This window comes from Lepisma saccharinum, chromosome 7 (genome assembly GCF_977018435.1).
Source record: "Lepisma saccharinum chromosome 7, izLepSacc3.1, whole genome shotgun sequence".
Classification (NCBI taxonomy): Eukaryota; Metazoa; Arthropoda; class Insecta; order Zygentoma; family Lepismatidae; genus Lepisma; species Lepisma saccharinum.
This window is the reverse complement of record NC_139235.1, coordinates 62,162,292-62,234,380: the sequence shown is the minus strand read 5'-3', so window position 1 is coordinate 62,234,380 and position 72,089 is coordinate 62,162,292. Positions and strand designations below refer to the sequence as shown.

General features: G+C 37.2%; 1 protein-coding gene across 1 annotated transcript; it reads right to left on the bottom strand.

Annotated features, from left to right (window-relative positions):
• Positions 1-32,009: 32,009 nt before the first annotated feature.
• Positions 32,010-55,664, bottom strand: STUB1 (STIP1 homology and U-box containing protein 1). Its single transcript, XM_083125911.1, has 7 exons — positions 55,418-55,664; positions 51,023-51,221; positions 45,166-45,293; positions 42,876-42,986; positions 40,914-40,970; positions 38,649-38,765; positions 32,010-33,054 (listed from the first exon to the last, which is right to left on the bottom strand). Exons 1-7 carry the CDS (start codon positions 55,535-55,537, stop codon positions 32,929-32,931), a joined length of 858 nt encoding a protein of 285 aa, XP_082982037.1. The 5' UTR covers positions 55,538-55,664; the 3' UTR covers positions 32,010-32,928.
• Positions 55,665-72,089: the final 16,425 nt, after the last annotated feature.

Here is a 72,089-nt window from a genome sequence, read left to right as displayed (position 1 = left end):
AGTCTGCCTAACATGAAATGTAATATTGTATAACTTTGCTTTCACGCAAACTTGTCATAAAGTAATATTTCATTCTCACAAGCAGTGGCGTGCCCAAGCGGGAGTTGGTGAGGGTTATAACCCTTCCCGTTGGCCCAGTATTCCTAAAAAGAAAGAACGTCAAATGTAGGAAAAGATGGCAAAATGAGGGTTGACTACCAAAAATAGTGTACGTAACCCCTCCCTTTCGAAAATCCTGGGCACGCCACTGCAGTCTCAGGTTAAAATGCAAGGGCAGATTTTTTCCACCTTTCGATGTGTAGTCTTTAATTTCTGCAGTAGAAACCAAGTGTGGCTTCTTACCGATGTGTAAAATGATTAATATAACTTTCGTGTCGGTATTTTATAAGCACAAAATATACACGAAGTTTTGTTCAAAGCTAAGTTGCGTTACTGCGAAACCGTAATTAGATTTTGATCAGCTGTAGGAGTTTAGCTTAATGGTTTATTTTTGACTTGTAACTTGGCCATAAAGCAGAATTCAGTTGCAGAAGTATTGTATTTTTTAATATCGCTTATACGTTCTATGAAATAAATGTTAATGTGTCTGTAATGGTCTTAACTACATAGTAGTATACATTTTTAAGAATACTTCAGTGAATTGAACACGTTGCCACAAATATTTAAAATACTATTACTAATTTGTATAATACATTTTAAACTTCTGCTCTATAGAATCCTTCAAAATGCCACCAATATTTTTTTCATACAATCAAAAGAACATCACGTTATGAATCTTCTGCATGTGATTGCAGAGTAATCAAACAAACGCCAAATTATCTATTCTTCCATTGCACGTTAAGGAACAAACACAGACACGCCCTTTTTTAACAGACTACACAGAGCCAAGATACCATTTCCTGTATCATACATTCCCTGTTATCGTCTCCCCACCCCCTCGTACAATGTGGATACTATATAGTTTTGCCCGCCAGATTGGTATTTAATTTTAAAATTTGTGTGTATATGCAAGTTTGTGATCAGTGTTACAGGTCAGTGAAGTGAAGTATAGTATTGCGATATCTATATGACCACAGCTACTACTACGAATTCAATTCTATGATACTCCTCCACAATTCCCAGTGTTGTACACCTTCGTGACCAAGACTGCCACATACCCGGCGGTGAGGGTCACGAAGGAGAAGAATTACAAACGCTGTCTTGACTTTTTTATATTGTTTAATCAGCACTATATGCCTTAACTTTGTTGAGATGTCAAATGGGAGAGGTCTATGATGCGCTGCTTCAAATAATTGGCGACAATAAAACTGTCCAAATGGTCGCACATGATGCTCGGTGTATTGCAAATTAGTTGTGTGGCTTTACATTTCTTTGCTCACTAGTTATATGGTACGTATGACTTCTTATTCCACGTAATGTAATGAGCAAATGACTTCAAAATATTAATCTACGATGTGTTTGATGATTTCTTGCAAGCATATCGGCGTTTTGAAAAAAGCAGGAGTGATGAAAATTTCAAAGTTTCTTAGACGCCACTTGGCAGCCTGGTAGGACTTCCCTCCCTCCACTCGCGGAGGCGTCAAGGGGGGGGGGGCGACCTTTGAGTCCAGGTTGATAAGAAAGAATTGGCATCGAATTTAGATATAGATGATCCAAAGATAGGCAACGCTGTACAGGGCCGAAATCGAAAGGAGAAGCAGTTTCAGTATGATGAAACTGTTGAAGATCCACTAAAGCGGTACAAAGTTGATTTTTATTACCAGGCCGTAGACGATTATTTTAGCTCTAAGAGAAAGGTTTTAGCAGCTTAAACATCATAGTGAATTTTCCATTTCTTTTATGATATTAGTAAGCTTAAAGACATGCAATCTTATCTTTGTTTGAAAATTGTAGAAAACTCCCTGAATGTTAACACATGAAAGCTACTGAATTAAAAGATGAACGAAAAGCGTTGTTGGCTATAAGAAAACAATTACAGGAAAGGAGACCTTAAACTGATAAAGAGTCATGATTTTGCACCTAATGTGAGTGTACAACTTCGGATTTATTAACTTTGTCGGTAAACGTGGCAAGTGGCGAACAAAGTTCTTCTTGGAAATTAAGGCTAATAAAAATACTATCTTCGGTCAATCATGTCTGAAACACCCTTGTTTCTATTTTATGCAAGATAGCTTTATACGAAGAATAATATTAAATGCAAAGTTAAAGTTCCCTGTGCACATAGCACCATGTCATGAAGGCACGTTTAGGGGATGTGGGGGTAGGCCCACACACATTCTCGATCTCAGCCATTTTAGAGGTGATATGATCAGCACCACTCTCCGGCCGCCTTTACCTCCCAGGGTTGCCCCCATGGTACACCCATTCATTTGAGGCTGGGTGAACCCCAGAGCCGCTTTATGCGGGGGAAACGCAGGGAAGAATTCAGACCTTAGATCACCCACATTTTAAAAATCCAATCATGTATCACAGACCTACAACGTTAAACGTATGAAGTCAAGCCTTCATTTCTTTCCTAATACTTGTTACATTTAAGATACATTTAAGAGAAAGAGAGAGTTTTCATAAAATATAATAATAAGTCTAATATAAAATTAGTGTTTAACTGTGGTCGAGCGAAATATCCTTCTTTGGTTAATAGTATAATAAAATTATTTATTTTATAGTTTGATGTTTTACTTAGGAATATATTAATTTTCAATTTCCCGTTGCTACGTAATGACGGGGGGGGGGGCTTTCGATAGGGAGCGGCATCTGCCGCCACCTCCCAGGGCGGCAAAATTACTAGCGCCGGCCCTGGTGTACACTGTATGTAACACACCTTATTACTGACTTCCTTGACCCTGTACATCCAGGGTCAAGGAAAACAAAGAAATGAGCATAATTTTCTCTACGGAGAAGATTTTGAACCTAAACCAAAAAGAACACAAATAATAAACTCGACAATGTAAATTGATGAGATTTAGTAAATCATTTAATGAAGTGACTAATCGTAAAGGATATAATCAGCTCAGATCCTATTACTTCTTCATGGTAGGTGACGTAAAGTTCCCGCCCAACCGTTTGACGGCGTTAGTGGCTATCGCATCTCCTTTTCCACAGCCTGTAGTACAAATCCTCATCTAGACATTGTTCTTGTTCTGGTGTTTAATATCTGCATACTGCAACACTGTCGTTTTGTCATTTCACGTGACTTTACATTGAAGTGATGCATTCACTTGGCCGGTCACACGTCATCGCAAGCAAAAACTTCAACCGTTACCATGGTTTTGGGCCAGGGCTGCAATTAACCAATAACCATTTATATAGTGAAATATTTTCAGTTAGGTATTGTTGCTACTGTTTTCGTATCTGCAACTAAGCAACAATGCACCTTGTTGACAAACATCTTTTTAATTATAATATTCATTGTTTTGTGGATAACAATCATAATAAGCTAAAAATATTGTCAAAATGCAATAACTAACCAATCCTCTGTTTTGTAGCTCTGTATAAACCATCAAACTACTTGATAAGGACCATTGCACATTCGGAGTTCTCCAAAGTAAAAATAACTCTTTGAAATGACGTGACTCGATTAACCTAACATTTTAAAATCACAGGAAATGTTTAACTCGGTCAAGTAACATCATCACATATATTAAATTTTGGTTAATTTAATAAAGCATTATTTACACCATCGAGGTTACCTTTTTAGAAATGATGATGAAATGGCGAAAAAATTAGTGTCGAATCCTAACATCAAAATATTAGAAAGAGGACTAAAGATAGAAAGGGATGCAGTACTAAAAGTCATTTTAAAAGATAGAGAATCTGTACTTCAAATATTGAGAGTTTTGTTAAGACATTCTTCTTGATACTTTGAATTAGTTTTCTTTTGTCCCAGGTTGGACTTCTTAGATATATCTCTTCTATAGGAGATACATTATCTGATCTCATTCTACAATGTTCTGTGATATCCCAACATTTAGGATCCTTCAATAACTTACCCACAAAAGATACTAAATATTCAATTCTATAAATACAAATAATTATTTAATCAAAACTAAATAATCAATATTATATAAATATAACTTATTATCTAATAAAAGAAATCAGAATATGCTGAAAAATTTTGTTCAAATGCAATAATTACTCCAATCTTCTGTTGTGTAGCTTAAAGTACTTAAAAAGAGGACACGGCACATTCAGATTTCTCCAAAGCAAATATAACTCTGAAGTGATGTGACTGGATTAACCTAGCAGGTTAAAAATACAAGAAATGATTAACTCAGTCAAGTAATGTCGCCATATGTAGCACTGTATTTTATATATTTTGTTATTTTAAGTAAGTGATTAATGTTATGTTATTAGAAATGATGATGAAATAACGAAAATATTACTGTGAAATATAAAGGGCAGGAGACTACGAGATTAACATCAGAACATTAAGAGGAAGGGGACAAGAGATAGAGAAGAATGATGGCCATTACATATCAAAACATAGAGTTTAATAAAATATGTCACCTTAGAATTACAAAATCAGCTGTAAGAGACTGCATGTTAAAAGACCGCATGCTCAAAAATAAAGTATTTTCCTTATCTGTTGATTTGGTACAATGTTGCAAGCTCACAAACACACACAGTATTTGGTAAAAAAATTTTACTCAGTTGTTATTTTCAAACCACTATAAATAAAAGAACAAGAATGATAGAGACTTCATGTTTTCTTTATTTGAACGCTTGTTTGAAGTACTTCCAAAATATTATTAAGCAACATATTTATAATACCCTCTTCAACTCTACAATTAAAAATCAAAATACAAAAATCCAATTTTTTTTTTAAAATTCTAAATTTTTGTTTGAAAAAAGTGTATATCTACAGGATATGAATTTTGCTAGGATAATACTACATGAAAACAGGATTTATTATTAGAAATGTCATTTCTGCCTTAATTTCTAACATTGTGTAGATAATTCCTTGTATAAAATGAAAAAATGACAAAAAATAATAATAATTTCTCAATAACAGCCATGTAAAAATTTCTGATAATTTTCCAGAAAAGTCTTTGATTATTGAACCTACAGGAGGCACAATCAAATCAGGGAATATTTTTGTGTGTAACCTGGGAGACATTTTTTCAAAAATATCCTCCCATTAGTTTGCATTTGTCTCAGGCTGGACTGTGAAGATGTAGATATGTCTTTTCTGAAGAAGATACCTTAACTGTACTCAATTTGCAGTGTTCTATGATATCCCAACCTTTAGGCATATGTACTTCAGCAAGTTACACACAAAATATACTAAATGCTCAATTTCATGAATTTTAATATCTAATCAAAACCATCATGTCCAACTGCTAACCCTAATTGTACAACCTTTCACTATTCCCAGGTAAAGAGTTGTTATTGGAATATGGACTGATTTTGATGCACCACTGTTCCCGTATGCAAAAACTGCATTACCTTTGTAATTACTAATTTCTGAATGCCTCGTGTGGTAAAATTATGCGTTACATTAATTAAATAATAATTTATTTTAATAAGTAGACCTCTTGCGCTTTAAATGATATGGCACAGGTGCAGATATACCTGAAGGTAATTTTTTAAAACCCGGAGCAATGATACATGTAACCATATCTGAATCAGCCTAATATAACAGCTGACTACTGGGAAATTATAAGTTATTCATAAAGAAAACTTTATTGTATCAACAGTGGACATTCTCCCAAATTCCAATGATATACCACAAGTGCAGTTATGGCCACTGAATGCCATCAAAATTTCTAGCAAAAAAAGCCTCTCTGGCCGAGTAAGGGCCGGCTTTTCAATGTCAGCCAACCACCAGTTCGAGTTCACCTCGAGTCTTAAACCAACACCAGGTTTTTCAATGTAAAAATAACCAAAGGTTCGTTGACCTTTAGTTCGGCGCGTAACATATTGTGAGTTTGCAATGCTGAGCGAAAGACTCGATCCCTCTGCCACCTAGGTGTGTAAATTCAAATCAAACTTTGCCTGGTGTGAAAAGGTAGAACTACAATAAGGCACATGCGGATGTTGAAATTCATTGTTTACATTGAAAGTACAGAACCTAACGTGCTACGTATTTCGTTCCTACAAATAAATACACATGAGGAGAAAACTCTTACTGCACATTTGGCTTTTTTCTTGAAACAGACAAACTTCACAAAACACAAAATGGTAATATGGTATAAATTGTTATTCTTTTTCTTACGGAACGAGAGATCAAATACAATAACTAGCAATGTACTAAGAAAAAATAAGTTAACATTTGAACGTATATTACGACTAAAATTTTATTCCCAGTTTGTACACGAACCGTAACCGGGAGAACGTCGTATCACAGAGAAGTTAAATATTTTCATTGAGCATTCAAACTTTGCAGCCCAAATCAATGTCCAAATTGTGGTAAATGAATTTATATATATATAAAAAAAACTGTCTGCAGCAGGACTCGAACTCGCAACATAAAATGGAACTTCAACTACACCAACTTGCGACTTGGAAACTGGCTTCAAGATTGCATAGATGTCTTCGGTACGTGCAAAGTCAAAGTCTGGCGACAATGTCCTTCTACCTATTACTACGCACTTCATTTGAACTCTGCCAAGCACAACAAGTTTATTTTTGCACCAATGTAACTTTTTATTTAACTATTTCTCGTTGAATGTACCTGAGAAATCGTCTGGTGAAGATCGATCTTCCGATGAGGCAGCCATTTTTGTTCGAAACTACCAGTCATCTCGCTGACCTCCGGATGAAGCACGAATCAAGTTCACAGCCACTTAACCTCCAGTTGAGGAGTTGACCGCTGATGAAAAACCCAAAATTGCTGTAACCTCTAGCTATTTGCCCAATGCGAACTTTGATCGCACATTGAAAAACCGGCCCTCAATGTAGTCGGAGATGTCAGCCTTTAAAGATTGTACAAATGATATGCATAGTAGGCTAAGAACAGTGCGAAGTGGCACACGATTTCATTTATTACATATATATCCAGTAAATTATTGTGTTTTTCAAGGTTTACATGGTATCAAAAAATATTGCTGTTTTTAGCTGATTTCCTTAATTTTTTTTCATTCCCAGGAAAAAGGATCGTTGCTTTAAGATGGATGCTATTCCTGGGGTTATAGGGAGAGTTGACTGTAATTATCATTTTCCTTTACAAAGGATATCAAATCAGATGTGCTTGTCCTTGGTCTGTGTTGCGCGATTATTGTGGAGGATCTCACTTGATTTTTTATTAACTCCGGAATTGACAGTCACACTCCCATAACATATTAATGCTCTTGATGGCACACTATATTGCCAATAATTACTGGACGTCATGAGTCACTAGAATGATTCTTCTGCAAGCAGTCAAAGGAGCAGACGATGCAAGCTGAGAGAGGCTGAAAGGGGTATGATTATTATCGGCACCCACCAATTCAGTGGTAACACTGTTAAGCCTTGATTCCATGTTAATAAGACATTCAAATGCTGACCAACGACCAAGGCATTTCAAGAAGACCCTGTTACGGAAACGTTACGTTTTTATTATATATAATTTTTATACAATAAGTTTTGTCTTGATCAGTATTTGAATGTTTTATCACCAATTCAAGCATTCCATCTGTAAGATTTCCGGCAGAATTAAATTACCACCTGCAACAGTCAGTGATGTGGCGATGAAATGGAATTGTGAGGGTGTGATAGAACCAACAGCAACTCAGGAAGCCAAAAAAATCTGATCGATGGGGATCAGCGAGAGCTCCAACCATGTGGTAAAGAGGTCCCAGGTGGAGGTAAACTGTAGATTAGACTGAGTCCCAATTTTAACTGTAGATTTGGTTATGATTAGCCAATATGAACAAAAAACGAAGTTGAAACAAGCAAGATGGAAACCAGTATGTTCAGTGGCGTACCCTGAGGTTCAGTTCGGGGTCATGTATTTCGAAATGGCTGAAGTCCAAAATAAAAATAATAATAATAGTGGATCCAATTCTAGTTGTCAATGCATGTTAATCTGTGGCCTGGCGATAGCTTTGTGGCCAACGCTGGTGATTGGTAATGAAGATGTCCCGGGTTCGATTTCTGCTTTCGACAAAGTGCACAATGCTTCTGATGACAATTTAAACATAAGGTCTAGTGCCGATTAGCCTATCTGAGCATAAAATAAAGTTGAAACAAACAAGATGGCGGATATGTCCAGTGGTGTACATACCTCAGAGGGGAATTAATAGTCTAAATGGATTTTGACAGATCTAATCTAACGGAAATGTGTCCTATTCTATTTCTCGCGAAAAGATAGCTTTGGTTTCACGGAAAGCTAATTTTTAATGACGTTGCCTTGTATTAAAGAACTTCCGTATTCGATTTCCGACGAAGGAAAATTGCAGAATAGACTACCAAATTTAACTGTAGATTCAGTCATGATTGTCCAATATCAGCATAAAATGAAAATGAGACAATTAATATGGCAACCACCATGTTCAGTGGCGTACCCTAAGGAGAATTTAGAGGATATGTATTTCGAAATGGCTGAAGTTGAATAAATAAATAAATAAATAAAAGTGTATTCAATTCCATTGAAACTAAGAAATCGACTCGTATGTTCCTTAGGCAGCTATAAAGGAAAATTTGCTTTTATTGTGTGCATGTCCACAATATTTTATGTTGTTGGCGTTGGCTGCGATTTGGAAAGAAACAGGATAAAGAACAGAATTTAAAGTTTTTGTTGCAATGAATTAATTTATGTTGTTTCAAAATGAAAAGCTATGGAAGTCCAAACATTGTCAAAGTAGATTTCTATCTCAAGACAATTTTCAAAGTCGAAGTCATTTATTTCAGAGCTGCAACTTGTTCTATCATATATACCAAAAGAATTATATTCGTCATTTTTTTTTTTTCAAAAATACAGTTTGTGTGCTTGTTTCCATTATTAGCTAATGTGAAATTGAAAGTGTTGAAACAATACCATTAAAAGATACCAATAATACTAATAATGTTATTATTATTATTATTGGCACGTTTATCCTCCTGGTACTTGCCCCCCCCCAGACAAAAAATCATAGTTGCGCCTCTGTGCAAAGGTTAAATAAATTTGTAAATGATAAGCTCCTTGATACCATGTCCTGACACTGCTATAGCTACAAGTTGCACAACAAAGTAACGAATGATCTGACAAAATTAACAAATTAGAATATTGTTGCTTTGGGAAAGAGGACAAAGTAACTTGTTCAACACTACCCTGAGGGAAAAGAACACTATTTTTATACAATCCAATTATACTTCGCAATAATTCAGGAAGATAGTATCAGCATGTGGGCTATTGTGTTTGCTTCCCAACAGAATCAATATTATTGTGGGCGAACACGCACAAAGAGGGAGGGAGAGAACAAACAATGGGATTCAGAAAATCTATAATGGAGGAGAAAAAAGAACCTACAACACAATGCCCTACTGGAAAGAAATCTAATAAACCGCAGAGATATAAACTTCCCTCCATGTGATTTCTCTCCAGACTGTCTTGTCTCTGTGGAGTGTAGTCGTTGCTCTTTAAGTAAGAGGTACGTATGATAAAGTTCATTCGCTCTATCTTAACATTAACATTAATTAGACTGATATATAAACTAATTTTTTTAAGAAGACGGTGCTTGACACAAGGGTGCCCGCAGGATTTTTTCTAAGGGGGGAAGGGGTGAATTTAATATTTTAACCTTCATTATACCGCGTTTCTTTAGAACCTGTCCCGTTTCCCGCGCTAACGATGGCTCGACAGTTTCGGTGCCAATGAGAAACGAAGGAAAAGTCGTCTGCTGGGCAACGAAGAGCGAATGGAAGGCAGAAGAGAGGCGCTTACGTAGACGCTGTTGCCACGTTGGGGTCTATCTCACATGCTTTGTTTGTGTCTTGATGAAAAAGCTTGTTTTGTAAGCGTGCTGCTGATTAGTGTGCGTTTTAAAGTATCCAGGATGGAATTTATTCTGGCGATATTTCTTTGTGCCCTTTTTGTGTTTAGTGTCATCTTAGCTGGAACATTCAAGAAGGGGAATTGTGTATAATTGTGCATTTCCGCGTATTTTATTCAGAGCCTGGCTTTGGGTCTCCCCAGCACGGAATTCACGCGGTCTGCAGCAGCAACGCCGCATGGTTTCTGCTAGAAAAGTCAGCGATGAACAAGCGCGGGAAGCGGGACAGGTTGTAACAAACGCGGTATAGGCATAGAACTTTTATTATTATTATTATTTCATTAATTAATAATAATAATTTTACTAATCATAACATTGAAATTGACTGAAAATACCTTGGCGATATTGACAAACTGTTCCGACTTGAGTTTACTATTTAAATATAAACTGGATTTGTCTTGCTTCCTTTCCGTAAACATCTATTATTTTCGATTAATTTATTTAACTTTTGGCTATTCGCAAAGATGAGGATGAGTGATGATTGATTGATTTGCTTTAATTTACTTCGGTTTTTGTGCCACTTTTCGCTAATTTGCGAAGATTATATGATGAAATTGATTAATGGACACTCACAAACATCCATGCCCAGCCCGGGATTCGAATCCGGAACCCCTGGCGTTGTAGCGCGATGTGCTAACCACTCCGCCACGGGGGCCGGCTCTCACATTGGTGATGAACAATTCTTTATCTTTTTTGTACTTTTTCACGATGGATAGATATCAAACAGAGATAACTTAATCACCATCATGGCCCCTATGATCCATGTTTTCACGCGTTAAAGGCTACTGTTTTGAAAAAAAAGTGTTAAGAATAATAGAAACACTGCATTTATGATGTGTATTTGATTGGTGGCTGAGTGTGGAACTTATGACTATTGGTGAGTAGTATGTGTGTAAACCACGGAGTATTCTGTGTGAGAAGTCTCGACTGCATGGATGGTGTTTTTTCTTTCTTGTTCGTTTTTTTTTCTGTCTGTAATGTTGTACGTACGCTAACCACAATGTAGCCTATGCTACAAATAGATACTTTGACTATTTTCTTCAAATAACTTTAACAAGAAATAATTCAAAACGACGGCAAGTGAATTATCGAACTAGATGTCGACTTGGAAATGATGTCCAACTTTTCGGGATCCCACAGACGAGAAATTCCGAAGGATAGTGGTGGAAAGTGGTTTATTATTGGCACATTTGGCTTTAAAAGGGTCCAAATTTTCTTGAAATTAACGGTTTTCATTCCAGAAGTGAAAAAGACTATCACTTACAGGGGGAGGGAGGGAATGGTATGTAGAATTCGAGATTTTCACGGCATCCATAAATTTTCGAAAGTTTACCTTCCCGAAACTGGTACAGAAATGTCGAATTTTTTCAGTCCCAACGTCGAGATTACAAAACTTTTCCTTCCCAATCCGGTCCAGACCAAATATTTTCTTCCTGCACACCTTTAGTTACGACAGTCAAGATGATTCTAATGACTGTGGTAAATACATTATTTCCTTATTTTATTCGATATAGCAGTGATTACTATAACTTACAGTTTGCAAGTGACAGAAAACAGTATTATTTAGAACAAACACCACCATTCGAATAGCATAGTATTTTCTCCAATATCTCAGGGGGGAACGTGGCTTGAAAGTTGGCAGAGGGAACACCATTCTCCATAAAAAACACAGCATTGATAGCCTAGGCTGTATTTGATTGATTTGGTTTATTTTACTTAACTTTTTTTCACATTTGGCTAATCTCGAAGATGAGGATGATTGATGATAAGATGAAATGGATGGACGCTCAGAAATAACACCCACGTACAGGCCGGGATTCGAACCCGAGACCTCTGGCGTAGTAGCGTGCTGTGCTGTGATAACCACTCCACCACGGAGGTCGGCTAGGGATAGGCTGTAATGATGGAATTTATGAAAAGGGGGAGAAAGTATTCCTGATGCAAAAAAGGGATTATTTTGTCATTTCACAATTCTTAATTTATGAACATTTTTGTGCATAAATTAATTAGTGCATGTTTCATATACACATGGGCGTTCAAAACGGAGAACAAGGAGGCCACAGCTCCTCTTTGGAAAATGAATGTCAACCTAAAAGTAATTGTATGTATTTGTACTAACTAACTCTCTAGCAGAGGCGTGGCGTGCATGTAACCGGTGTTACCGCAGGTAACAGCATAATGTAAAGAAATTAAAAAGTTTTTTTCTCAATAAAATAACAACATTGTTAAATAAGTTAACCGACAGTTTTGCAGTTGAGTGTATATTGCAGAGGACATTTTTTCTGCAGCCGACAAAAGCGAAGAGACAGGCCGTTCCGCTACCCTCAAGAGGCAACAGGAGGAAAGGGTGCCCGCCAATGCAAGGGAACAGCGGGGAAAGACTTGGAGGCAAGTGTGCTGGGGATTATTCATATGCCTGTTTAGGGGTCCTGTTGCCGCTGTGGCATACCGGATCAGCAAGTGTTGTCACATTGGATTTCCAGAAAAGTGCTAAATCCCGCCTAAAACGGGGACACTATTTCTCTGAAGCAACAAGAGCTAGACTGCAAAGCCAAAGCTGGATTTAACTACAACTGAGACCGTTTAGTAATAGACGAAAAGATAAATACTTGATGCGATTCGTGATTTGGAGAAACATTGCTCCATAAAACTAAGTTGGCAACAGTAGTACGTACATCTGGACTTCCCTTCCACCGCTGGAGGAGGGGAATTCTGTCGTCTGCTCACCGCAGAAATGTCAAACTGACCCGAATGTGTGGTTCTTCTTCCCCTTTCCACCTCTTTGCAAAGAAACAGAGATGGTTGACAAGGCTTGAGTACTATTCACTGGATTTTCGCGGTAACTCTCTCATGAGTGGTAGTTCTTTCTAGGAGTGATTGTGGCTAAATAAATCATTGAGAGAAAAAAAATCCAGATCAGAGGCATGTTCTTTTGGGGGGGGGGGGCGGTAGGGTGGGGATGATAACGTCTGATGGCCGGTAACACTTTTGAAAAAGTCACGCCACGCCACTGCTCTCTAGCCTTCTTAAACACAAGCGTTCCATCTGTCCCTACCCTGTGCAAGTCAATCCAATCTTTTTGGGACAATACTATTATGAAGTGAAAGATGTCTAGTTTGTCGTCGTCCCCCCGGGAAACAAACACCTGGCTTGCCCCTCCATAAAAAAAATATTGTGGGCGTCCAGGCAGTAGCGCAACCACAGGGGGGCAGGAGGCATTGCACCTGTCTCCCTTCGACGGAAGTCAATTCTAGGGGGTAAACATTGACGGCAAGGACACCTGTGGGTGGACACAAAGCAGCAATTACCCTCATCGATTTCAAAGTTTATGCAAATAAAAATACATTTCGTACAATTGTTTTGCTCGCGTTGCTCGTAATCCCTGCTTCTCTCAATTTTCGTCAAGTTCACAACCGTAGCTAGCGGGCGGCGGGAGTCGGCCATGGATGCCGATCGATCTAAATGAAAAAAGTTGTAAAGGGAGAGAGAATGCCATGGCGCTCCATGAAATTATTTGCGCCATATTAAATCAATATTATTTTCAACTGCAAAAATTGGATCTAAAAATTTTCTTGTTCGCCTCGCTCGCAATGTAGCCTATTTTTTTGTAATGTAATGTATTTAAATAATATGTGTTGTATATATGTATTGAATAAACTTGGAATAGGTACACAGTTTAGTGTTAGTATGTTGCGTATGTATTTTCTTATTTTATGTCTCCGGGTTCGCTAATCGGGACTGGACCTACAGTTTAAAGTGGGATCCGAACCACTGTGCCATGTGCCTCCACCGGGTATCGAACCCGGGACCCCTTGATTACAAGGCGACGACTGTAAAACATATGTTGCACATGAAAGTTATATGTGTCATATGTACAAAAAGAATAATCTTGGGAATGTAGTATATAGGTATCATTCATTGTGTGCCATTCAAAAGTACAGTTTGGGTGCTTGTTTTCCATTATTATAGCTACAAATCGTATTAGCACCGACTTCTACCCTCTTTTTGCATAATTTATGAGGATAACGTCTTTGATACTACTCTACTACTACCACTAGTAATAATAATAATAATAATAATAATAATAATAATAATGCCATTATTAATGTTGCTGTTGTTGGTTATAATAATAATAATTATTATTATTATTGGTACGTTTATCCTGGTACTTGCCCCCCCAGACCAAAATTTGTGGTTGCGCCTCAGCGTCCAGGGATATATAGCTACAGAACACTACTCAATATTAAAGTTCGTATTTCTGTTTTACATGGACTTTTCTGCCACTTTTGGCCAACTATAATGAAAGGTATGCTTGGTTGTTGGATGAAATTGATGAATGAATACTCACAAGGAGCCCAGGCCAGGGCTTGAACCTGGGATCTTGAGTGCAAAGAGGGCCTCCCCGATGGCACAGTGGTAGCGTCATTTTCTTGTAATCAAGGGGTCCCCGGTTTAAACTCGGTGGAGGCACATAGTGCTTCGGATCCACTTTAAACTGTAGGTCCAGTCCCGATTAGTCTTACTGTGCATAAAGTGGACTTAAAACACCAAATGAATCAATTAATCAATTGAGTGTAAAGACCAACCACTTAAATTTGCTGACCACCGATGGGGCTTATTCATGTTAAAAGGGTGAAAAACCTAAAAATCAAGAAAGGCACTTACGATGATGGGCAAAATGATGATGATGATGATAATAATAATGATAATAATAAAATTTCACTTTGTGAATGAAAGCAAATTTTACCTACAGGTAACTTCCACTGCTTCTGGATGCATGTTTGAGTGGTTCCTCAGATATGCTAACTATCAGATTATCCTCATTAGGTAAACCAAAACATGTTTTGTGAAGATGCTGGCAAATGTTGCGGGTGGTCGTGACGATTATGACTTTAATAAAATCATTATTCCATTTATAGTAACTCTGTTGTGTATTGTTACACAAAGCTAAATGCTTAAAAATTAAAACCCTCCATGGTGCAACAGCGATCAATTTTTCTTTGGGTGACACGTGGTCAGCACCAGGTTGATTTAAATCAGGTGATTTTTTTTAAAATGAGTTTTTTAAAAAATCATTGATTTAAATCAATCTAAAGAAATAATTTATAGAATAATGTACATAAGGATTTTGTAGATATAAGAAAAACTTTTGGTGAAAGTTCATTACTCTCATGGTGATTATTAGGTTCTAAGATACGAAAAAAAAAGGAAATTAAATATGTACCAATGGTGTAAAGCTCATATGAAAGGAAATGTAAATACAGGATTTCTCTTGCTTTAAAATTCAATAATTTTATGGGAAAAAATAGCAAACATTTTGTGTAGAAAAATATACAAAATACTAATCATCTTAAACCATAAGTAGTGTTAATACCATTAAACTGTAAATAAACATGCAGCTGATATTTTTCAAACTCTCATTAAAAAATCTCCAACTTTCATATACAAAAAATACTAAAAATATTTAAGTTACGATACAGTATATCCAGAATGTTTTATTTCACTGGAAGAAAAGTTACTGAAATTATCATTAGTTTCATTAACAAACTCATGAAACATTTCCATAGTAGTTACAGTATCAGAAACAGAATAATGTATATTTAAGTATATTTTTTATTTGCTTTAATCAAACTGTTCAAATATTTTACAGGGCCGTTTACTAGACAAAGCATTTCTATAAAAACATATATCTATGTACATGGTGCCAAAAACAATGCAAGCAATTTTAAGCATGTATTTTTTTAAAAAAAATAAAAAATCGATTCATATAATAAATCCGATTTAAATAAAATATCAACAAAAATGATTATTTAAATAAAAATCATGATTTTTATCCACCCTGATCAGCACATCAACTCCCCTTGGCACTGTTCTCTGTCTTTCAAAACTGGGAGCAGGCTACTTTTTAGGTAGCTCTTCAGCTGTCCTTACGATTCTGGATCAATGCTGAAATTTTAGATGCTTCCACTGGGCAACTTACACCAAAGGCAAGAGTGCTAACAATTGGCTGCATAGGGTACGTTTAGATGCTAGACCAGTGATCTTCAACCTGCAGCCTGCGAGAGCTCATAGGAAAAAAAAACAAAAAAAAAAAAAAAAATGAACTCAAACTTGTGCAAAAAAGACGGAATTTCTTCTTCTGTACAATCATACCGATTAATTGTTCTCTATTCTAGTACCACTTGTACATGAGAACTGCTCTTTTCCAAAATGTAGAATCAAGGTTGAAGAATCGTCGGACCGACACACGTCTAGTAGCAACATCAAACTTCATAAGCTGGCCCTGTGGCGTAGTGGTTAGAACATCACGCTGCAATGCCAGGGGTCCTGGGTTCGAATCCTGGCCTCAGCATGGATGTTTGTGAGTGTCTATTCATCAATTTCATCATATCATCACTCATCCCCATCTTCGCAAATTACCGAAAAGTGTCACAAAAAGCAAAGTAAAATATACCAAATCAAATCAAATGAAACTTCATGACATGACATGCTACTGAAGAAAACCAATCACAGTTTTCTTATTGAGGAGGCAAATGACAAATGTATGAATGGTTAATGTGATCTTTTTCTTATCAAATATCATGCAACATTGTTTCATACTTATTTGTTGCGTCGTGGTGACTAACCTCAATTCAGAATGTAACAGTGCTCTTTGCAAGTTGCCCATGCTGATATTTTCTATTTCTATTATGAGAAAAGAGTACAGTATGTGAATGTACAATTGATCAACAGAAATGAGTTATCTGTAAAGTTTATATATAGACGTGCAGCCTGTCAGTCCTCACAGAATGTAAATATGGCCCGTTATGGGAAAAATTTTGAAGGCCACTGGGCTAGACACCACAAAATACAAGTACAGTGGGATCCGTGAGTATTACAGTTCAAATTGTTCATCACCATGTTCTTGCACTTTATTTGACCCAATAAGAGCTTCAAGAATTAAAGGAAATCTCAATACAAGCTATTGACAACTTCTGCACCAACATACATAAAAACCCATCGCTTGTAAGGGGAAAATTAATGAAAATAATCATGAACAATTTGCATGGTAATACTCAAGGGTTCCACTGTACAACCTCAGACACTTTTAATTTCTATTCAACACTGCTGAAATTTTAGACAAAATTCTGCCTAGACTGCTGGGTAGGAACAGCTCACATTCTAATCACTGCATTAGGCACATGTAGTGGAGAGAAAGTATCTTCATTCAAAGGTATGCTTGGTATTCAACCAATGTGTGGTGTAAGTGGCATCAACTTTTTCTGTTTTCAGTGGCAGCGATTAAGCGGGTGGTTGCCCTCCCCCTACTTTTTGCCCTTGCACTGTGGTCTCTTAATGCAACCCATGTATATCAAGATAGAGTAAACTGTTCTTGCCCCTCCCACCCCCTTCAGTTTTGGCACCCAATGACTACTACTGGTACTAATGTTTTAATAGAGTGGCTATCCATATTCTTGTGCTGTGTAAACCTTACAAACTGATAGGTTAAAAACCCTAAATGTGAAACTACCTATTTGGTATGTCCTGCATGAAAATCAAAGACCATGTGCAATTTTTGTAATGTAGCTAATCATAATACTGTACATACAATTGTGCAGTAACCAAGTGTTGGTTAAAAGAAAAAGAGTTCTAGATTAAGAAGAACATATCACCTTAGACAAGTTTTTCCTGTTCCTTCTGGTCTCACTTCACACCTTTTTCCTAAAAATGGCCTCCTTCATCCTCTAGATGTGACATAAAGATGGCAAAATAACAAGATACAAAACATCAAGGATAACTTTTGAGTTTTTGATATAAATATATGAATGCATTCAAGCACTATTACATAAAAAAAGAATTAGTGAAAATTTGTCTTTTGACAAGATTTATACTCAACATTATGTCAGATTTTCTTTACACCTCATCTAAAATCATTGCTAGTTGAAGAATTACAGATTTTGGCTTTCTTTTATTTTCCAGTTTGCAAGAAGCTATGGACTATCAAAATCCTGAACAGCTTTTGAACTTCGTTAACGCAAGTGCACTCCACATGGTGTGCATCCTGGAGCTTGCAAGGAACACCCGTCCTCTCAACTGCAACCCCCAAAAATTCATTCAAAAGCAACTCGGCATGAATTCACACCCAACAGTTACTTCATCTCATGGTGAAAATGAGATGAAATTGCTTCAAGAGTCTTGCAAACTGTACGAGAGATACGAGAAAATCCTCTTGGATGTATTTGCAGGAGTGGAAAATTACTCACCTGGTTCAACATCTTGCCAAATGTGTTTCCGTCCAGAAGCTGTTTTTGAAGATTTTAGCAATGTTTGTGATTATTCCCCTACAAATTCATCCTTTGATGACTACAATTTACTTTCTGATGAACTACTATCTGCAGAAGGTTTACAAGGAGCTAAGAGAAGTGGGGAATAACATACCATGCAATACGTTACTCTTTCTGTAATTGTGTTACTAATGTGTTACCAAAATTCCAAAGCAATTGTAACTTTAGTAGTGTTACTCTGATAAGTTCATAATTGAAGAATTTATTTACCAGACAAAACATCCTTTGTTGTGTTGTTTATACCCGTTGTACAATTACTGTCCAATAAGATGTGGCTAGCTTGCCCTTAGCTATATACCATATTTGCTGGCATATAAAATGCACCAGCATATAAGATGCACGCTCAGCTGAGGAAAACAATATTGATTTCTTCTAGAATATGGTACAGCTTTAAATATGTACTGTATGTATTTTTAACGATGTAGTCTACAATTGTTTAGTTTTAAAAAAATGTGTACATACTGTACAGTGATACATACACAGTAGTTTTCTGTGCTTTGTTTCCTGCATATCTTGTGAAGTCACGTAGTGATGTTTACTGAATTCTATTACATAATTCAGTTCAATCGGCCATTTCATTATCCGGCCATGGATATGGTTCCGTGGTGGTCGGTTAAGAGGGCGCCCACTGCATAACATGTACGACTACTTTCAAAATATAACTTACCTAATGTAACTAGGAAAGAAAAAAGTAAAAAGGTAAAATGTTCCCCTGTGCTTAGCACCATGCCATGAACGCGTATAGGGGTAAGACCCCACACTTTCTTGATCCAGTCGTGAGTGGGGGTGATGTGATCAGCATCATGCCGCTGACCGCCTTTATCCCCCAGGGTTTCCCCCAGGTACCCATGTCATTCGATGCTGGGTTGGCACCAGGGCCGCTTCCGTTAGAAAAGTTCCCAGATTTGAACCAGCCGGGGATCAAACCTGGGACACATTTTAATATTCTTCATCAAAACCCAGCCATTCATCTTCAGAGCTAAATGAAGTGTCACTTCTAAATCAGAATCTGTGTTCTCATACAACAAATTGTCCTCTGTACCATCCAGTGCATTACTAATGCCACATTCGTAAATTAATGAAGCACTGACTTAGTTTTCACAGCATCCCATGGTTTGACCCATTCACAAACTTTCTTTTTCCTGGTGGTGTAACCCGAGTATCAGCATGTAAGATGCACTCTGTTATTCAGACCTATTTTTAAAAGGAAAAAGTGCATCTTGTACACCAACAAATACAGTATGTGTATTGTGAATGAACGCCAGGCTATATTTACACTGCGTCTCTTGTGCACATGTATTGTAAACAATTCTTTCAGATGCAAACTGCTAGATGATGCGTATGTATTGTTTTCTTCACTACTGTTGTTTTATTTCTACTCTTGTCAAAATATATTGTGCTATTGCTTATGCTCGAGAATTGCACTGAGTAATTTGTATGCACATTGAATAAATTCCTCACAAGAATTCTGCTTCGGATTTCAAAGTTAGTGCACAAATGCCAATTTTGAATCTGAACAGGAAATCTTAGGAAATTTTCATAAATTATTTCTTTATTACATATCGAAAGTATGTTTTCAGTAACTTTTACTACAATGTTGTATTTTTTCCTTTCAAAAAATTGTTACAGAAAAACATACATAAGTGTGAGAAAATGTATGTAAAATGTAACATATTACATATTGTGGAAAAAGGATGTCTTGTAGACTTCAAAAAGGTAAGGTAAATAATAACAACAAACTTGAAAACACATTTTTTAATGATTTTTTGAAAAACAGTCCATGTACATGTTTTCATGCCCTTCTGCAAAGTGTTAAACTTGTGCATGTGAATTTACTCTAGGAAAACAGGGTAGGGAAAAGGCCAATCTCAAATTTTGTTCTTAGTTCTTATGGATTTGATTGTCATTGAGTGGTCTTCAGTGGAGTTTCAGCTGCCATTCTGAGTACCCATATTGAAGGGCTATTAATGATGAAATTATTCTTGAAGATATTACATTAGTCTGTAAAATTAAGTTTCCTCTGCAGCTTAGGTGTGAACTTTCCTCACACCTAAGATTAAGAAAATTTTTCCGATTAACAGAGCTACAAATTCTAAATGTTGTCAGTGTGCTACAATACAACAATTTATAATTGTTTTGTTACTATGACACCTGACAGCATCTCTCTCATGAACAGACTCAGTTCAACTGGCAAGTACGAGGGCAATTCGGAAAAAAAACCTCCGTCTGCGCATGCGCGAGAAATGTCCGGAAAGAGCGACGTCAGTCCTGTGGCAGTATGTGCAGTAGTCCAGTAGACAGTGAGCAGTGGAAGGAGAAGGTTGTGTTGCAGTTCACTCGTCCGTTACAACAATTGAAAATGAACGTTCCAATAGCAAAGCCCGCCAAATGTGAAGTGTGTGCCGTAATTCAATTTCTGTGTGCGAAAAATCTTTCGGCGGCTGCGATTCATCGCGAACTGTGTGATGTTTACGGACCAAACGTGATGAGTGACAGTGTCGTACGTGAATGGTGTCGCATGTTTAAAGATGGACGAACCGACGTGCACGATGCGGCAAGAAGTGGGCACCCATCTGTAGTCAGCAACGAACTCATGCAGGAAATTGACAACGTTACCACTATGGACGAATTAATTACAAGGGAACAACATTACCACTAAAGAGCCCTTGATTACAAGGCGACGATGTTACCACTACGTACACCTTCATTACAAGGTGATGATGTTACCACTATGGACCCCTTGATTACAAGACGATGATGTTACCACTATGGACCCCTTAATTAAAATCTGACGTTACCACTACAGACCCCTTGATTACAAGACGATGATGTTACTACTATGGACCCCTTGATTACAAGGCAATGGCGATACCACTAAGGACCCCTGGATTACAAGGCGATGATGTTACTACTTTGGACCACTTGATTACAAGGCGACGGCATTACGACTATGGACACCTTGATTACAAGGCGATGATGTTACTACTATGGACACCTTGATTACAAGGCGACAGCATTACCACTACGTACCCCTTGATTACAAGGTTCTGATGTTACTACTTGGACCACTTGATTACAAGGTGACGGCATTACCACTATGGACACCTTGATTACAAGGCGATGATGTCACTACTATGGACACCTTGATTACAAGGCGACAGCATTACCACTACGTACCCCTTGATTACAAGGTTCTGATGTTACTACTATGGACCTCTTGATTACAAGGCGATGGCGTTACCTCTAAGGACCCCTTAATTAAAAGGTGATGATATTTCTACTATGAACCCCTTGATTTCAAGGCGACGGCATTACCACTACGGACCCCTTGATTACAAGACGATGATGTTACTACTATGGACCCCTTGATTAGAAGGCAACGGCGTTACCACTACGGACCACTTGATTACAAGGTGCTGATGTTACTACTATGCACCCCTTGATTACAAGGCGAAGGCGTTACCACTATGGACCCCTTGATTACAAGGCGATGATGTTACTACTATGGACCCCTGGATTACAAGGTGTTGATGTTACTACTATGGACCCTTTGATTACAAGGTGCTGATGTTACTACTATGGACCCTTTGATTACAAGGCGACGGCGTTACCATGCCGCACCCCTTGATTACAAGGTGATGATGTTACTATAGACCGACCACAAGGAAAAAACCTTGGGCGGCGCCAGTTGTTTTGCTCGTGGTTCCACTATACTATGAACCGCTTGATTACAAGGCGATGGCGTTAGCACTAAGGACCCCTTGATTACAAGGCAATGATGTTACCACTACGGACCCCTTTATTACAAGACGATGACGTTACCAGTATGGACACCTTGATTACAAGGCGATCACATTACCACTAAGGACCCCTTGATTACAAAGCAATGATGTTACCACTACGGACCCCTTTATTACAAGGCGATGATGTTACCAGTATGGACACCTTGATTACAAGGCGATCACATTACCATTATGGACCCCTTCATTACAAGTTGCTGATGTTACTACTATGGACCCCTGATTACAAGGCAATGGCATTACCACTAAGGACCACTTGCAGAGTGGAAATAAAAACCAGGCTACGTGCCAAATCACCAAACTTTCAGTTCTGTTTCGAAAAGCGTGCTATGTGCTGAGCCCAATATGCTGTATAGTGGGCTATCTGTAATGTGTATTGTTCGTAGTGCACAATGTGACCAGTAGAATGCATTCCACCAGCTGTGGAATGAAACAGTTCAACAGTTTTTCTTCATTTTCTCGGAATTCCATTTTTGGCACTTAGCTCGGTTTTCATTTCCACTCTACACTTGATTACAAGGCGATGATGTTACTACTATGGACTCTTTGATTACAAGGCGACGGCATTACCACTATGGACCCCTTGATTACAATGTGCTGATGTTACTACTATGGACCCCTTGATTACAAGGCGAAGGCATTACCACTATGGAGCCCTTGATTACAAGGCGATGATGTTACTACTATGGACCCCTGGATTACAAGGTGCTGATGTTACTACTATGGACCCTTTGATTACAAGGCGACGGTGTTACCATGTCGCACCCCTTGATTACAAGTTGATGATGTTACTATAGATCGACCACAAGGAAAAAAACCTTGGGACGAAAAGTCCTCGTGCACCTTTCCCTTCTTCCCTCCACCTCGGGCCATAAGGAAGCATGGTCAAGTCTCCCCTCTCCCCTACTCGTGGGAGTATGGTGCACAGGAGTCGCGGGTCTGCGCCAGTTGTTTTGCTCGTGGTTCCACTATACTATGAACCCCTTGATTACAAGGCGATGGCGTTAGCACTAAGGACCCCTTGATTACAAGGCAATGATGTTACCACTACGGACCCCTTTATTACAAGACGATGACGTTACCAGTATGGACACCTTGATTACAAGGCGATCACATTACCACTAAGGACCCCTTTATTTCAAGGTGCTGATGTTACTACTATGGACCCCTTGATTACAAGGTAAGGACGTTACCACTATGGACCCCTTGATTACAAATTGCTGATGTTACTACTATGGACCCCTGATTACAAGGCGACAGCGTTACCACTATGTACCCCTTGGTTACAAGGTGCTGATGATACTATTATGGACCCCTTGATTACAAGGCAATGGCGTGACCACTAAGGACCACTTATAGAGTGGAAATAAAAACCAGGCTATGTGCCAAATCACCAAACGTTCAGTTCTGTTTCGAAAAGCGTGCTATGTGCCGAGCCCAATATGCTGTATAGTGGGCTATCTGTAATGTGTATTGTTCGTAGTGCACAATGTGACCAGTAGAATGCGTTCCACCAGCTGTGGAATGAAACAGTTCAACAGTTTTTCTTCATTTTCTCGGAATTCCATTTTTGGCACTTAGCTCGGTTTGCATTCCCACTCTACACTTGATTACAAGGCGATGATGTTACTACTATGGATCCCTTGATTACAAGGCGACGGCGTTACCACTATGGACCCCTTGATTACAAGGCGATGATGTTACTACTATGGACCCCTTGATTACAAGATGATGGCATTACCACTACGGACCCCTTGATTACAAGGCGATGATGTTACTACTATGGACCCCTTGATTACAAGGCGACGGCGTTACCACTATGGACCCCTTGATTACAAGGCGATGATGTTACTACTATGGACCCCTTGATTACAAGGCGACGGCATTACCACTAGGGACCCTTTGAATACAAGGCGCTGCTGATGTTACTACTATGGACCCCTTGATTACAAGGCGACGGCATTACCACTATGGACCCCTTGATTACAAGGTGCTGATGTTACTACTATGGACCCCTTGATTACAATGCAACTTTCCACTATGGACACCTTGATTACAAAGTGATAACATTACCACTACCCCATCAGCAAGGACTAGATTGGATTCATGTTGGAAGCCTAGCAACAGAATGGCGTGATTGCATTCAAACCTAAAGCTCTTCCATGCCAAAAGCTTCTACAAGCAGTACAAACATCACACCAAAAACAAACTTTCAATGAGCCACAGACAGAAATAAATAGATGTCCTTCATCTAAAAGGAAACTTCGAACTGCATAATTGGCCTTCAGTGCTGTGTTCCAGACATGTGTTTGAAATGAAAGTTTTTCCTCCAAAATTACCTCAATGTGTGTACTGAACTGCTGAATTTATGTAGTAACAAGAAACGATGGATTTGCTTGTAAATTTCACAAATTTTGTTTTATGTAGAAGCATATTAAGCTCAATTTTATTATTTTTATTTTAGGGAGGTACTGGTTCACAAAATTTTACAAAGTTGCAGAAATGATATTCTTGAGCTAAACAAATATTTGTAGCAGCATTGCAATGGAAAGGGGCAGCAAGGTGGGCAATGGCCTTCCTCCCCTCATTTTTTGTGAGGATGGGGATGAGTGATGATATGATGAAATTCATGAATGGACACTCCACAAATATCCATGCCCAGCCAGGATTCGAACCCGGGACCCCTGGCATCATAGCACGATGTGATTACTACTCCGTCACACGGACCAGTTTGAAGTTATCATGTTCATGCACTAAACATATATTATTGTAGCTGATATGATATTATATGTGTGAAATATATAATTTTTGATTGACTTTCATTGTCCAGGGGAAGGGCGTGGCCCCCTTGCCTGCTCCTCCTTTCGAGAAGTCCATGGGCTTGGCACATTGTTCTTTGTCCCTCGTTGAAAGTCAAGACCTCCTATACACAGAATAAAGAATACCAAAATTCTTGCACATAGTGCTAAAATTCTCATTGTTAATATAATTTAATATTTCAGCCAATCCATGGCAAAATTATCCTACAACTTGAAAAAGTAAAGATAGTCCAAATACTATTTAAGCAGCATTAAACTGAAACTTAAATCCTATATTTTGATGAGCTAATCGAAGAATGTTTTAAATTTCCAATTATGCTTTAATTTTAAGTAAGTCTTTAGTAACGTACATCAAGTGCCATAAAAGTGGTTAAATGGAAACACTATCAGGAACAGCTGAGCAGTTGTTTCCTGCCACAATAATATAGTGGCAAGGAGCAGCTGATGTGAAATATCATTTCTCTATGTTTTGAAAAATTCATTGCAGTAATTTTTGAGTAAGAGCTTTTTGAAATGATTGATCTGTTCATGTCGCACCCGGAATTATATTTTTCTTGACATTTCATTTAATGAAAACGAGTCATCAGTTTAATACCAAATTACAATGAATCAGTTTTATAACTCCCCCCAACATGACTGAAGGCCACTCATTTCTTTGCAGTTAAAATTAACTGTTAAATAAGGGTTTCGGTTGTGACCAAAATGCATGGTTCGGACTGTGACTTAACTTTCTTTAGATTGATTCAATGGCTATACACAAAACTAATTTAAACTCTGACGGTAAGCCTAAGCTCAAAATTTAGACTAGCCTAGATAACTATTGTCCCACTACCTTATTGTCAGTATGGGGATATAGCAGTAGAAACACTCGCTTTCTTTTCTGACCGATATTTATTATGACACCCAGACCATGTGGACCCCAAATGTGGACAAGACGTAGACTCATCTCACTTAACTAACGCATTCTCTCTCCTGTCCTGGTACCTCCTCACTTCCAGAACACCACTCTCTCTATCCCGCACCACCTCCATCCAACACTTCCAAAATGCAACTCCTCAATCAGCCACGACTTCCTTCCGACCAATGTCTCTCACTTTTCATTACTCAGCAATGACATTGCCCGATCGGAAGTCACACCTGCATTCTTATTTCAAGATCTCCTTCTCTGTGCACACTATTTTATTATCCACAGCTGAATCAAAGCTAGTTATACGGATTCTTAATGGAATTCTGCTCACAGTTCCTTTTAAGTAAAAGTTTCAACTTTTGTAGCATCAAATTACATGAAAATTGACTTCTTTACCTCACTATAATCATTAATTTGACACACGAGTATTTTATATTAAAAACTACAGCACCATAAGTCACTGAAAATTGTGCACATTGATTAGAAAGAGAAATTAAAAGGATGAAAGTCTGCAGAGATTATCAAGTGTGATATGAACTAAATACAGGAACTACTCAGTCATAAAATACTCATGTCTCAGTCTTGGATGTTGCAGATGCTTCTTCTCTTATTCTGAGGAAGCATTTGGAAAATCTCCACCCATTGGAATGAAAGGTTTAAACAGAGTTTTGTATACTTCCAAGCAGATTCCCTGATAAATATTGCAGTACTGAGTAGCTACTCCCCCCCGTGGTGGACAGCCCTTGAGAAACAAGGCCTACCTACTGACTGCTGACCTCACTCCCATATGCCTCACCAGAGGCAAGCAATCATCCAAACCAGTACGGGAGAGGTGTGGTCAGCACGACAAACACCAAGTCATTGTTGTTAAGTTCCCATGACCAGGTTACGCTCCTCAATCATAGCTCCTAAATTTCCTCACGATGTTGTTTTCCCCTTTGACATTGTTGAGTTAAAGTATTATGGTATTAAATGGGGTTAACAAATGAGGTATTCACATAGATCATACCCGAAACTTTAAGTGGTCACACATGGAACTTTTATAAAAATGAATAACAGTAAAAACAAAAACGTGTTCTCCATAATAAATACACGAGATGAAAGGTTACAATCTACATTTCACCAAAGAAATCATGATGGATGAGAAAGTTTTTAAAATTCATAGATTTTTCAAGTTGTATGGTGGTAGGTGAAGATTTTATTGCCGTGAGAGTCACACCTGCAACTCCCATTATTCTTGAATTGTCCAAAAACAACTCTTCAGGACAGATAGGTACAATATCATCATTCTGAAAACTATAATTATGATATGGGTGAGCTCAATGTCATTGCTTGACTAATATATAGATAGACTATCTTCAATTACTATTATTCTCCACGTAGCAAACATCTGTGAAATCAAACCTAGGGCATTGTACAGGATATAAAAGTATCTGCTTTAATATTGCTTCAAAAGAAATATTCAGTTCTGGTTTAATTTGAATCCAATTAAGGTAAATAATGTAAGAAGTCAATTTTGATTTTGCAATACATGCATTGTTTAGAAAAAAATCATTACAAATGTAAATTTATTTGTCAATTGAACCTGGTACTTAATTATTGCTTTGTTTCGACAATACGTAATTGTTGTGTCTTACTTATTGTTGCCATGGAAATAACACAATATAGATTAATATAAAGCCATATATAGACAGAGTTTACAACTGTTATTGCGTGTCCAAGGAACATACTCTTTATTTCAATGTTGCCAATTGCGGAATGCGAGTTTCCTCTGCAATCACGTGTCTATGAGAAAGCTAAATAGAGTTTGCTACGATAATTATGAATTCTCTTCAACTAGAAATAATGTATTGTGAAGCAGATTGTTTCGATTTATTTTACCAAGGTATTTGTAACGAGCTTACAACTCATAACTTATCCCATTATGCTTACTCCCTTTCAAGTGTTAATTATTCCAAGAAACCCTTGTAAATGTGGTCTTTATCTCGCCCACTTGCACACGATGTCAAGTAATGTAAATATGTGACAGCTGAAACTGATTCTCTTTTCATTACATTGACAGGACCTACAACAGACACTCGTGCGCAGAGTGCTTGATACCAAAATAATTACATTAATTTTGTTGCGTGTAGGCATGTATTAAAGAGACCAAAGTAACATAGTAAGTTTAAGGAATATTGTACAAGAATGTCTATCTATGCAAACCCTTAACACACATTGTAAGCTCTGGCGATCACCTTACTGATAAAGCAATGTCCGGCATATTCTCATTGAATGTACCGATTTTACTTTCCTCATACAAAGTGCCCAACTGTTCATCATGCATCTTGGAAGATGATGACGCTAATTTTGAAATGTTCTTAGCTTTTTGAGACTAGCGAGCATCTCACACTGTTTCTGAGAACATCCTAATCTTTTTAACGTGTTGTGTATATCCTGTGCAGGTCACTTTACAAACTTACACTTTCAACCTTTCTCAATCTGCTTTTAACAGCCTGTTTTTAACTTTAAGGTAAGGATTTTAGATAGGAGGGGTGTTCCTCGCATGAAGGGTGCAAAGTGGCCACCTCAAAATTTTAACTCATTCATTCATTCATTGCTACTTTTATTATTTTCACATTATGGAAGAGAAATATCAGCCTATCCAACTGGAAACTAGAGTTTGAAAGCAGAGAGGAAAGGATAAAGGATTTCGTCACTTCAGTTAGTTCTCGCATCCACAACATAATCCCCATACGTGAGTATACAAAAGGAAAAGGTATATTGTGCTGTGTAGGGATACTTAAAAAATATTACAATTCACTTCTCTTTCAGCAAGATATAATTGCATTGACTGAGCCTCCTCTGACAGCCTGGTAGTTAGGGTTGTCGCCTTGTATTCAAGGATATCCAGGTTGGGTCCCGGTGGAAGCTCTGTATTTAGAATTCTAATCACCTTATTGCAAAGGAAGGAAGTGCTGCTGCATTGCAAATTGGGAAACCAGTTTCATTCTGTGCATTTATTTGATCATTTTATAACAAATTTCGCTCTGTATATTGTGCACGTTTTGCCTGTTCCGACAGAAGAATATACATGTTAGCTGCACTTTTCTATCTTTCGTGATAAGTTGAGTTTGGTGGTTCCCCCATTTTCACCTCTACAAAAAGAGATTTCAAAGTCTTGCAAAGTGAACTCTCTTTTTCTTGCCTCTTTCTTCTTTCAAGAGATTTGTAGAGAAACTCCACATGAGACGTATAAATATGCTTCAAAGAAATATTTTCTCAATATTCCAACAAAAAACAGATCTGTAATAATAATTATAAGTATTAAGCATTAACCTTTAGGTGCTCGATTGAGACGCTCTTAGGTAACCCTCGGGTGCCCGATTGTCTTGATCGAGATGCTTTGTCAAGGTCGTAGTTTTTAGGTTATAACTTCACTATTTTTGGCTAGAATTTAGATTTTATTTTTCATATTGTTGTTAACACATGTATTTAACAGAAATGATTGTTGCACGTTTTTTTTCGTGAAAATTGCAGGAAAAAAGAGACTTCTTTTTTGAGTCTTTTTTTCAAGGGAAAAATGTTGCCGACAAAGGAAGGCCGGCTTTGTTGTTCTAAAGCAATGCATTTCCCTCACCCCTGGAACTGCATTCGAAGGAAGTTTGTTTATCGGTACACGAGGTCAAAATGAATGTTTTCCGTGGGGGCGCAAGCAGGGGGTAGGGGTTAGGGGAGGGAGAAGAGGGGGGGTTGAAACTGCGTCGTTAGAATAGAAGTTCGAGGCACGCTGAAGAAAAGCCCACAAATGTTTCACAAGTGGCTACAAAGGTTACCCTGCATTGTCCCCCCTCCATATATACACCGAATGTGCATAAATTTTACATCGTCCAAATCTGTGATTCATTCTGCGTACAACGGTATATCATTAATCTCTCTAGGGCAATTAGCCTCTGAGCTATAGTCATTTCAATGTAACCCTGCATTTCGCTGAAATCCAAAGCTTGAGACAGTGGCATGCATGCCTTTCGTTTCGGGGGTACAACTCACGTTACATTGGTCGTATGATAATGATGCAAATATTTTTCTGTTTCTTACATGCCAGCAATAATTTCTATGTGCATGTTGACCTTCTCATGTCCTTTTTATTCGGGTGGGGCGGGGGGCATTTTTTCTTAAAAAAATGATTTTTTTTGGGATTCCACTCCCCCCTTTATATATACGCCGAATGTGCATACATTTTATATCGTTTGAATCTGTGATTCATTCCACGTACAATGGTATATCATCCATCTCTCTAGGGCATTTTTTCCCAAAATTTTGGGTTTTCCCCTCCCCCCCACATATGCCAAATTTGCATAAATGTTATATAGTATGAATCTCTGGTTCATTCCGCGTACAACGGTATATCATTCATCTCTCTAGTGCAATTAGCCTCCGATCGACACTCATTTAATTGAAACTCTGCATTTTGCTCAAAATCGGCTCGGTTCCGAAAGGCTAACTAAACTTGCGTATACATATATTCTTCAAAAAAATAGTGTGTCAAGCTTATTGTATAAATTGCTCACTGTGTACTTTGCTTTGTAAAGGTGATATTTTTTCTTATCCCTTTAAATTAAGAAGGAATTTATCATAGCCCATACTTTATTAGGTGAACGACAGGTTAGATTAAATGATTTGATTTATTTAACTTCGCTTTCCTTCCACTTTTGGCTATTCGCGAAGATGAGGATGAATTGTGATAAAATGAAGGAGACGAAGGGAAAATCACACACATACATTTGCAGATCACAAAACCACAAACCATGCTCAACAAATGATTGTATTGGCTGCGAGTCCTGATGCCAGTCTCGTGAGTCAGCTACATGCAGTCCAGGATGTAGTACATAGTAGAAAGACTGACAGTTGGGTGGCACAATACAGTATATTGTTTAATTCAAGCAACAATTATTGAAAATATGGATCGAAATCCAGATTGTTTCCTAAATCCGTATTCCTTCCAAAATCTGTTTTGCCTCTGTAATCCTTTTCGCTCTGAAATCTGGATTGCCTCCAAAATCAGGATAGTAAAATTTTTGATTCCGGATTTCAAATTTTCCGGAATAGAAATTTTTTTGGCCATCCTTAGTTCAAATCCCCACCTGGGCGTCGGTATTCTTCACCAATTTTATATCATCACTCATCCTCATTTTCGCGGTTAGTCAAAAGCAGGGATGGAACCGATTAATCGGTACTCTATCAGTATCGACCGATATAGGCATATCGGTGTATCGGTAAAATTACCGATTATTTTACAATCCGATATATCGACAAATATCTGATAAGTTAGTGCAAAATTCTGCCAATTTGTTACAATTTTTATGGATAATCTCCATGCCCTTCTTTCTAAAAAAGTAAATGTCTAAATATGCAACTCCTTTAGCACTGCAGTCACCCTGAAACACACATTTATTAAGGAGGTCAATGATCCATTCAGGTTCTTCAAGGACCATTTCCAATTTTATATTGGATCGGTAGAATATTGGTTATCGATATCAGTAAATTTTATATCGGCCCTCCCTAGTCAAAAGTGGCAGACATGTGAAATAAAATAAACTAAATCAATCAAACAGTAAACTCTAACTTAAATTGCTACATTATTTTGCATGCCATGCAGCAGTAACTTCAATTAATTCCTCAGTGGAACCTCGATTTTATGTTTTTCAGGGGACCAAGCTGAAAAAACTTAAAATGCTATTTTGGGACCATCACAATTGAGTGTATAATGTGGGGAAGTGAAAAATCTGGGAATGTAAAATTGGAGTTCCACTGTTAAAACAATTAGCCATGCTTATGTAATCAGAAATAAGGTTTTGGCACTGCTTAAGGACGATGACCCAGTTTGGCACCCTGGGCAGTCACTTCTCCCTTATTCTGCTCCTGGTAAATATTATTTTAATGCATCCCCTGCACCAGCAAGATAAGGAAAAAATTGGTGGACATTACCAGAATGCCAAAGTGCACCAGTTCTGGAAAGCACACAGTATGTTTGCGTGTAATATTTACAACTAATTTTGAACACAACCATAGAACCACCACCATTCCACTGTCCATGAATGCTTCGCTGCAACTGTTAGTCCTTTCAAGGATAATCTGTCACACAGAATCCACAATTAATTCATAGTGCCAATAATTCTAGAATACCCTGATGTATTTTTCAGTGGGAATAATAAAAGTCCATTAAATAATTTTCAATCTTCAATCTCGAAGTGCAACTTCCTTTTTACAAACTGTATGTACAAGAGGAGGTTCCAATTTTATGTAACCTGTAGTTTTGAACTGCAATACATAATAAAGTACATATGTACAACAAAAAACGTATTTCATGTATTGTTAAGTCGATAATATTCACTCCCAAAGTATAGACGTTTACACAAATTAAGAATAGAGGGGAGAAAATGTATAATAGTTCAAGTCCTTGTCAGGTTACAAGCCCATGAGTGCGGTGAAAACAAAAAAAGGTCGCCTAAATAAAAAAATAAAATAATAATACAAAGCATAAGAGATAAGCATAAGTTTCTCTCACTGCAATACCACTATGTTCCACAGGAAACGTACCACTGCACCCATAAGCTGGGTAGCAAGCACCAACAACGTCCTGGCTTTCAAATAAAAACAACTCCATTAGTCTCCTTGATGCAAAGTACAAGTTTATCATCATAGAATCATTTCTTCCTTTATTCGTGTAAGTGTTCTTGCCAATGATTTGCTTCTACATTCCTATCTTCTTGTCACTCACGCTTTTCTAGCTCCTAAAACACGCTGTATAAAATAACTGAGAACAAAAAAAATTACCCACATACACCCACACACATACTATGGCTGTAAGCAGATATGTAAATGCAATAACAGGGGGTCAAAAAATTCTTAACATGATCAATTCGTACATTTTCACTTTTTTCATATCAACGGTAACTTAACAAATATGAAGTTTTTGATGGTGATTATTATTATTGATGAACACACACGTGCACACGCACACACACACGCACACACCCATACTCTCCCTTCCTACTCCTTACTCCAAGCCAGTCTGATTCTCTTCCCAACAGCTACATGTACGGTATTGTGTAAATCCAACTCAAACAGAATGTCTGAAACTGACTGTCAGTAGTCCAAGGCCCATTCGTTCTCTTGCAGAAATGCATCAACAACCTCCTTCATAGCAAAGTTGGGAATCAGCTGATCTTGTGTGAGCTTCACCCGTGTTACAGGATCGAAGTGACCAACCCTCTGCAAGATAACAATAACACTAACAATATTTGGTACATATAAACGGTTAGTATTTTTCCAAAGCATCTTAATATTGCAGCGCATACACCACTGATGGGACATCTTTTTGTATTGTAAGCAAGGTCGTTTGATTTTGCAATTTATTTTCTCTTTTTGTATTTTTTTCCTTGAATGTAGGAAAAAAAAAACATTATGTTCGTAAAGTACATACTGTAATATGCTTATCCTATTGTGTAACATCCTACACTTTTTTCTGAATAGCGAACACTTTTTAATAATGGACATTTATTTGTTTAATCAAACTGTTCAAATATTTTACAGGACCGTTTACCAGAAAAAGCCTTTCAATAAAATATACAGGGTGACAGAAAAATGGTAACTTTTGAAAAACCTACCAGACAGCAGAGAAATCAGATAAAAAAAACATATATTGGTCAGAAATTGAACTGTTACAACTTGCCACTTAAGATACAGTAATTCACAGTATCAATTTTTGAAAATTACGTCCTTGAGATGGGGTCCTTTGCTAGCTCTGCATTCTTGCAATCTGCCATTCAGGTTCCTCATTGATCGCCGCAACATGTCAGGTGGGATGGCACGAATCTAGTCTTTAATTCATTGCTTCAATTCATCCCTTGTTCTTGGCCGAGACGTGTACACTTGACTCTTACGGTGGCCCCACAAGAAGAACTCCCTTTGCGCAACTTGCAAACTATCATTGTTTTTGTAAAACATTTTTATGGCGAAAGCACGATGTTGACCATTCCACTGATCATGATTACTAAATGGCAAGGTTGTCTGTTGCTCAAGATACCATTATGCAGTGCTGCCAACTACGCAGTGTTGCCAGCTATGCTTTTCAAAACTTCCCATTTTTCTGTGTCACCCTGTATATACACACACTATGTGTATTGTGTTGTTTTAAGTCCACTTTATGCAGAGAAAAGCTAATCAGGACTGGGCATACAGTTTAAAGTGGAATCCAAACCACTGTGCCATGTGCTTCGCTGCTTGGGTTCGATACCCAGTTCAGGCACATAGCACAAGATATCGGTACAGTGCCAAAAACATGCAAGCAATTTTAAGTGTGTGTGTTTTTTAAAATTAAAAAATTGGTTTCAATAAAAAAAATGCTTTTAAAATCATGATTTTTATTCACCCTGATTGTAAGTAAGACTGACAACTCTCTTGCCAAATTTCCACCAGTACATGAAAACATTGTAGTGAATTAAAGTTGTTCAAAATATTATTTAAATTAAGGATGAGACAGATTGATGGTCAATGTAAGCATATCAGTGAAATTAACAATTATTTTACCAACTTCACACATGTATAAAGACCCTGAAATTTAGTGCTAAATTCTGTCAATTTGATATAATTCACATGCCTAGTTTCAAATGTAGTTTCTTTTTTTAAGTAAAAGATAACCAAAATGCTTTAGATTTACATACAACCTTTGTCAGAAAAGTACCAGGACAGATTCTTTTATCTTTACCTGTGAAATTCAAACACAAGAAATGATATGTGTTCTGAATAGACATGGGCTGAGAAGTGTTTCCATGTAAACTCACTAGGTGGCAAGGCTGTGCTAGCAACCCACTGTTCAGCTTGTTGGTGCATTTAGTTGGAAGTTACACGAGTGACGTGATGGACGTGGATTCCAAGCAGAGAGTTAACGTTAAAAACCCTAGTGAACCTGGAATATTATACAGCAAGCATATGGTGACGAGGCATTATCAAGAAGCTGTGTTTTTGAATGACACTAAAAGTTTTGGGAGGGCAGAGATTCAGTGCAAAACGATCCCAGAGTCGGCCGCCAGTCAACATCACATACTGCTGCAAATGTGGAACATGTGTGAGGCACCATGAAGGACAAACGATAAACCAAAACTTTTATATTGACGTCCTGAAATGTTTGCGTCAAGCAATTCGACGGTGCCATCCTGATTTGTGGCATCTGGGCAGTGTTTCTTATTGCACGACTATGCTTTATCAGTCCAGGAATATCTGGCCAAGCATCAAATCCCTGCTCTACCACAGCCCGACCTGTTGCCGTGTAATTCTTTTGTTGTTTTGTTTTCCCGTGAGAAAATGCCGCTGAAAGGGAAGCATCATGAACATATTGCAGCAATCCAAACGGCTGTGCTGAGAAGCATTCCAGATGAAGCTTTCCCTGCTTGCTTCCATATCAAGAAACGGTGGCAGTTGTCCATAGATAGCAGAGGGGACTATACTGACAAGCTATGATCATTAGTTGGTAAGTTGAATAAATTATTTCTTATGAGCTGTCCTGGAACTTTTCTGACAAAGGTTGCTTATTAACCCGGGAGAAAGCACGTGGCGGGAATTTGACATCATTTTTTTTCTTTGCTTGCATTTTTGTGCATACATATTGGTTTGGCTCTTTCCCCCCCACCTTATCTATGCTGGACATGTGGGAGACCCGCTGGTCAGCCAACAGTTTTAACAGTGGCCATCTACCATCTACCTAACCTTCAGTTTCATCTGTGGTGCTTTTGACTGCACGCGCTTTCTCGTGTTATAGATTTGTGATCTTAATTGGATTTTCCTGTATTTTATGAACCCGGAAGAAGAAGATCGAATTCATAGGCTTCTTGAAAGCATCGAGAAGGAGGATCAATGTGATAAAGAGTTTCCTGTATTTTATGAACCCGGAAGAAGAAAATCGAATTCATAGGCTTCTTGAAAGCATCGAGAAGGAGGATCAATGTGATAAAGAGCTCCGAAGGCAATTAGAAAGAGTAAAACAACATCTTTTTGGCTATGAATAATGTGAATCAGAAAAAGAAAGAAAATGTATCCACTGTTTTTAATGTGCGAAATGTCCAAATGGAAATCTTGATGGCGATGAAGTGGATGTGGAGTAAACAGATGAAATAGATAACTTTAAAACAAAAACTGGAGTAGTAAGCGTAGAAAATATACTGCAATTGTAAATACCTGATAGTATCATAATTTTCTTCTCTCTAAAACATTTGCATCAAACCTATGTAAAATTATGTTTGTTTCATAATTACATTGTATTCTTACAATAATAAAAATTAAGAAGAACAAGAACAATTACCTATTAAACTTTTGTAAAATTGTATTTTTTGCCTATTATATATTCTTACAAAAATAGAGAACAAAACATTTTCTTTAAAAACTGTATTAAACTTTTGAAAACTCTCAACAGTTTTATTTATTGTATTAAAAATAAAAAAATATATGCAAAAAAAAAAGAAGGAAACAATAAAATACAAGAAAACTAAGTTTGAAATATGATGAAACAAACCCAATAGATCTAAATTTTCAAGCGTGGTTATTTTGACCGTGTGCGCCTCCTCACATAGAATGTCGCCGTGTGCATTCTCCCGGGAAAGAAGTCAATTTTTCCATTCCACACTTTCATGCATAATTAATTCATACTCTAGAAAGTGTTGGCATGATGAATAAGCTTCAAATTTTATGTCTGAGAATTAATTTTACATTTTGCACCTGACTTTGCAATAGTCTGCGATGAAATATGGTAGGAAAATGTACCTCACACCTTTCAAAAACTCCAAAAATGAATGTTCTAGTCTCAGGGTGTCTACAATGTCGTAAAAACAAAATTCCACGACATTTTCAGGTTTTCCCAGACTAAAATTGAACGAAGGTCCCTGAACAAAACTAACTGTTGGATAGGGACATCAGTGGTGAGCTTTTATGTAACACTTCCCATGTATTGACAAATGGTAAACAAAAAAAAAACAAAAAAAAAAACAATTATAGAACATCACTGATTGATTTATTTGCTTTATTTTACTTCGCTTTTTGTGCCACTTTTGGCTAATTTGCGAAGATGTGGATGAGCATTTCTTAAAAGTATTTAACATGCAATTTGCTTCGGTAATGGTTGGTCTGAAACAATTGAAAATTTCTTGCTTGTTCTTTCTCTTTCTTCAAAAACCTACTTTTAGTGCACTACTACAAAAATTTTGATTTTTCCATACAGGGTGTTTCACTTGTTCTCAGCCCCTGATTATCGCATATAAGAATCAAACTATTGGTCATAATGTAATGAAATTACATCGGACATACTTTCATGTATGAGAAGCATGGTGATGTTATTGGAGTCTCTCTAATCCTTGTGTGGGTATGGCTTGCATCTGGCTGATTCTGTCATTAAATGCCGATCGTATGAACGTGTGTTTTTAGTCTGTGCCCTGCTGTTGTGATGCACCTCATAGTGGTTCATGTTTGTTCAAGTTTGGTTGCTGAAAAAAATGAGTGTGGTATGTTTTATCAAGGTGCCATACTATTGGCCCCATCTTTTTCAACACAACAGTGGATACACAAGTCTATGAGAATATCTCCCATGAGTTTGTAAAGCACCTGGATGATGAGGAACTCCGTAATGGCTATTTTCAGCAGGATGGCACCACTTGCCACACTTCCAACGCCAGCATGAAAGAAATTGTGTCCTTCTTTGAAGATCATGTCATTTCCAAAGGACTTTGGCCTGACCTTACCCCACCGGATTTCTTCCAATGGGGAATGTTGAAAGGAAAGGTCTATCACAACAAGCCACACACTATCACGTAGCTGCAAGCCAGCATTCGGTGGGAAATTGATTATGTGACGCCTGATGTGATGTGTTGGTGGCCACCTTCTGTAACATGGAAAGGCGTGTGAAGGCATGCATTGATGTTAATGGCAACCACTTCCAACACTTGCTGTGGCGTCACCATGCTTCTCATACAAGCAAATTTCATTACATTCTGACCAATAGTTTGATTTTTATAAGCAAAAATTAGGGGCCGAGAGCAAGTGAAACACCCTGTAGTAAATTTCCAGGTTTTCCAGACTGGTAGACACCTTCAATCTGTAGTAACACAGACTATGTCTCTGTAAAAAGGCAAATGCGCATTCCCCTAGTAATCAAGAGTTGTCAGCTCAATGATAGTGAGTATGCTATCGAACTGATACCAATAATACAAAAACACTGGGAAAATATTTTGTAATTTTGGTTACATCTATCACATGGTAAAAAAAAAAAGTAAAGTTCCTCATGCATGTAGCAATGTGCCATGAAGGCACATTTAGGGAATGTATGGGTAGGTACTCACACAATCTCGATCATTTTGGAGGTTATGTGATCAGTACCATGCTCTGAGCACCTTTACACCACCAGGTACCAGTTGATTTGAGGCTGGGTAAGCCCTAGAGGCACTTTATGAGAGGACAAGGTCAGAATTTTTCGTCCACTCTGGGAATTGAATCCGGGTCTCCCACGTGACAGTAAGATGCCCTACCGACTATACCACTGCGGGTCTAAAAATCTATCACCTAGTCACAGGAAAATGAAATATGCAATCCTCAATACAATGAACTTGCATAAACATGTCCAGATATTCAACATTTCAAAAGCACAACCATGTTACCATTTCATCTAAATACGGGCATCCTATATATTTATGTACATTAAGCTTCAAAGAGCATGTGTAAACATTAACCTACGGTCATTAGCCAAGCAAGACAGATAAGTCAAAATACATATTTGATGTTGATGCCCCAGAAATCTTATACTAACCAAGTGCACTGTAATGTACCTGTAAATGTTCCTCAATGTCCTTCCTTTCGTAAGTAATTCCACTTGGCGTAATAACAGGTTCCCGAAGTATTTCAAAACTTATTTTCCCACATAAGTAGTCAGGAACATCTCTTTTCTGCAAGAGTAACAAGTGTAGTTAAACTCAAAAGTTTCACAGGCATTGTTCATAAATGAAGTGCTAGTAAGTAAGACCTGTGCAAAAACTGAGCATTGCTTTAATTTTGCAATACAAACAAGAAAAAATGGTATTTATATGTGGTGCTTCAACATGTTGGTACTGTTTCTGGAACATTCCTAAGGAGTTTAAAAACATTAAACATGGCTCAACAAAGAAGTTTAAAATAGACAGTGACTATAACCAATGCTACGCAATATAACATTGCAGTCAGTGAATTAAGTCATTTATAGAAGATGTTAAGTGACTTATCCACGAAGAAAACAGAAAAACATCTGAGAATTTTGGAAATGTATACATTTCTCAATGTTGCTACCTAATAACCCAGCAAGTTTTGAGAAAATGCACCCCTTTGAAAATCTGAGGACAAAGAAAAAAGCATACACTGATGAACATATATTAAAATGTTCAACTTGCTTATCACGTAATACACAAATAAAATGTACTTATGTATCCATGGAACAGTTTGCTTTCATGTGATGAAATGACGGCACCCACAACAGTTCCTTTCGAGTGTAGGGCTAATTTACTAATGGCAGTGTGAATCTGGATGGTAAATTTACTAGGCTTGTAAACTTGCTCCACCTCAAACCTCATCTACGTGTATATTTTTCTCTACAGCCCTCAACCTCAGCCCTTTCACCCAAAACCTGGCACGTAAAGTGTGACACCTTTTCAAGGCATGCAAGTGTGAACATCCCTTCCACATAGTACACCCTGGGCTGCATATTGCAGACTAGAGGCGCTCTGGCATCTGAACACACAGCCAGGCTCATGTTGCATGCTGTCCTTGTGCGTTTGTAAGTGTCCTTTCATCCATTTTATCTTATCGCCATTCATCCTCATATTTGTGATTAGCCCAAAATACCATAAGTAAAATAAAACAAAGCAACCAAATCAATCCACCAAAAAACTGGACTTCACTGTCACCATCCAAATCAATAGTCATAACACTGCTTCCAAGTAGCAATCATCGACCTCTTATGCCAATCCAGCAACACCTCAGTAGGGAAAAGAAGTGGTAGAGCTTACACAACCATGAGTGCAACTCCAACTCTGAATAACGCCACTCGGTAACTTTCCAACCAAACCATCTCCACCCATGATCCTAATTTCCAACTCCCTATCCCATCCCTCACAATGTTTTGACAAGCCTAGTGAAAAAACCATGTTCTTTCATACCAATTGCATCTCCACTCTGGCCATGCCAACCTCGCAGACCAAACACAAACTTCCGTTTCTGCTATCTCTAATCTACAACTGAAGATGCAGCCTGCGGTCATGAAAACTTAAACTTTTATATAATACACACACAATTTGTGTCATATTGAGTCTTCAATATACAGTAATGGTTATATGTATAAATATAATGAAATAGCTAAAAAATTAAACTGATTGTGATCTATCTACATGGAAAATTTTGTGTAATAAATAATTTGGAGAGTTTTTTGCATTATAAAGTAAAATTTCCACTAAGCTACAGAAAATTGGAAGGGAAAAGGGGTGTGTACTATATCTGAGGGGCCAGTACTCCTCCCGGTTCCCCTTCACAACGTCCCTGGTCTGATGATACTCAAAAACATTTGTGAAATGAAGGGCTCAGGGGTAAAACATGGTAAGTGACATTTTGGTCATTATTAAGTTACAATGTAAAAATATCAATTCTTCAATTTTCACATGCAATTGCCATGTCATGCAATTTGCATTGGACTCATTGAACCCTTCTGAAATTGGTAAACACAACAGTAAAACAATTTATCCACAGTATAGCTTCTAATAACCTTTCTGATTAATAAACTCAATAATAACAAAAATGTCACCATATTTTACCCTCTAGCCCTTCAAATGTCCTCTCTTGTAATGAGTAATGATGTGCAATTTGCAATACTAATAGTGAATAAAATGCATTCTAATGCCAACAAGTTACTTCACCTATATCTTCAATATACCTCAATACCTCCAACATTTAAAGATTATAAGCAATTAATCACCTTACTCTCAGATCTTGTTACCTTATACATCTTTGTGTACCATAAGTTATTACACAAAGCATACCTACTTGACTTTATCTCTACTATATCCACTTACCCGCCGTCTCTCATCCACCTTGGCAAAAAGTGTGTTTAGTTCACCCATGCAATTATCCTAAAGAAATGAGAACAAAATTAAATGTTAGCATCATACAGAGCTATTACAAAAAATACATTTACATGGTCAACGAAAGTACATGTAATGTAATTCTCTCATTCCTATGACCCGGCCTCTGTGGCGGAGTGGTCAACATACCATGATACGATGCTAGGGGTCCTGGGTTCGAATCCCAGCCTGGGTGTTTGTGAGTGTCCATTCATCAATTTCATCATATCATCACTCAGCCCCATCTTTGCAATTAGCCAAAAGTGGCACAAAAGTGAAGTAAAATTTAAAAAATCAGTCGAATTCCTACGACTTGCCTTTTGGTTTTTAAGTCCACTTCATGCACAGTAAGACTAATCGGGTCTGGACCTACAGGCTAATTGGGACTGGACCTACAGTTTAAAGTGGGATCCAAACCATTATGTGCCTCTATTGGTATCAAATATACGACCCCTCCTAGTTACTATGAACAGTGGTCACTTCTCTGATACTAAAATAGAGTAAGATGAGAGAAAAATTTGCTACACACTTTCCTTGGATAATATTTACCATGCTAATATCTAACATATGCATACAACTTTCTATGCATCTCAATTAGCAGTGTTATAACAGAACTGCAGTACGCACATACGTACATAAAAACAGCTCGAAGGTTTGAAAGGCACTTCAGAGAACGGAATGGCAAAGAGGTCACTTTTGGGACTACCGGTTTCCTTGAAAGACTTTAGCCAATGATGGATAGTTTTGCTGTAGGTGGTTCACCACCATACTGACGTCTAAAATTACGTTGCACTGTTATAACTGACTCAGTTTTCACAAACCAAATAACACACTGCGCTTTCTGTTGCAGAGTACACATTGTTGCTGAGTTGCTCTGCACTACACAAACGCCGGAACTGAACTGAGGGAACAAAGGAAAAAATACAGCACTGGTGCCGTCTCAAGGTCAAGCAGACCTACCAACTGCAAGGGTGCCAAACTTGGAGAGTTGATGAATCAAACACCACAAACTAGAATACTGTGTCACTTTGTACAGATTCTAGGACACATTAAAACTAGGGAGTTCTTTTTCAAACACGCTGTATATACCAGTGGACACTTAAGGGCTAAAAGAGAATTAGAGTATGCTGTTTTTTTGCAATTTTCCATATTTTATTGGCAAATTTGTAATGTGTGACTATTAGAGGAAAAGATCTAAATATGGCGCCCCCTTTTTATGTTGTCCTTTTCGGAGGAAAAAATTAATATATCAAGCACCTGCCTTTAAAATGCATATCTATGAAATATATACTTAAATGTAATAGCATGCTAAAATATAGAAGGTCTCCATTTTTTTTAAAAAAAAAAACAATTTCCAAAAATTGATAAAATGATCTAAATATGGGCTACTAGTGTGCATATCACAAAAAGCAATTAGAATGTAAAAAAACAGTCATTTATGGCTAAAACATTATAAAATTCATATTTGTGAATAATCTGTTGTTTTGAATATCACGCGGAATGGGTAGAATTGAAATTAAGAAAAACATCCAAACATTTGTTAAAAATGTGATCTCAACATTAGACCTCATGTCATAGCCCATATTTAGACCACTACACTATTTTTCTTCTTCAATTTATTTTCGCTCTCTGTGGTACATATTTCACAAACAAATCATGGCATTATAAAAGCCCACATTTGTTTTATGTACCACTAATATCACATGTCTATACAAAGCAGATGAGAATTCAGAAAATGCTGAGTTAAAATATACATGCAAAAAGTTTTCGGAGGTCGTAATTCTATAACAGCGTCCAAGGCAAAAACTAACCACCACTTTGATAACTCCAAAACCCATATTTAAACCTTGGCCCATATTTATACCTTCTCCTCTAGCAATAAAATTTTGAACTTCTTTGTGTCGTTCAACTTACACAATATTGCTCCAGCTCTATGACCTTTTCTTGATCCTCGTCGTTGCTACTCTCTTGAAGCTTGGCAACTTGACGTTCCATATCTTCACGTATTAATCTATTAAGGTAAGTCTGGAATAAAAAATAATAATTATTATTTTAGAAAAATAAACTGTAGTTCTCAGCGGCAATTATTACAATGTGGTGTTCATGCAATTCTATGTACTTTGAAACGCAATTATAGTGAACCTTGATTTACATTTTTCAACATTAAACATTTAATCTTGATGGGCACAACATAGCAAATGTATGAAATGGTACCTGATTTTATGGTTTTTCACGTTTGTTCTCAGAAAAGTATAAAATAGAGTCTATAAATTATAGCTGCACTTTTCCCGACATTTATGGGCATATTTTAAATAACTTTCCAGACTACTCTATAATGATTAAACATACAAAGCACGTCCAGAAAGTAACTTCTGTTTATGCCGCAGCTGGAGAGTGTGCATGCGTGCCGAGTAGTTGGACCCATTAGCAAGATAGAGAAGTCAGCATTAGAGAAGACAAAAGTGCAGATGCTTTGTAGTGGGTTGCTATAATGTTGAAGAAAATAGAAACACCCACCGCGTGTGAAGTGCACTCAGTCATACAGTTTCTGAATGCATGGAATGTGTCAGCAGCTGAAATTCACCATCAAATTGGTGAAGTGTATGGTGAACAGATCATGAGTGTCTCAATGGTATGGAGATGGGTGTAACAACTTAACGAAGGATGAAACAATGTGCATGATGTGGAACGCAGTGAGCGATCATATCTGGTGACAGACGAATTGGTCCATGCTGTGGAAGAGAAGATTAAAGAGAACTGACGATTCAACCTGACAACACTGTCTGTGCATTTTTCACAAATTTCCTGGTCGCTACTTCATGAAATTATGTCGAACAGACGGAACTTCTGCAAATTGTGTACTAACTGGGCCCCATGCTCGCTTACAGAAGACCACAAAAAGAACCGAACGGGCAGTGCATTGCATTACTGTTTTTGACATGGTACTGTGAGGAAAGGTGATGACTTTTTGAATCACATTGTGACTGGGGACGAGACATGGGTGTTGCATGAGACTCCGGAAACAAAACGAGTCGATTGAGTGGAGGCACACGTTCTCACCACGAAAGACCAAAGCCAGACAGGTCCTGTGCATGGTGTTTTGGGACAGACAAGGTGTATTGCTTGTGGGCTTTTTGGAGCATAACAAAACCATCAACGCCAACACCAATTGCAAAACTCTACAAAAATTGCATCGCACAATCCAAAACAAGTAAGTGGCATGTTGAGCCATGGTGTTGTTTTCATTCATGACAATGCTCGTCCCCATACAGCGGCTGCAAACGCAATGACCCCTTACAGACATTGGCTGGGAAACATTTACTCATCCACCGTATATCCCAGACCTGGTCCCATCTGATTTTCATCTCTTTTTGCACCTGAAAGTTTTCCTTGCTAGCCAGAGCTTTGAGGATGACGATACAGTCAAACAAGCTGTTACCACTTGGTCATCAACAAAGGCAGCATAATTTTTCGATATGGGGATACAAAATATGGTGCCTCCTTATGAAACATAGTCCAAGGCCTGTACTTCGGTGTACAATAAAGTGTTTTGTTCCATTACATTTTGTGTTTCATTTAATTGGCCAATGGTACTTACTTTCTGGATGACCCTTGTACTAATAAATAAGTGCTATATCTTCAACTTTGCATGATAATCAAAATCAAATTTAGTCAACACAGTTGAAATAAATGGTAAAAAACATTTTTTATGTAAAATATCCCATAAAAAACTAGTTTTCAAGAAAACATGGAATGTATTTTCAGCTTTTAATCCTGACAAGCAAAGAAATGTAATTTTCCTGGTTTATCTAGGTTTCCAAACATCTTTACAAAATCCCCTGCTTTTTCCATGAGAACCTCCATATTTCTCCAGGTTTTCGAGTTCAGTGGGAATACTGTCAAGATATAACCACATTTTCCATTTCTTAAAACACTAATTTACTTACTACAAATTTACGTTGTACTTATTTAAAAACAAAAGTTTTATGTAGAATTTTCAGCAAAAAATGCAGGCTCAACCAGGACTTAAACCTGTGTCTATCATACTCTGCCATTGCTCTACCACTCAGCTACCGAGCCGGCCTGATTTTTCACTGTCACTGTTTTACCTGCATGGAATCAAAAGTTTTGTATAACAGTTTACATATTCTAAAGACACTCATAGTGAGTTTCCATGCTTGCTTCTGTCAAACTTCACAATTACCTGAAGTTCTATTTCTTGAGCTATTCTTTTCTCCTCCTGAACATTCCACCGTTTCTTCCGAGCAGCACGTAATTGACTGGCTATGTCGTCGCCAAAATTCAATTTCTGTTCTTTTGCTAAGTCATTTGCTGAAAATAAAAGAATGTGAATACATGAAACACATGCATATATTTATGGTTTGCATATACATATTTAAACAGTGGAAACACTTTCAAGAATTTTGGGTTCAAGGTACCAGCATGGATTCACATTTTGTGTACAATAAGTGCGAAATGACATGAATCTCACCTAAGTTTCTTTAAAATATGAAGGGTAAAACATGCACATGTAAAGGGAAAATTTGTTTAATTCTAAAGTAACAATTGAGAAGTAAAGTAAGTGTCAACTGATTGCTCCATTCAACAAGAGGTGTGATCATATAGTACTTCCAATGGTAAGAACAACACTTTTGGGAAACCTCGCCTTGGATTTCCCCCAATGAATTAAAAATGACATGGTGTCAGTTATCAACCATCTGTGTCAGGGACTGCTCAGCAGTCACATGTACCTGTAATGCTTCACATTTTCCTCTATGCTAAGAATGCTGTGCATCAAACAGGAAATGGCTACAGACACTCATGAAATGATGAAAAATGCTTTTGGTAATTTAAATGGTTTAAAGAAAGTCAAACCTCTGTTGACACGGGTCCATTGTCATTGAGACAATCTACCTACCTTTTTGACAGCTTAGTGGTAGCTGATCTTGAGTGATTGAGTTGGTGTTTTAAGTCTACTTTATGCACATTAAGGCTAATCAGGACTGGACCTACAGTGCCTTCACCGGGTACCCCTTTATTACAAGACGACGACGCTACAGCACCTTGAATAGGTAGTGTAGAAAACAATGCGATAAACTGGTTCCTGAGGCAGATGACAACATACATGGCAGTGCGATCAATATCGCAACTAATTTTCTTATGAAAGTAATACAGCTTAGTTAGCTTTTGGAATATATTGTGTAGATTTGTTTGTCTTGAAAGACTGTAAGTGAATTGATGGAACCAGTTATATTTGTGGAGTGATTTGCAGTCACAAAATGGCTGGAAAGAAAAGTAAAATAAAATAAATAAATAGCATGCGTAACACAAGAAGAAACATCGCAATGTGATTCCAGATGGCAGGTGTTGGATTGTGTACTAGAGTTTATTTTTCTATGTTATTAGAATATAAATAGTATCCTGAGAGATATTTCATACCAAGATGACAAACTACAAGTGTTGTTTGAAAGCGAGCAGTCGGTAATCAATGCAGCCTTTCCAACCATAGGGACGGACACAAGCTCTGACTGCAGTTTCCTCAAGGAGATTTTAAACCAAAGCAGCACGCGACAAACGATTAGGGGCATTTAAAAAAAAAAGCAATTTTGGTCCTTTGGTCCAAGGCAGCTTTCAGACTGCCATCGGGGACACCTGGTAGCCGATACTTATGCAGGATATTTCATAATGTTCTTCAGGGTTAGGAAAATTTATTGCAAGAAGGGTATTGCACTTACTGCAACAAAACCAGCACAGTTGAAACAGGAACTCAGATTATTTTCATGCCTACACTCCCGTTGACATGCAGATCTCACCATGTCATTTTAGTTCATGCCACACACACCCTTATTAACATAAGCCTCTCAATAGTGTTATACTGATGGATTGATGTGCCATTCTAACTTGTCAATAGCATGCAGCAGCGGTGAGACGAACATTTTATCTTCTATGTAACCCCTAAAGGTGTGAGGTCCAGTGATTTTGAGGGGCACAGCATGAGGTATTTGGTGATGTTCAGCCATACATCACATCCAACGCCTGGCTAGCTCTGTGTTCTGACGTACTCTGTGGTGGAAGTGGGAGGGACTGTTGTCCTGCTGAAAAAACGTTGGTCATCATGCAATTTGGGCATAAGCCACAATTATAACATATCCAGGTAAGTCAATTCTGTTACTGTTTTTTTTCCTTGAAACAGAGTGGCTTGTACACATGTTCATGAAAAATGCAAAAGAAAATGTTTATTTTTGGTGAATCACACACGTTCCACAAAAGCACAAACTCATAATAAAAGTCATACCAATGCCTGTGTTTGTCATTGGACAGCTGCTGCAGTAATTGAAGTCAGTATATGGTTTGAAGCAAAAATGTTTACATAGAACCCTCCACACAGCTGTTTTTGACATATCCAGTTCTGATTTATTTGGGCAGTGTATTCCATGTCTTATTCTGAGGCAGTATACAGGTGACCAGTTGTTTTGCCCTTACACAAGCAACCTGTTTGGGTCATTCCATGCCAAACCATCCAATGGTGGTTGCATGACCATTTTAGAAAAATTTCATTTTTTGTACATACGTTTGTACATGTTTCTAGATATCAAAACCAATGTTCAAAAAAATATTGTCTTTAGTTCTCCTGGGGCAGCCATTTTTCCAACATGACGCATGGCTTTTTTTGCTCATGTAGCAGTATACAGAAACCTTAATACCTCAAAAAACCATTAAAGCTAGAGACCTGAAACAAAATTAATTTTGTAGCTAATGAAGTACTCTTCCTATGATATTCAGGTATGTTTTGCTTGAAATTGCATCGTAAGTACGAAAATTATGGTGGAAAATGGGGTAACAATAGTTAATAATTGCATTTTTAAGCTCGATTTTTTTAATGAAGGGGTTTAGTCTAAGGCTTCATTTTTTTTTTCATGTGTAGACTTACCTGCAGGGTGTCTGTAAATAAAATATCAGTGCTTAGAAATGCACCCCTATTTTACAGCATGGGTTCAAACATGGCCGTTCATTGACTTTTGACAGTTTTCGGGATTAAATATCTCAGATGGGTCCCCTTTAAAAATTCTGAAATTTGGCACATAGGAAGCACTTCATGAACCTAACTCACAGTAAAAATTTCAACTTTTAGATTCAACTCGTTTTGGTCAATATGAGGTAACATATGTCACCTAATTTCTGACGTTGCAAAGTAAGGTTAAACTACATTCCATACTTAGAATAATGAAGTCTTTTCTTTTTTAAATCTGGGTTAAATATAGTAACATAAGGTTTTACTACTTGACTTACCATAAATTGAAATTACAAGGTATGACAATTGAAAATCTGCGAAATTTCATTGCAAAAGATTTGATTTATTAGGTACCCACGACCAGTTGGAATTGTCAGCTCCAAAACTGAGCTTCCCCATATTTTTATCAATGTAGCAGTACATGCAGCTTAAGATAGGCAGTGGCATGCCCAGGAATTTTGAAAGGGAGGGGGAGGGGGTTACACATACTTTTTTAGTATACAGCCCTGTTCTTGCCACATTATCCTGCCTTTGACGTAATTGTTTATAGAATACTAGGCCAAAAGTATTGGGTTATGACCCCCACAAACCCCTCCTTGGGCACTCCACTGAAAGTAGGCTGTTTATTTTGGAGTGTCAAAGCTGGTAGAATATATTATCTTTTGTTTCCTTTATTTTTCACATTTTTTTCTTCTTCCAAGAAAATACATTTGTTGAAATAGATGTGAGTCATGCACAGCAGAAGATTCAGAGACATGTTTTGATAGGATGTAAGGCAAGCCTGGAATTGATCTGTGCAAGTACAATCTCTGCTGTCATTCTTCCTGTACCTAATGTGCCGAGAGTAGTGACTTGTGAATGTTCGTTATCTGTGACTGGAAATGGAGTGTTCTGTAAAATTTTTAACTAGAGAGAACGGTCATAAATACCCTTTTGGTAAGGTTCCCAAAAACGTAACTAATCTTAACAAAGTCAGTGAAAATGATAACACTTCTTAGGTCAAGACTACAGGTGTATGGCTTAGAGACAATATGCAAATACCATTAAATATAGAAATTAGGTGACATATGTTACCTCATATTGACCAAAACGAGTGGAATCTAAAAGTTGAGATTTTTACTGTGAGTTAGGTTCATAAAGGGCTTCCTATGTGCCAAATTTCAGAATTTTTAAAGGGAACCCATCTGATATATTTAACCCCGAAAACTGTCAAAATTCAATGAACGGCCATGTTTGAGCCCATGCTGTAAAATAGGGGTGCATTTCTAAGCACTGATATTTTATTTACAGACACCCTGCAGGTAAGTCTACACATGAAAAAAAAAAATGAAGCCTTAGACTAAACCCCTTCATTAAAAAAATCGAGCTTAAAAATGCAATTTTTTAACTATTGTTACCCCATTTTCCACCATAATTTTCGTACTTACGATGCAATTTCAAGCAAAACATACCTGAATATCATAGGAAGAGTACTTCATTAGCTACAAAATTAATTTTGTTTCAGATCTCTAGCTTTAATGGTTTTTGAGATATTAAGGTTTCTGTATACTGCTACATGAGCAAAAAAAAGCCATGCGGCATGTTGGAAAAATGGCTGTCGCAGGAGAACTAAAGACAATATTTTTTTTGAACATTGGTTTTGATATCTAGAAACATGTACAAACGTATGTACAAAAAATGAAATTTTTCCAAAATGGTCATGCAACCATTTTTTTAAAAAATTGGTTAATTTGATATGGAATGACCCGTTTATGACATATGCAAATTGAATTGTCACTAGATGAGGTCCTTACCAAATTTCAAACTAAATGCACATTGCTAATTTCCATGGAATTCCAACATTGAAAACAATTTCACGACAGGTGTAGGTAGCTGCCCGCAGTGGTGTGCATGTGAACTGTGGCATGAATTAAAAATCTGAGTTCCTGTTTCATCTGGTGCTTGTTTTGTTGTGGTATCAGACTCTTCTTGTAATAAATTATCCTAGCCACAAAGAACACTATAAAATACCCTGTATTTGTAACATCCATTCTGATCAATGAACATACTCTATGCTTGAAGGACATCTGATACTGGACCCCTTCCACTACCAGGTGAGTTCGGTAATAATGTAGTTCAATGCCATTCAACGAACTAAGGCTAGTTGATGTGGAAGAACACTTGAGGTTCGGGGAAACTAATCAGCACCTTTTAACAAACATTTGTGACAAAATATGTAATGGAAAGTAGGCTGCACAAGTAACCACAATCTGTAATTGTTGTTTAGACATATTTTTCACAAGGAAATACTAAACCAATCAAATCTAATAACCCTAACCTACTCAAAATACACAAACAGCAACCCATTAAGCATGCAGGAGCATCATTATAATACATTATAATAGTAAGAGTACCTAACTTACTGTATTGCACTGCATAATCATCACAGACACTTTTTTTTTTTTTAAGTCAAAAAATTGGTTTGTAACTTTTCATCGCATAATAGTGGTGCAGAATAGTAGGATACAGAAAATTAAATTTTGCATGTCCATAATTTGCAACACCGTATTAATTTTCAAGGGTAATATCTCTACTCTAACACAAAAACTAATAACTAATGTGTCAATTTTTCTTTAGAGAAGAATAATGCTTGCTAAACTGTTACGAAGAAATAGTGTGCATCAATTTTAATATATATTCATAAGATTCCATGTATACTAATCATGTACGAAAGACAGTTTAATAATAAATGATTTTAAGTACCAGTAATAACCAACGCAATTTAAATATAAATAAATAAATAAAAAAAATCTTGTCATAAAATTTGGCATAAAATCTAACAATTATGCGATGAAGTACGGTACTCATGTAAGCACATAAAGCATTACATAATAATCAGAACTTTGGCCTCTATAACAGTTTAGAATAGTCTAGAAACAGTGTTATGTCTCCATACATGTTAAAAAAAAAGTTTCACACTATGCATAACTTGTTCCAAAAGAAATATCACCAAATACACTATTGGCATCAAAGCAAAGCACCAGAACACACAATTACAGCACCAGCATACCTCTTTGTAGATGCTTGATGGCTTCATCATAATTTTCCATTTCTAAGAGAGCTTGTCCTAGGAAGAAGTGACCCTTAACTAACGTTGAGTCCATGTCTAAAGCACGCCGGCAATCTTGGCAAGCTGCCTCCCAACGCTTCATCTTCAAGTAACACAAGGCCCGGTTCGTAAAATATGTCGGCATATTCGGATTCTTAATCTGAAATATAAAGAAATGCAACTTAAATAGTAAAGTTATGATCAAATAGGCACAAAAAAATGAGTTTGTTTTGCACATGATATTCTGTGCATCTTCTTGGTTAGTGATGAGTGTCTACATATAAACAACACAGTAAGCAATGTAGTATGAACAATGGTATATGTACAAGCGGAATAGAATTGTGCACTTAAAAACAGTTGCTAAGAAAGACTTTGCACTTATCTTTACAATTATGAAAAATCTTCTGCTAAGTATCAAAGAAGGAATGAAACCAATGTATGTGATCCAAATTTTGGAAAAATGCTGACTTAATCTGACTAGTTACACACGGACACCTGTTTGAATCACGATAGGAATAAAGCTAACATTCCTAAAGCTATTGTAATTAATAGGGTAAATACTACTTTTGCCTTATGATTGCAGTGTTTCTGTCCACAATATACCTTCTTTCAAAAGTTATTGTTGAAAAGAGGGTATAAGAGGTGTTCTTTCATAAACTGTCGTGTTTTCAGCTTAATATGAACCAATATAATATGAAAGTGGCACTCCCTACAAAACAGCATTGAAAATTAAGTTTTGATGTAGTTTACAAAGTTTGTTTAGCCAATGTAATCTACATGTAGATTATATGTAGGCATCACATGCAGATGTAAATTTATAGTCAATGCCACGTCACCGCTCCTGATATAACACTATGGATGGGATCAATTAATTGGAAATTCTCCTCAATATATTGATCAGCTATTTTTATAAACAGTTTCAAATTTAATGCACAATTCTGCCAATCATTTATAGCTTACGAATGCAAATAAACAACTCATACACCCTGTTTTTGTACAATAAAAATCTTCACAAACAGTTATGCTTTCTAAGGTAAAACTAGTCAGATGCATGACCACACCACAAAACTATTAAATACAAAAAAGTACAAAGGAACACTATTAAGCATAAAAAAGGTAACAGTTTGATATAGCCAAAAGACATTTCACTCGTCCATTTAGTCTTTTTTACATTCATACTTACCTATTATGCATTGCGAAACAATATTTAAGGTGGGATTTTGCTTTTATCACTGAGATAATTATAATTTTTCACATTACAAGTATTTATTGTTTGTTGCTTTTTCGCTTCTGTTACGTGCAATATGGTGAACAAATCTTGACTAGCGTTGTCTATCATCTGTGGGTATGCAATGCTTCAAACCATCTTAACCAAAAAAATCATACTTTCGTGTTACAGATTTTATTTTTCCACATTCCAAAACCACACGAACCATGCACGGATAGCTCCACAAACCATGCACGAATAGCCCCACAAACCATCATAAATACACAAACCATTCATAAATAGCCCCACAAACCATTCACGGCAAGGTTAGGTTAAGTTCTGTTAGGTTAGCCAAACATAGTTAAAATTGTCATGTTCTGGGAAAAAATGGCATTGTTGGAAACACTGACCGGGGGTTACGTCATCGAACGCACGGAACATTTGGTTCACGTAGTCGAAGGTAATGGAGGCAAGAGCTTTTGTGCATCGCAGACATATTAATGTCGAAAAATACATGTTTTACTGGCCGAATAAATTGAACGAGGGAGAAAACACTTTCACGACCTTTCAAAAGTCTACAGAAACTCAGTTCCGCAAGTACTTTCTCCTGTAAAATTGAAGAAATGTGTTTTGCCCATATCAAACTGTTACCATAAAAAATTGCTCAATTTTACTACAAATAGTCATTTACTCTATAAAACACACAGTAACACCAGTATATTAAATGAAGGTACTACTTTACTATACCGGAGACACTTATCAATGATTTATTTCACAATTTTTTACATTGCTAACGTACTATTCTGCACTGCGGAACATTTATTTAGGTGAAATAATCAATTTCTAACGAAAATAATGTCTATTTCTTACATTAACGAGTACTTACTGTTGTTCCTTATTTCCCACAAACCATCCACGGGTAGCCCCAAAAACCTTTGATATTAGCCCAAAAATTCACGATAGCCCTCGAACCATCACGGGGACGAGGTATGCCTACTAGGTTAGGTTAGGCCTGTTAGGTTAGGTTCCATTAGCACTCCTTTCGTTCAATTTAGCATATACGGACAATACGAGAGTGTATTGTGCTCTCGTGCAGAAAGCAAATGGCGGCAGCAGCAATAGAAAGTCAGAAATAGATTTTCGTAGAAAACCACATGCATTCACATTAAAATGGATCAAAACTACATTCCCGAACATCAACAATGCTACAGAAAATGATTTGCGCAAGTACTTTCTCCTGTAAATTTGAAGAAATCCGTTTCCGGTATAGTAAAGTGTTACCTAAATGAATAGATCCAAATCATTTACCTCTTCACAACAAGTCATGTTTGCAAGCACATAACCACCCATAACATTCAGATGGCAGCACTAGCTAAGGAAAACAAGTGAGGAACAGCTTGCACTAGAATGTCAGCTTACCTTTAAACAATCATGTAGAAATATTTCGAATAAACATACAAAGCAATACTGCAGTAAACTAGTAAGTATCACTGTTGTGCGTGCAGGTACACAACAAAATCTGTACAATGAACAGAACAGTGATATAACAAATGCACCTCTGCATGCAATGTTAATTGGACATTATCCATTGTCTAGTGCTTTAAACTATACGTATTCTAACACTACGTTCCGAGAGAACACCTTTTTTCTAGCCTTCAGATGAACAAATTTATTTTACCGGTGGTGGGGATCGAAGTTATGACATACCTCTGATTTTACTATATATTGTTTATAAATAAATATGAATAGTATAAACTCCCACTTATTCAATATGTAAACTTAAATATTTTCAAATTAAAATTATTAATTTTGATGTACTGAAATTGTAATAGCTATGCTACACAAAAAGTATGAAAATCTAAATATATTTTTTTCACTTTCGCAGTGATCATGAAACTTTCATCAATCTCCCATTGAAATATGGAGGTACAGAATTACACCCAAAAGGGCACGGTACTTTTAGACAGACAATTATTTAGCATCTACACAATGTTTGTCAAAGAAAAATATACTGAATGTAAATCAAAGTGCTTTGTCTGAATTACCTTACGCAATCTATTCAAAAAATCTTCCTTTTAACAAAAAAAATTAGGTGAACTTGGCAATGAAGCAAGATAGAGATATAGAGAGAATAATTGTTGCTACAAAATACAGAAATCTTGACCAGTAAGTTACAGAAAGTTTTGTCTGTCTTAATTATTATTAAAAAATATATATATATTGTAGTCATTTTGAGCCATGGAGATGGTGCATGCTGTAATAATAGATCAGAGAGTAGTAACCAATACCATTATTTGTTAGTGGTAGTGTTAAAATTATTTGTGGAAATTGTGTATTAATACAAATTTTAATATTGGAAATCATTCACACCTGTCCCCCAATCTCCTCATTTACTGCATAAGAGAATATAATTGTAAGAAACTTGACCAGTTGACCAAATGTCAAAGTACACAAAATTAAATCTGATAAATTCATAAAGAAATATATTTTCAATGTGCAGTCAGCTTCCCATTAGAGCTGATTGAGAAAATTTAAGTGATTATAATTGCAATACTAAAGAATAAATAATGATGTATTGTGTTGCCACACTTTTCTTCAACTTTATATTAGGAAACAGAAGAAATACTGGATATTTTGCAATATGTCCTTGCTATGCTAAAAATAGATTCCTACTTGCACCCAAATAAGAATCCAGTAATGGCAAGAAGGGAAAAAAACATATAAACTAAAACTTAACTCAAGGATATGAATGAATGAGATTCTGAGGTTCATAAAAATTATTACATATATGTTGCATCTCGGCTGCATGAAATTTTCAGGGTGGTTGTTGCAACCTTGAAACTGTGTACCATAGTGTTAATCTCAGACTTTTAAAGGACACTCTATTGCATTATATTACTCCAAACTACATGCAATGGAAATTAGACCACAGTCTACTTGAAAATGAATAAAATATCTTCCCACCCAACAGCTTTCAAAAAGAATAAACAAATATTTGGGATCACACAAACGTTCACAAAATACTGCACCACTTAGTAAACGCTGCACTGTTACAGACACACAACAATAATTGCACTGCATTATTTATCATTGGTGTTGTATTAGTAACTGATAAAAAGATCAGATTAAATATAGAAATTGGCATTTACAATTGCTTTCGTATAACAGGAAACTGCATCGTCGTATTTCCTAAGGCTAAACAGTCTGTTCCCTTGGTCCTTTAATTCCTTGTCCGTTAAATTTTGTGTACTATACATATACTTGCTCATTGTGGAAAACCACTTTGAATTTTAAGACTGTCTTCATTAATTGGGACCGTATTACAAAATGCACTACGCGCTTTAGGACACACAGGTGAGTCAAGCAGCTCGCAGAGCCGCCATAATGACACTTGATTATTTTAGGCTCACTCGCAGGCTATGTTGTTAAACATATATTGAATGCGAGTTTCTTCAGCACTGCGGCTAAATCGGATTGTGCTAAATGCCAGCCTCCATATTTACTTTATTGCAAAAAAATGTATCAAATGTTAGAAATTGGTGACCTGCATATTGTAAACAAAACAAATGTAATTTATCGTGTAGTCGCACCTTCCTAGTTTTCTTCTGTAACTTTCTTTATTAACTACGGTAACAGTTTCATATATCGGAGACACATTTCTTCATTTTTACAGAAGAAACTACTTACGGAAATGAGTTTCTCTAAGGTTTCCAACGTTCGTCGAGGTATTTTCTTTCATCGTGGAATCTATTTGACCGGGAAATCATGTATTTTTCAAGAGAAATATCTCACCGACGCACAATTACCATTGCTTTCCCTACGTGAACCCGATGCTGCATACGTTTGATGACGTAACCCCTGCCAGTGTTTCCAACCCATTTTGTTAAACTTTGCTTGCCTAACCTTATCGGAATGGTTCGTGGGGCTATCCGTGAATGGCTCGTGGGGCTATCCGTCAGCTACCCGTGCATAATGTACAATTTGCACACGTGACGAACACGATAGTAGGTATTTTTCGGTGAAGAAGGTAGGAAACACTGCATACCCACTACGGTAGTCAAGTTTTGCCCGCCATATTGTGTGTTAAAGAAGCGAAAAAAGGAATAACAAAAATTACTCTCTATGTGAAAAATTGTGTTTGTTTTCGTGTAAAAAGCATAATGGCACCTTATGTTCCGCAATACACAATTGGTAAGTACGAACCATGAAAAACACAAAATATCCTATTTTAACGTGTCTCCGATCTATGAAACTGGTACCAGGGTGCCAAATTCCCAGGGGTGGGGGGTATTCCCCCCACCAACGATCTTGTCCTGAAATTTCCTCCCATCAAACTCTTCCGGGGGGAGATTTTTTTGTTTTAACAACGAACGTAAACAATTAGTTTGGATTCGAATATTACTTGACTGGAAAAATATCGATAACATACAAAAAGAACGGACAACAAAGAGCCTCATCTCTTAGGACACTGAATCCAGCAATCCCCAGAACACAGTAATTAGACCGACTTATTTCTTTTCTTCTCGATCAACGGCTCCAAAGGCGGAAGAAGATGGATGGTCATCTCAACGGCTGAGGAGGCGGAGGAACCTAGAGGAGTAATACCTCTATAAAAAAACCTTGGTCCATCTGGCTCCGGATGGTAGCACCCTGTAAGGGCCCCTTGCCAGGGTTACGGTGAAGACCTCAACGACATCTGTGGTGGAGAAGGAGACCTTCGGAACGGCAGAGATGGCGGAAGAGGCAACCCACCCTCTTGAGAGAAGAGGGAAACCACTGCCTTGTGGAGAAGGGGAACTTAAAAGGCTAAGGGAGTAAACCCCGAAAGAAAATCCTGATCCCCCAGGTTGGGGGTTGGAGTGAGAGACTTTAACTCTACCCGTAAAACGTAGAGCAGAACAGCTAAGCTATGCTCACTGCAAGCCCAGAGGCAGAAAGGAGGCAGCCCCTCCACTGGGCTAAAATGCTGTAGGCCAATCCCCTGCACATTTGAACCTACAATGATTAAAAGAAGAACAAGAGAGCAAGCCGGCTCCATTTACTTGTAGTACCACATTCATGAAATCACAAAAAAACATTAAAGGAATTTTGTACTATTTTTGTACAATTTTGTACACCAAATCAAAAATTTTGTACAAGTCAAATAACCGAGAAAAATCAAAATCAAAAGTGGTACTACAAGTAAATGCTGTAGTACCACTTTCTAGAATTCCAAAATAAACAGTGCAGGAACTTTGTACTATTTTTGTACAATTTTGTACACCAAATCAAAAATTTTGTACAAGTCAAATAACTGAGAAAAATCAAAATCAAAAGTGGTACTACAAGTAAATGCTTTAGTACATTTTCGAGAATCCGAAAATAAACAGTGCAGGAATTTTGTACTATTTTTGTACAATTTTGTACACCAAATCAAAAATTTTGTACAAGTCAAATAACCGAGAAAAATCAAAATCAAAAGTGGTACTACAAGTAAATGCTGTAGTACCACTTTCTAGAATTCCAAAATAAACATTGCAGGAATAATGTACTATTTTTGTACAATTTTGTACACCAAATCAAAAATTTTGTACAAGTCAAATAACCGAGAAAAAACAAAATCAAAAGTGGTACTACAAGTAAATGCTTTAGTACATTTTAGAGAAACCGAATATAAACAGTGCAGGAATTTTGTACTATTTTTGTACAATTTTGTACACCAATTCAAAAATTTTGTACAAGTCAAATAACCGAGAAAAATCAAAATCAAAAGTGGTACTACAAGTAAATGCTTTAGTACATTTTCGAGAATCCGAAAATAAACTGTGCAGGAATTTTGTACTATTTTTGTACAATTTTGTACACCAAATCAAAAATTTTGTACAAGTCAAATAACCGAGAAAAATCAAAATCAAAAGTGGTACTACAAGTAAATGCTTTAGTACATTTTCGAGAATCCGAAAATAAACAGTGCAGGAATTTTGTACTATTTTTGTACTATTTTGTACACCAAATCAAAAATTTTGTACAAGTCAAATAACTGAGAAAAATCCAAATCAAAAGTGGTACTACAAGTAAATGCTGTAGTACCACTTTCTAGAATTCCAAAATAAACAGTGCAGGAATTTTGTACTATTTTTGTACAATTTTGTACACCAAATCAAAAATTTTGTACAAGTCAAATAACCGAGAGAGATCAAAATCAAAAGTGGCAGTACAAGTAGATGCTGCTGTACCAGTTTCAACAATTGAAAAGTAAACAGTGCAGGATATTTGTACTATTGTTGCATAGTTTTGGACACCAAATCAAATGTTTTGTACAAGTCAAATAACCGAGAAAAATAAAAAAAATGCACTACAAGTACCACCAAGAAGTGTCCGTGACTGTACCAAGTAGCATGTTTGAAAAGTACCCTTATGCAGCACTTGCTCTTTTTTGTTATAATTATTGTCGCTTATGTATTCCACTAAGATCAATCCCTGCGAGGGTGAACATATTTGCTCCTGACTGTATACGTCGATAAACATACCTCAGCATTTCTAAGAATATTTCGGCTGTGATTGTGAGCAGTTCACACGCCTCAACTGATTTTCGGCCCCTTCTGTTGTGTTGACCCTGAGGTAGTGTGGGCGAGGTAGTGTCATTTTACACTGTTTCTAACAGCATCGCACAAAGAGAATCCGTGACAGACCCTCTTTAAAGAGTTCGGTACCAAAAATAGAATGAACATTCAATTCAACAATCTGACTGCAGTTGCTTATTTACTGGTTTTGTGTCCTTTATAATTGTCCGATTATGACTCATGTGCTATTTTTATCTCACACCTGGGACTGTTTGTTGTCGCGTTGATGTACTGTGCATTGTTTAGAATGGCGTCGTTAGATCCAGACTGCATAGAGCAGTGTTCCGCAACCTTTTTTTACTCACGGCACACCCCAGACAGGCCTAGACTCAACACGACACACCAAAATGTCTGTCCCCTCAAACTCATATGAATCTTAATGTAATTACGAAATATTACATCGTTATGTAATCAATTATTATTATTATCGTTGTTGTTGTTATTATTATTATTATTATAAAACATGAATAGACTTATGCATTTATTAAAAATTTATTAACTTTAATTCACTGTAGAAAATACACATTTCTAATACGAATTTTAAAGTAAATAACTCTACTCATACCTTCAATGTGATACTTGAGCCTGCTTAGCTGCACACAGACGGCTGATTCGTGGCGGAATCGTTGACAAAGCAAGCCTCATTTCTTCATCGATGGATTTGAGTCAATCTCTCTTTGATGTTTTAACTGCAGTCAACGTCGAGACGCCCAGTTCACACAAATAAGTAGTTGAAAATGGTAATAACACATTAACTGCCATCTCGGAGATAGCCGGGTATTCACTGCTTATTGACAACCAAAATGTATCCAAAGGCACTTCGAAATATTTTGATTTCAATGTTCTATCTGCTTTCAAATCTGCCAGTTCCTCTTGTAAGCGTAAATTTTTCGGAAGATATTTCGAATCCATACTGAATGGATCACGAACCTAGTCAAAATCTTCAACGCTCTCTCCAAAATGTTTTTTTGAAAGTCTGCTGCAAGAGTACTAATGTTCTTTAATTAAGTCCATCAACACCTTGTTATCGTCAGCAAGGGGCCATACAGTTTGGAACATCTCACACGATCCATTTTCAATTGCCTGTATCCACAAGTTCATCTTATTAATAAATCCTTGAATCTTATCCATACTAGTCAGAATATTTTCGTTTCTACCTTGCATTTTTCTGTTTAGTTCATTCAAGTGTACGAAAATATCGGAAAGATATGCCAACTTAGATACCATTCATCATCTGCAAATAAATCCGCATACTCACGCTCCTCAATAGTAAAAAATGAAAGTACCTCCTCTTTAAGTTCAAACATTCGCGTTAACACTTTACCTCGAGATAACCATCGTACTTCTGTATGTAGCAGAAGTGTAGTGTGCTCTGATCCCATTTCATGACACAAAACGTTAAAAAGTCGCATATTTAGGGGTCGCGATTTGATGAAGTTCACGACCTTTACTACTTCGTCCATCACAATTTTCAGAGGAGATGGCAAAGACTCAGCAACAATGGCTTCGCGGTGAATGAGACAATGGTCGGTTCGTAAGTTAGGATTTACTTCGCGTACTTTACCCACGAATCCTTTCACTCGAACTGTCATAGAAGCGGCTCCGTCTGTACAAACACTAACGCAGTCTTCCCATGTTAATTCAGTACGGACCACATATTCATTAGTCGTACGAAATATTTCTTCACCGGTTGCTCGCTCGGGTAGTTCTTTGCAAAATAAGAAATTACTTGCAATTACATCCACATTAACATACCTTATGTAGGAAAGAAGTTGTGCGTGACCGCCAATTTCGGTGGACTCGTCGATCTGAAGTGAGAACTTTCGACTGCTCTTTATTTTCTCCTTCATAATGTCTTCGATGTCACTGGACATGTCACTAACTCGGAGGCTGATTGTGTCAGCAGAGAGAGGAATTTTTGAAATTTCAGTAGCAGCTTCTGAACACAGGACTATTTTTACCTTTTCTTTACACGCGGGCATTAACAACGTGTCTGCTACTGTGTGTGTTTTTTTGCCTTTACCATAAGTTCAGCTACCTTAGCTAGCTTCCTGTACTTTTTTGCGAAACACGTACCGACGTAGTCATGAGCGTCACTTGTTTTTTTTTATTTTGTTCCAACAACCGACGAAAATAATTCACATCTTGACTTAACAGAGAGGAATGTTTTGTTGACAAATGTCGTTTTAATTTGCTGGGAACCATAGCAGCATTACTGAGTTTTTCACTACACACAACACACTCAGGGATTGGGCATGTTTTGTCACCACACCAAAAAAAAAAAAAAAAAAAAACCGTAAGATAAATAGTTATCACTATATTGCCGGTGAACTACTTTCTGTTTCTTTTTTTCGGGCTCGATGGTTTCACTACTTGCACTCGAGGACGGACCACTCCGTACAAGGAACTTATCCATATCGAAAAAATAAAATAGTAAGACTGGTGTAGCAATCCAATATTCGCACTACTGCAGAGCACAGCTGTGATTGAACTGAACTGAAATACTGTAATTGTTGTCTGACAATGTGTGGGTCCTTCGGCGAAGGAAAAGAGCAATAAAGTTTAAGAAGCGCCCACAAACAGGCACAAAACAGCCAGCCGTACACAAAAGATGCAGTGTTACAAATAAACAACTCGCTTGAATAGCTCTATTGTATGATTGGTGCGGGCCGCTAAAAGGTGAACACAAAGCTTGCCGCCTGTAACCCATCAAACCGGGCCAATATAACAGGTGAGAATACACATAAAATGAGCTAACTATAACAATATTGAGTTAATAAATTACATTTAATTTCTATGAAAATATAACAGTTATCAGCAAGAATAAACAAACACCTTCTTACTTAAAATCGGCAATTAATGTTTTACAATATTACAATAGTAGGTAAAATTTCGCGTCACACCTTTCACCTTGTGACGGCACACTAGTGTGCCGCGGCACACCGGTTGCGGAACACTGGCATAGAGGATTCCGCCTCAGAGTTTGAAGTTAGGACGATTTTGATGATGCAGATGAATTTGAAGATTTGGAAGGTAGGTTATATTCGTAATAATTATTGTCGACAATATAAACAGTGTTGCAAACTCTAGTATTTTATGAATGAAGTGAGAAGAGGTAATTTTTTTGGGTCTATTCATCTTGCCTCTGCCTTGATTCTCCAACATGCACTGATGTATTTTCAGTTTTTCCATTTATTATTTTGTATAGTGTATGTAAAATGAAAATGTATTTTATTTATTAAGTTTATTTATTTATTTTTTAAATTTTTTCAGATGACGCAGAACCAACTGATACATCGTCTGGTCCTGCAGCCACTTTTTCATACAAAAGATAATTACTTGTAATTTGTAATAATTTTTTGTTATGTGCACATAAGAAGTATTCTTATGCAAGATTCAAAGGATGTATTGATAGTTTATGTAGTTAATTATTGAAATTTCCAGGTTACGAACTTAAAATATCTCTATATTAACATTTGTTACAATGTTGTACTTTTTTCTTCTTCACAAAACATTGCTGAAAAAATATTAAAAAACGTCTGAAAATGAAAATAAAATTTAACAAATTTTTGTTCATTGATAACAGGAAGTTTTGTAGATTTAAGAAATATGAGGTTTAATAACAACAAATTAAGAATATTTTTCCTATGATTTTTTGAAAAACAACCAAAAACCGCAGAGCAGAGGTAACAATGCTGTATTATGAGGCCAGACCCTTAAATTCATGAATGGATTTGATCCCTTCTTAGCGTTCAACCACTTCGCCATGGAGTTCCTCCCTTCATACATACTTCTCTTTTCATTCTCTCTTTTTCGTTCCTCATTTTGCTTATCTTTTAAATTTTACAGATTAACCTTCATATCTCTACCGTTCTAACTGTTCTTTTTTTTGTGTTTCCTTACTTTTTTATTATAAGACATCCACACACTGTCAAATACTTGTAATATTAAAATATTAATCAATACTGAAAATATATTTGTCTCTTGCCGCAGTTGTAGTAATAATCTCATCAATGCATCAAACATGCAAATCCCCAGAATTGGGCTATTTTCAATTTTCAAAGCGCCCCGGCATATACTTTTAGTCATCACTCGGTACCAGTGGCGGGGATTGGTTCGAAAACCTGGAAGGGGGGGGGGGGCAAAGTGGCAAAACTGGGGAGGGCAAAGACAGTATATTTTCATTTGTAGATAAGGTTTGTAGTGTTGCCCACGAGACGAGACTTTGGCCTGTCTCGTCTCGTGGAAATGCTGTTTCGTCTCGAAAATATTCGTTTGTCTCATGACACATGGTCAATCTCGTCTCGTCTCGAATTTTTAAAAGCCTGTCCCGTCTCGTCTCGTGGACAACACTAAAGGTTTGGCATGGTGCTTAGGCAAAAGTGGCGAAAAGTGAGGGGGGAACTGTCCCCCTTCGCCCAACCCTAATCGCCGGCACTGTTCGGTGGCTTACATGTCATTATCATGAACAGACTGCTTGCGGTAGACCAAGGTCGCGAGCGAAGCGAGCGAGAAATATTTTAGATCCACAAGTATTTCTATATAAACTAACAGTGCCTAGGTTCTATTAATTTAAAAGGCACTAACAGTTTCACAGATTTAAACAATTCGTCTGCTAATTTAATTGTAAGTACTGGTGTCTACACAAGACAAGCGCTTACAGCATACAATTATGTCTGAGATCAGTATGTGAAATTTTAAAAATCCCGACGTTCGTACAAAAGAAAGTCATTTCCCCACTAAATCGGGAAATTTTCTGTGAGAAAATTATTAAAAATTTCTTGACATTCTAATTCTAAAATAACCGAAAAAAATGTTTAAAGTCGATAATACCGTACGCTTTATGAAAAGCGTAGGAAGGACAAAGAGCCAAGGTCAACATTTTAAGGTGTGTATCATTGAAAAAAGGTTCAGAACAATCGTCACCGTCTCTGAGAATTTACGAGTAAGTAAACGACCACACTTTGCCACAAAAGCTGACGAAACACATTACTGCGCGACAAGATCTCTGGAAAACTGAATTCTGAATCTTATACAAAGTTGGTGTACAGCTCTTTTAACACTACCAGCAGCCAAGGACAGTGGGGTACGCATAGAGAGGCTGAAGGGACTACGGACGCCCCCGAAATTTGGAGGAAAATTTTAAAAAGTAAAATGAAAGTAAAGAAATCGGGAAAACAAGAACTGGTAAGTGCAACCTCCCTTAAAATGACCCTCCATAACTATTTTTGACTGAATAACTTTTAAAACGGAGGTTTGATGTGGTAATTGGAGCTCACATCTCATGGGGAAAAAACAACAATAACAGGGTATCAGAAATTAATTTACGGCGATGTATTCTATGATCCAAGCAAAGATTTAATCTTACTAAAGTAGTAAACAACATTGTTACATTGTAACAATATGGGCCATCTATCTACAATTGATGTCTTTCAACAACGAGTTCCAACAGTTATTGCTGATGCTTACATACTTTAGTGGAATGCAGCTAAAAAGAGAACGTACTTTTCCCTCTTTGGATGGTGAGAGAACAAACGACAAATGAGTTTCTTCGGTGCATGTAGCATGGAGAAACGCTTCAGCGAAATGGATCCACACATTTCAGCTGGCTAACGGAAATCGATTTTCCCTATTTTGCGCACGCTCTAAATTATACTGATAGCCATATTTTTAAATTTCTGATCGGAGAACATTTTAAGAACTTTACACTGATATTTTATGATAGTTCACATTTCGACCTGTGTGGTATTTAAGAAATTTCCAGTGGGGGGATTCTACTGACTATCTAGGGAGAGCATGAGATAATGACTTTATGCCATATAAATTTCCCCCCATGGATAAAATTTATCAAGCAGATTGGGGGACACAAGTACCCAGAGGGGGGATTCCCCCATCCGCCCTACAAATACCACCCTGATTTTGACCACAACGCGGGATTGGAATAAAGACATCTAGATGTAGTACGTGGTCCAGGGGGAGGGGGTTAACCGTAAGCTAGTCACTAATACTCGTATTGTGGCCATGCTAACTGCTATAAATTCGGATATTTAATCTGGTGTTTTCTTAGAATCTAGACACCTCAGATGACTAATCTTTAATTGTATTTAAGTGTAATCCCACAGTTTCCAATATTATGGACTTCAAGACAATAAAACTTTGACGAATGCACTTGTCGAGGTTGATGCACAATATAATGCAACGTCCAACCACCTACGGCCACGCTACGTCTTTATTATATGTATTACTGCAAGAGCTTTCCCACACAATCGGACCATGTGGCCGAGTGGTTAGTACATCACGCTTCGACGCCAAGGCTCCCGGGTTCGAATCCCGCTCGGGTTTGCTTGTTTGTGAATGTCCATTCATCAATTTCATCACTCATCACCATCTTCGCAAATTAGCCAAGAGCCACAAAACGCGAAGTAAAATAAATTAAATCAATCGATCAATCTCAGATCTTACTGGGCTGTAATGATGATAAAACTATAACAAATTGTTTTCAGTTAGAAAGAGAACACTTCGTAGAACGTTGCTACATATTGTAAATCAATCCAGGTCATCCCGTTTGTTTTGTGAACGAGCGCTCTCGTATGCAAATGCGGATTGCTGAGCTAGCAGCGTTGTTAAAAGGAGCGGAAAGAAAATACCGACGGAGTGAGCTAGACGACAGAAAGGTGCTTCATTTAATGCGAATATTTAGTACCAAGCAGGGATGGGAATTTGCTGCAACTGTCGAAAGACCTAAAATTTCACTTTTCTTGTTTTCACTGTTTAATTAAATTATAAATAGTAATATTTGTATATAGACAAATAAATATTAGGTACACCCGGCCTCCAGGCCTCATAGCACATTTCATCAGGATTGTAAAGAAAGTTTAGCACCCAACCATTTCAAATGCAATAGCTCGCTGTACAATAAACAGCGTCCCGTCTTTCACCCACAGATGGTGTACACTGTATGACGTGATGACTCATCAAGTAAAATAAGGGACCTAAATTTAACTTTGGGCATCATTTATGGGATATTTACACGTCTCACTTGTCGAGAGTCGATCAATCTTGTACTAGCAGGATCACAGGGGATGGCGAGTTTAAATTGGTCGAAGACCTATGCAATTTATTACTAGCATGTAAACATGCAATCATCGCACCTACTTAATTGTAGAACTTGCCACTTAGAAAACAATCTAGATTACCTTGCTTACAGAGTAAGACTTAAATTAGCTCTATGTCCGAAATTGCTTAGGAGAGAAGTTAGAATGTGCAATTACATTGCCCTTGGCCTACGATCTAGCTGAAAGATTATGTACTGCACTTCTAGCTATTGGGAGGCACTGCACCATTCACAACTACTATATTTCAGTGTATTTTCAATTATATTTAATTGCACTAGTTCATGAGGCCTACTTCCCAATGGCCTCACATACCAATATTCATTGAAAAGAAGTGGCATTAATAAATTATGTTCCAATTGAAATGTACTGATTACGAACTTTTATATTAATTATATATTATCCCGCTTCCAGAGCGGGAATCAGGCATTCCCAGGAGGAGAATTGATGGGCTGTATACCTCTTTGCTTACCATAACCTAGAAAGAAACCTTCTACAAGAGAGAATACAGCACAATATAGCTTTGACATCTAAATCAAGAAGGAATATTGCACACTCAAATACCGGGCACGCTACAAACTCTACACGATCTTAATGAGTGTTCTCTGCTATTCACTAGTGTTGTGCACGGGACAGGCTTTTAAAAATTCGAGGCGAGACGAGATTGATCATGTGTCCCGAGACAAACGAATATTTTCGAGACGAGACGAGACAGGCCAAAGTCTCGTCATATGGGCAACACTGCTATTCACGCTTGTGTTCTCTGCTATTCACGCTTATATCAATGGAGATGAAGGTTTTCATTTTTGTAAAAGGTATGATTGTGTTGTATGAAATGTTAGAAATTGAATATCTGCGGTAATATATTTTTTTAAAAAAAAATTCTGTATCTCAGATAGATTTACCACAATAACCCTTAACCATATTGATGGAACTGAATGAGGCAATGGGTTGTCACGAAATCGTCAAGTCCTTAACGATAACGTATCGAGCTGAGATTGAGCACGTAAATTAATGCCATGCCAAAATTATATTCTAGCCCACATTATTCGATCTCATTTTATTTTTATTTTTGACTCACCCAATTGTATATTGTCCCATGGAAAAGTTACATTTTGACAAGTAAACTTCTAGCAAGTACCAAGGCATCCCGACAATAATGTTGATGCTGTTGTTGCCTTGTAATCAAAGAGTCCTGGATTTCATTCCAGATTTAGGTATATTGCACAATGGTTCGGGTTCTCGGGTCCAATCCAGATTGGCCTAAATTTTAGTGGACTATGTGCTAGTTTGGAATTACAACATGAACGTGCTTAAGGGACGAGAAATAAACTAAACCATTCAATCTACATGAACGTGCTGTCTGCAACGTGGAAATCAAAATTATTTCTTATTTAAATGATTGAACTGAACTTGGTTTCGTGTTTATATTACTTTATTACCCTATTGCTTAGGTTCATGATTTAAAATCTTTGCAGCTTTCGTATGTCTCGAAAGTACGAGTACCACGAAGGCCCTGTTCTATTCCAATTGACAAGTTGAAGCCATTCTTTCTTGCAGAAAAGGAGGCTATTAATCTTGGTAATGGAAACATTGCTTCTAGAAGCGACAGTGTCTGGAAAAGGATAAGTGAAGCTGCGAAAGATGTGTACAGTACCACACCAGAGGCCTTAAACACATATACCTACCAAAATCGATACGGTTTGCATGAACTTCTAGATATTTCAAAGGAAAGTATAGATCTTTCAGAACCCATTTTAGTGTATTCTTCGGAGGAGGAATCTGACACCGAATGGAATGATATACCTACAGACTCAGTACAGAAGAAATTAAGTGGGGTGCCTGACAGTGAGCGAGTTGGTGATTTAGGTCATTATGCAATGGAATTTAATATTGAGTTTAGTGCAGACGAGTGGCGGGAAATGGGACCAGAGGAAGTTGCTTACAACCGCAAAACGCAAGGCAGAACTTCATCACGAACAATGCAAGTATTGAAGAGGAATGTTTGGACGCACAAGGTTCATGATCATTTTCATGCACAAACAAGGTGCCCATGCAGAATGGTTTATTCTGGGGGAAAAGTTTGTGTAGAAAATGATCGGCAATATGTCAAGATCACGGGAATATGTAGATGGTGCGGTTCATTTCTTGAAGGTAACATTAATCACATTCCAAAGAATGGCAAAGTAATTATGGAATGTACTTTTAAAGGACAGTATCGCCAGCTCCATCCCAAACAAGACAAAAGACAATTAGCGGGAATAAGAAGAAAGGATGCAATCAAAAAACAATGTAAGGAACATAAGTCAGCTGTCTCCATTAGGTGTGAAGAAGCTGAAGCAGCAATGGAATTTGGTGAATCTGAACCTAGTCACATCCCAACATTAAATGCACTGAGGATTGCCAAGTGTTTGGGAAAGAAAAAAAGTAGGTTGCATGAAAATCCTATTTTGGCTTTATGTATTGCGAAGTACATGGAACCTTACAGTTCGTCATTGAAGGACGTGACATATGATAAACTCATTGTTCATTACTGGTCCCATGAACAAGTGTGTGTTACACAGGCAATATTCAAAGCAACAGATATATCGCGGTTATGTATTGATGCTACTGGTAGTGTTGTTAAGAAACTTGAAAAAACAAAAGAAAGGATGTCCTCTAATATATTTCTATATGAAGCAACGGTGCCTTATCCTGAGGAACAGAAACAATATCCTGCCTGTAACATGATCAGTGAACGCCATGACACAGAGACTATCAGACATTGGCTATGTCGGTGGTTGATCGATAGTAAAATTGTACCCATGGAGGATTTAACAGATATGTCCAAGGCCCTGATGTCTGCCTGCGTGCAAACGTTTACAAACTTTCAGACCCTTGCTAGGTATTTAGATAAGTGTTCAGAGATCATGTCCATAGAACCTGATGAAAAACTACAAGGCCTTCCCACTTGCTTCATACGATCAGATGTGTCTCACGTAGTCAAACTCATGAGTCAATTCGGAAGTCTTCGTGGACAACTGAGAAGAACTCGACAACTTTATCTAAGATCTCTTGGACAAGTTATTCAATCCACAGACTTGAATGACATTGAAACGCTTTTAAGCCACATTTTCACCGTTGCAATGAGCGAGTCTGAGGGTGTTAACACTGTTACTGGAGAAAAAACGCATTGTGAAGTTAGCAAATTATATTTGCAACATCGAATTGCCGGGTTTGAAATAGATATTCCTGAACAATCTGAAACGGAAGTGTCTTTACCACCTGACCCACTAGTTGAAAGTGAAATTCCAAAAGCAGCGGGATTTCGCATCTGGGCAGAAAGGATTGCAGAGGAAGTTAAGAGAAATGTAAATGAAGATGGGAACAGAGGAAATCAACAGTACTTGCCAGATATTGTAGCTGATATTTTGAACTTGTGCCACCTTATTCCTACATGGACAGCTGTCATGGTTCCACATTTCGGTTATGGTCAAAAGACAGCTTCCAGTGCCCATGTAGAAAGCAATTTCAATAATACAAAGAATAGAGTTTTCCATAATGTCAAGTTGCCTGCCCGACTGGATGATTTTGTTCTTACACACATACAGTACATCAGCGGTTCAATGAAGTTGGCAGCCTCGTCATTTGCGTCACGGAAATTGGAACATGACTCCCAGAGTGTAATGCAGATCAGTAGCAAAACTGCGCTTTTTGTAGAAAGAGAATACCAAACTTCCAAACCTGATCACTGTGTTGATTCTAATATGAATTATTGTCATGATCCAGTACAGATAAGGACGTCTGGAAAAGGAACAGAAATACACGACCATGAAAGAAAGGAAGCACAACCCCCAACAGAAGTGTCTAAGAGAGATGATAACCCAACCTTGTTGGAAGGTACAGTTTCCAATTCAGTTAATACTATTGACACAGACAAATTGGCAGAAAGTTGTGCTGTTGAAAACTGGAAAGGTCAAGGAGAGAAATTAAGACCGAGATCTTCATATTTAGAACATAGTACTGAACTTCTTCGAACTGACATGAGCACATCTAATAAATCAATGCCAATTGGGATTTTAAAAAATGGAAATAGATGTCATTTGCGCCCAGTCAAACTTGGAAAAATGAAAGTAATGGTAAGGAATACATGTGGATTTGATTCCATTGTCCAGTTAGCTTGTGTTGCATATTGTGACAGCCAGAAATACTATGAAATTATTCTAAAGAATTCTGAATTAAATGATACTGCCTACATCGTGACACAGATGATGAAGTTTGGACCAACAGCAGCTACATATCGCCTTCGTGCGAAAGCATTACTAGAATTCATGAAAAACTACAAACCTTTGCCTGCAGGAATTACCTCATTGGACGCCCGATTACCAATATCGCAGATGATTCAACATGCTTGGAGTGGTATGGCTTCTGGTGAAGAAAAGCATTTATGTTCATCAGCAGTATGTCCCAGAAAAACTGTGTCTTTACCCATTGCTGTATCAAGCATAAGTAGACCTTCCAGATTAGATAGTATTGAGGAACAAGTTGAGAGAGATTTGACAGGAAGCAGGACACACATGTGCCGTTCTGAGATAAGGGAACTTCATGATTTTTCAGACGATGATGCTTATGTAAATCTAGAGGAATCACAGTACCCTCTTTGTGCATGATTGCGTACTATTAACAGAACTCCTTCACGGTACCATATTTTTGTAGAAGTTGTTGAAGAAAATTTTGAAAGAAATGTACAGCTTACCTGCAAATTATCTGAAATACCAAAGATTGTAACAATTCAAGGAATACAATATCATCTCAGAGGTGTAATTCGCTATACAGGTGCATGTTCAAAAGATAGTCTAGGTCATTTTACCGCCTGCTGCCTACGTCTCAATGATGAATGGGAAGTGTACGATGATTTGAGAGACAAAGTATACTCCATCAATCCTGAAAAGCAATACGTCCTACATTCACTATTCTACACTGTGTAGATAAAATGCTACCCATTTTATGTATATGTTCTTTCCTCAACAATTTTCTGATATTTTCATGCGTAATCAGTTGAAAGAATTGTCGTGTTCTTCCTTATTTTTATATGTGTTATCTATTTGAGCTAATTACACAAACAAATTAGATAAATTTCACAAAACGTTATGGGTGTAAGTACATTATTTGTGTGTTCTCGTAAAAGATTCCACTCTTGGCCATAAATTTACAAATAAATGTGCGGTGCCTGTGTGTTTTATATTGTTCATAACTTTGCTCATAAATAAGGGTTGTTGAGTAGATAGCGGGGTCAATGTAATATTCTGAAGTGTTGAATACACGGAATTCGTAGTAGTAATTACCTGTATTATGATTACAGTGTTTCTAATCTTTACTTTTTACCTGTATCTTATAGTATTCTAAAGTGCGTAGTGGCTGAGTTTTTGAAGGACATTTTTTACATAATATATACAATGTATGTGGGACATTGTAATCGATAACACATACTGCTTTGGTATATAATGCAACAATAGGCCTATACAAAAATTAAGAAATCCTATCAAACACCGATATTACTAATTGCCTCGAGAGAGGTGAAATAAGCTTCATTTTGATTGTCTCAACATGTATGAATATGCATTTAATCTCTGTTTCAATGTGTAACACGTATTATAATCCATTTAAGATGTGATGTATTCAATCTTTCTCAAAACAAATATTCACAAGGGTAAATACAAGTTTCTTAGACCCCACAATATTTTTTCTGAAATAAAAATTAATTTCATGGAGCTGAAACATTTTTACCCTTCCGTAGAACTGTCATTGCTAGGTATATATTTAAGCTGCAATATTAACTTCCAAAGCAACGGTACATAAATAGAATCTTACCAATGATATTCGATAGTGACCACAATAACAAAGCGCAAAGTTTAATGAAACATTCCATCAAAAAATGGATATATTTTTTTGTACTTGTTATTAATAATGTATTGTTATGCTACTAAAACATAATCATTTTAGGCTATAAGAAAATTCTATTTTTGATAATGTGTTAAGGTATTCTCCTAATAAATAGTTTTGGAAAAATAATCAAGTTGTTCATATTCCTGTTGCAGAGAGAGAGAGGGAGGGGAGGGAGAGAGAGA

Excerpts from the sequence above, each read along its gene's own strand:
- STUB1 (XM_083125911.1), bottom strand. The coding sequence starts at position 55,537 with ATGAGCAAGTATATGTATAGTACACAAAATTTAACGGACAAGGAATTA. Across the intron at positions 45,294-51,022 it reads CATCAAGCATCTACAAAGAG|CAAATGACTTAGCAAAAGAA; the intron begins GTATGCTGGTGC and ends TTTTATTTTCAG. Across the intron at positions 40,971-42,875 it reads TAGAGCTGGAGCAATATTGT|GATAATTGCATGGGTGAACT; the intron begins GTAAGTTGAACG and ends TCATTTCTTTAG.